The sequence below is a fragment of the Paramacrobiotus metropolitanus genome, unplaced genomic scaffold, assembly GCF_019649055.1.
Source record: "Paramacrobiotus metropolitanus isolate TYO unplaced genomic scaffold, Prichtersi_v1.0 Parri_scaffold0000104, whole genome shotgun sequence".
In the NCBI taxonomy this organism is placed as follows: domain Eukaryota; kingdom Metazoa; phylum Tardigrada; class Eutardigrada; order Parachela; family Macrobiotidae; genus Paramacrobiotus; species Paramacrobiotus metropolitanus.
In genome coordinates, this window is record NW_026570324.1 from 409,709 (window position 1) to 481,195 (window position 71,487).

The 71,487-nt window shown below is 47.9% G+C and overlaps 3 protein-coding genes across 3 annotated transcripts; 1 reads left to right on the forward strand and 2 right to left on the reverse strand.

Annotated features, from left to right (window-relative positions):
* Positions 1-30,622: 30,622 nt before the first annotated feature.
* LOC129597409 (uncharacterized) lies at positions 30,623-31,507 on the reverse strand. Its single transcript, XM_055494930.1, has one exon. It carries the CDS (start codon positions 31,505-31,507, stop codon positions 30,623-30,625), a length of 885 nt encoding a protein of 294 aa, XP_055350905.1.
* A 4,028-nt stretch (positions 31,508-35,535) lies between these two features.
* LOC129597420 (atrial natriuretic peptide receptor 1-like) lies at positions 35,536-43,278 on the reverse strand. Its single transcript, XM_055494948.1, has 23 exons — positions 43,205-43,278; positions 42,547-42,911; positions 42,445-42,486; positions 41,889-41,913; positions 41,511-41,815; positions 40,370-40,413; positions 40,269-40,307; positions 40,131-40,208; positions 39,918-40,055; positions 39,798-39,848; positions 39,206-39,397; positions 39,006-39,138; positions 38,857-38,947; positions 38,694-38,796; positions 38,406-38,558; positions 38,171-38,347; positions 37,480-38,102; positions 37,203-37,422; positions 36,744-36,882; positions 36,641-36,689; positions 36,516-36,565; positions 36,245-36,336; positions 35,536-36,170 (listed from the first exon to the last, which is right to left on the reverse strand). The coding sequence occupies exons 2-23, from the start codon at positions 42,875-42,877 to the stop codon at positions 36,120-36,122; spliced, it is 3,126 nt and encodes a 1,041-aa protein (XP_055350923.1). The 5' UTR covers positions 42,878-42,911; positions 43,205-43,278; the 3' UTR covers positions 35,536-36,119.
* Positions 43,279-49,576: 6,298 nt separating this feature from the next.
* On the forward strand, positions 49,577-53,166 carry LOC129597410 (uncharacterized). Its single transcript, XM_055494931.1, has 2 exons — positions 49,577-50,519; positions 53,069-53,166. Exons 1-2 carry the CDS (start codon positions 49,577-49,579, stop codon positions 53,164-53,166), a joined length of 1,041 nt encoding a protein of 346 aa, XP_055350906.1.
* The last annotated feature ends 18,321 nt before the right edge of the window (positions 53,167-71,487 follow it).

Below are 71,487 nucleotides of genomic sequence, written 5' to 3' on the forward strand. Positions count from 1 at the left end.
CATGACCTTTAGCGCGTATCATATGCAAGTACAAAATGAGTAATAAAACAAAAGAGATTTAAAGCAAAAACACTTCTTCAATGCTATCCTGCTCGGGGATTGTACCCATAGCACATATCGCGTTTCCCCGTTGCATCTGGATAGATAAACGCTGTCTAAAAAACTCTACTTTGATATTATTTTATCTGTACAAGTGCTAAACAGCGCGTGTGATTTAAACAACAGGAGCACTATTGTGCATGTAGGCTGTGCAGCGTCAGAAATGTGTGTCCTATAAAAGTTGCCCACTGACACAACGCCCACTGAAAGATTACGTGACACGCATTGGATTAAAGCGTTTTCCTGTTCGTTTGTGCAAATTTTTGCTCTTTTAAAAAATAAGAAAACAGGTTGAAGCCGATTAATTACACAGAAGGGGGGAGTATTGACAATTTTTAAGCACAAGTTGCAATCTAGGTGAGCACATGCACTTTTATGTGAGCACATTTTGTGTTATGTGAGCACAAGTTTTTAGGCCCTGTAAATATGTACTTGTTGTATTTGTGTATTTGTTGTCATTTACGTATTTAGTTGAGTAGTTACTAAAGAGCACGACGCTCCACGTCGTGACAAGCCCTCAGGCTACTTTGCCGCACACTGCGCCGGAATAGCCAGTTGGCTATTTTGCCGCACTATGGTGGGCGAAATAACTTGTTGGCTATTTTACCGCACACTGCGTTAAAACAGCTCATGAGCTATTTTGCCGCACTATGGACGGGAACAGGATAATTATAAGGTAGATGCTGCGTGCACGGGGTAACACGGGGTGTTGGCTGCGTGTACGGCATTTTAATATTGTGTTTTTCTTTTTTCACGTGAACGTATTGGCTGATTTGATTCTGTTTGATGTCATCCGAATTTTTGACGTAATAACATCTTGTGGTTCCCCACGTTTTATTCAGTCACAGCAGGTTTTTCTACCGGTTTTCGGTAGTATGTTTTAATGTACCATAATATAGGAATAGTTACAAATATTTTTGTTTTGCGGCTCAGAGTTTTTTCGACACGGCTTGATGTAGGTGGTACTGGTGTCAGTTGCGTGCTTTCATAAGCGGCTACCAGGTGAGTTCAGAACAGATCCAGCTCAAAAATCGCCATTCAGGGATCCATCTCGAAAACGAACGCGGTAGTCACAGCTATCGCATTCTACTTCCCGCTGCTTTTGGCATCTCTCACTTCGATTTTATGCCCTTCATCCAGTTTATAATCTTCTTCCAATTTTAAAATATAATAATTCTGAAACAAATAAATCACCCGTGCCCGCAGCCAACGCCCGTGTTTACCCGTGCACGCAGCCATATTGAAAAGTATTTTGGCTTATACCGCAAGTTACGTTAGCATAGACGAGACAAGAGCCATTATCGCCATCGCCTCAGGTGCACCTGCGACCAAAAGTCGATTCCTTTAGACTGGAAAGTAATGTTGGTGTATTTAAAATTTGGAAAGTGGTGAACCGAAGCGATAGAGATGCTACAACGACAGCTTCGGACGGCAACAAAAGAAGGGACGCGTACGAGGAAAAGCTAAAAAAATCTCTGGTCGAGTCAACCGAGTTCATCGCATGAACCGCCAAAGGTCCGAAGGAACAGACGGATGTATTTTTAAAATACGTCAACCTAGAACAGGAACTGGGAGCAACAATACACTGGACGGAACAGCTTGGGAAACAAGTAGCCGGCTTGGAGACGAATCTGACGACAGCCCGGCGCAGCGGAGTGCTACTACGCGGCCCCTTGATTCGATGGGATTGAACGACACGAATGACGACGCGGCGAGACGGACAAACCCACCGATGCCGGACGGATAGTCAAGACAGTGTCACGACCTCGTACACTCACTGACTGACATGAAAACACAGAGCAAGCAATAGTACAACTAGCGTTGCTACGCCACAACAGACCGGAACAGATAGGAGACTTCAAGATCAAACGCCGCAGCCGCACGATCTAACCGGTGGAAGGAAGAGGCTAACACAACCTGACCGACGTTGTGGACAATTGCGGCACATCCATCAAGGCGAACTTTCGATTTCAGCAGGGCCAGATACATGTGGCCGACCAGCTGTCCAAATTTAATGCTGAAGTATTGCATCGTGCCGGACAGCTGTCCCGGCCTGAATCGCCGGGACGTGAAGCGCCCTTGTCGTCGGGATGACCAGGCCGATGCCGACCGAGACCAACGACACGAACGGAAAAAGAATCCGAGAGGCCGGGCCGATGTTGATCGGAGTCGACACAACGTTAGCAAATCGAATAATCTCGGGCGAGCGCTGATATCTGCCAGCCGGATGACGGACCTCCCGTGAAGTTTGACGGCGATATGCGAAAACAGGATGGCTGGATATACCAGTTTTGCCGCATACGTAAAAGACACGAATTAGTCGGTGGCGCAGTAACCGCTTAGTTCATGGTCGTACGTGAGCGTGCTCCAACCGGCCATGTGGCGGACTAGTACTAGGAACCAAAGTCAGAAGAACAGAAGGACGGTTGGCCGTTCGATGTCTGGATGGCCATGTTTGGGGCTCGATTTTCCAAACAGAAGGGTGATGTTAGTGCTGGCCTGTGCAGGCGACATAAGGATTCGCGTCGTCCGGACATGCATTCACCGTAAACTGGACACATTTCGGCCTTGCGTTTGCGTCCCGCCACAGTACGGACAACCCCAGCCGAGCCCGCCGGGTGCAGGCAGTTATGGTAGAGGCACTGGAGAATACAGCTGGAACTACGGCCGAAGCCCGGCTATGGAGCCAGCCGCCAGGTAGGGGCCGCGGAATTTTTGGCTGAGGTTAGCTCGGCCAGAACTTAACCGACCAATGGGACGGAATGTAGCCGGCCAGAACTTGTGAAACCTAGTGGGCACGAATCGGCCTGGCCCGTTCCCGGGCTGTGTCGTTCCCGGGCTGTGCCGTTCCCGGGCTGTGCCGTTCCCCGGGTTGTGCCGTTCCCCGGGTTGTGCCGTTCCCCGGGTTGTGCCGTTCCCCGGGTTGTGCCGTTCCCCGGGTTGTGCCGTTCCCCGGGTTGTGCCGTTCCCCGGGTTGTGCCGTTCCCCGGGTTGTGCCGTTCCCCGGGTTGTGCCGTTCCCCGGGTTGTGCCGTTCCCCGGGTTGTGCCGTTCCCCGGCTGTGCCGTTCCCGGGTTGTGCCGTTCCCCGGGTTGTGCCGTTCCCCGGGTTGTGCCGTTCCCCGGGTTGTGCCGTTCCCCGGGTTGTGCCGTTCCCCGGGTTGTGCCGTTCCCCGGGTTGTGCCGTTCCCCGGGTTGTGCCGTTCCCCGGGTTGTGCCATTCCCCGGGTTGTGCCGTTCCCCGGGTTGTGCCGTTCCCCGGGTTGTGCCGTTCCCCGGGTTGTGCCGTTCCCCGGCTGTGCCGTTCCCGGGCTGTGCCGTTGTTGGGCTGCGCCGGGGAACGGCACTGCGGGCCGTCTTCGTTGGGTTGTTTCTTCTTCGCTTTGTTAATGTGTAGACTGGAATGTTCGCTAAGCCAGCGCAAACGGGAACGGTCTACAAACGGGGACAGTTTTCGTCGGCCGTTTTTTCTTCGCGTTGTTAATGTTTAGACGGGAATGTTCGCTAAGCCAGCGCAAACGGGAACGGTCTACAAACGGGGACAGTTTTCGTCGGCCGTTTTTTCTTCGCTTTGTTAATGTTTAGACGGGAATGTTCGCTAAGCCACCGGGATCTGCTGGAGCGGAACGCTTAATGGTTTCTGAAGATGGAAGATCTGTCTGTGCTCTTGAAGTTAAATGATACATCGGATGCAAGAATCTCGATGGCACACAATAATTTTGCTACAGTAAGTAATCTACTCGTATATATGTACTGTAGACAAAGGTCAGGATGTGGGAAAATTAATGGCAATTCCAAAACAATATGATCTATAATCTATAACATTTTTTAAGAGCCAAACAGTAATTAATGTATTCGCAATTTTAATTTAGTAAATATTTTTGTTAATGTACTTTCGAAATATTACGGTAATATTTTTGCACAAAAATCACTCAGATAGTCACTTCGGTTATGAAGACGACAGTGGCAAAAATGAGAATCATGCAACTCAAATGTCTAATTCGGCCAGAATTATTCATTTAAATCAAAAATTCGCAAAAGTGCTACCGATGATCCAAAAAGGAGAAACTCACTCTGAACGACAACTGGCAAATGAGGGTGGCGGTCGGCTCCCTGGTATCCTGTCGGGTTAGTTCGGAAACCAGGAGCGCCATGTAACAGCAGCCGGCTTGACTGTTGTTCTAGTGGGTTGGTTAATTTACCTTACAGATACCACGATCGGTCGGCTGTTAGTGTGGGAAAGGCTGGCACGGTCGGCAGCGATGCTGACCGGAAGCTGACTACCGTTTACACGGTGACAATGATGGAAATGCACCATCGTCCCTTGGCGGTTAAGCAACACAACACCAGGTCATCGCAGGTGTTTATTAGCGAGTTCAACGTAGCAAAATTCAGCGAGCAAAGCAAGCTGAGGAGCTAGAACGCATAAGCGTGGAGCAAGAAGTGCGAAAGGCGCGTAGCAAGTAGTGCGTAAGCACAGGGGCAGGAAGCGCGGAAGGCACGGAGTAAGATTAAGAGCAAGCTGCAGCAAGACTAATTTTAAGATGTTTCTGAACGTGAGATGCGGTCGGTAAAAGTAGGAAAATAAGGATTCTGATCTTCATAACACAGCAACCAATAAACAGTAGAGAAGGGCAGTTAACACAACTAATCTAATTACTATCGCTACCGGTTATATCTAATTTCTATCAGTACAGGATGTAGCCAGCAGGTTCTTATGAACCTGCGGGCTACAGGTGAACCTACGGGTTTTGCTCTGATGAAACCATAAAATACAGCGCTACAACCATCAGGCTCGGTGCAGATCGCTCCCATGGTCATTTTCGTGCTGCTTGTTTGCTCCAATTTATTGATTCCTCAATAAAGCTGTTTACAATCGTTAGCCTCTATGTTGTGCTGCCCATAACAGTACTGAAAGCCGGACTAAAACCGTCGCCGCAGGGTTGCTTGAAAATAAGTTTTAATTCGACTAACGGCTAGGAAAACATGAACATAAGATTTCCCTCGGAAATTGGAATATAACCAAAAAAACTTAAGAATTGCATAAGAAGACCAACGAAAAGTGCATCTTTGTGAAGGCAAATGCGCACCGCTTAAAAGGCATAGATAGGCGAAGGCGAAGCCACTCATACATATCCTTGATTAACAGTGACACATTTTGAGATGGAGTCTCGTTGCTCTGTAACGCTCTGTAAGATTCTGTTTGGAGTAAGTAACGCTGTTTTACAGAACTTCCGGCACTTTACCGTACAGAGCTCATTGAAAGTGCGCGGCGAGACAGGCTGCAATAATGGTGTGGCAAAATAGCCAACTGACTATTTTGCCGACCATAGTGTGGCAAAATAGCTGAGCAGCTATTTTAACGCAGTGTGCGGTAAAATAGCCAACAAGCTATTTCGCCCACCATAGTGCGGCAAAATAGCCAACTGGCTATTTAGCCGCAAACACTGCGGCAAAATAGCCACTTCGGCGGCGGCAAAATAGCGGCAATAATTTGTTGGGTTAAGTCACCGGTCAACATATTTAAAAGTTGGGTTAAGTCACCGGTCAACATACTTAACGCCCATCATGGATTTTACCTCCTGCGGAATTGCCTTTCCATCCCGAAGCTTATGTACACATTGCGATGCAGCCCGTGTTGGAAAGTGCCGGAACTGCTTGATGAGTTCGACTTGCACGTCAAAGTTGCCCTTGAAGAAACCACCAACACCAAACTGAATGGCCTTGTATACACGCAGGCAACGCTTCCTGTTGCCAAAGGAGGTTTGGGTGTACGACGAGCGAAAGCATTGGCTCCTTCGGCCTTTTTGGCTTCCATGTTTGCAACTCGTCAGTTATCATCACAGATCTTCTACAGCAACAGCGAACAGTTGGTCAGCGATGCGTGCGAAAACTGGAAGCTGGAATCTGCGTGTTAAGAACTGCCGTTAGATCTGGCACGTGTTCACCAATGCGTTTGGGATAACGCGGTAATCCAAAAGGATGTGGGCACGTTGTGGAATATTATTGGTGTAGATAAAAGAACCGAAGCTCGCCTGAGAGCAGTCAGCACGAAGTACGCCGGGGCCTGGCTTAACGCCCTTCCCGCGAAAGTATTCGGCAACCTAAAATAACTGGTTTATTGTCCTTTGCTACGAGGCGTCGCCTCCTTTTAAGCTAAGACAGAAAAATTTGAAATAAGAAAACAAAAGCGTGACATCATGACAGTGGGAGTTGAGGAGTTTGCGGTACATTAATTAAGAAAATAAAACTACCACCAGCATCGAAAAAATTCGTTCGACTTAAAATTGAAACAAGCTATGGGGCAGCTAAAAACCTAAGTTTCTTTAACAAACAAAGGATGCTTCTTAATCCATGCAAGGTTGTTCCAGTCAACGCGATCCAGTTCGGCCTGGAACGTGGAAGTTGACCGGTAGGATTCCACAGGAAAAGACAGTGCGTTCCACAAGGTAGTCAGTTCGTTTAGATGTGATCCATGGACAGCATGGATGATCAGACTTTCCGCATTTCTGTTGGCCTATGGCTTGGCGCCAAGATCGTAGAGCAGCACTCATGTGCGAGATGTGGCAAAGAGGTTGCGGAAAACGGATGCCATGGGCTAGCCTGCAAGAAATGCATCGGGAGAAGGGAACGCCATAATGGTATCAACGATATCATACTGCGAGCGCTATGTAATGCCGGCATTGAAGCATATCCGGAGCCCATTGGCTTTTTGCGTGAAAACGGAAAGCGCCCGGATGGAGCCACGCGTTGGAAGTGGTACCGCGGACAGCCGTTAGTTTGGGACGTCACTTGCAGAGACACGATGGCGGATTCATACATCGACGCGACTTCAAAGTGTGCTGGCGCTGCCGCTGAACTGGCCTGCCGGGAGAAGATTGGAAAATACAAGTCGCTTATGGATCGCTGTAATTTTGTCCCCTTTGCATGCGAGACTTTTGGCACTTGGTGTGAGACCAGCATTATTACGTTAAAAGAGATTGGTAAAAAGTTGTTTTTAAGGACGGGCGAGAGCCGTTCTACTTGTTTTTTGTTTCAACGTTTAAGTTTAGAGATTATGCGTGGCAATGCGATGAGTGTTTTGTGCACTGTCCCTTCCCATGTTAATTGGGACAAATTCTTCATTTGATCAGTTTTGTTGAGGGAAGCTCGCCTTATACATATTGAGAAATGAAACCTATTTAAAAGTACATTATGCTGATTAAATGTGTGGTACACAAGACTCAAGAGTGATCGTGTGCATTCCTCGCTGCCGTCCTCCGTCGGCATTCTGTGTGAGTTAGCACGTTCACGTTCACGCTGGCATCCTTTGCGGCGGTGGTGATGCCATGGACACAATCGTCGGGTTGCCGGAGATTTTCGACACTTCCGGGCCGTAATGCATGATCGACTCCACGTCGTACGGAAGTCCAATAGTGGCCATTTTCGGAAATTTCTGGTAGTTTAATTCGTCGAGTCCTGACACCATGTTACTGGGAATGACACTGAGATGCTCATCCCGATGCCGACGACTTTGCTCATGCAGAGACCCGAGGGCGTGCATGATTTCGTGCTGGACGATGCCGGATGACAACAAGTATTCTGAGTGCAGGATCACTCTATTGGGTCGGCTGCTAATGCGACCGATATCCGCTTGACACCTGCTTCGAATTTAAAAATTGCTGTTATTTACGAGTTTAATTAACATTTACTAAAATAATGCGCTCGATGTGAGACTGCCATAATAATGTGTTTACACTGGTGAAATTTCCGGAGGGCGTTGAAATCTAATGTAGTTTTCTTCGGTGTTGCGTACTTTAAACGTGATGCAGTCATTGAAACTCAGTTCACTGATGTCCAAGGCGTCTTTAATCGTTGTTATATTCGCGGTTTATTCTTATATCGATTTACGCTTGTCCGTTTTGTGCCAGTTAGTCCCGTAGTGAACTCTTTCGGTCGTCCAGTATTTCAGTCACGTCTAGCGTCTTAGCATAGCAGTTGAAAATTAATGATTTTTTGAAATTTTCTTTGGGTTTACTTTACTGATTACGCGATACACCGAGCGAGTTGTCCCGAGGAAGAAGCCACGTGCGCCACCAAGCAGCTAACGGATGCAAGCAACTAACGGCAAGCTAACCTTTAAAAACCATCGTCTAAGATACAGTGGGAGCTTTACAAGCACAAAAGCCAGCACCAAACTTTTATTCCTAATCTGATGTTACGACAGCGTCAAGGCTGATGCAGCAAGGGTTTGCCGGTTATGGAAGTGGTGCGCGGCATGGCCAATCAACAGCAAGAGCGGCATGCCAGTTGAGCTGTATGCCCACAGTTGGATGTGCAGGTGTCGCAGAAGGGATTCTGAGTACACGCAGCTGATCCCTTAGTGCACAGAGTGCTGCACAGATCGCCGGCCACCATGCCAGAGTAGGCGGCCACGAGCAGAATGGTCAGCGTGAGGATGAGAAGCAGTCGCATGATGAACAGAGACCGAGTGGCGGGTCTAGGCAAAACTATGCTGTCGGTAGCGTTGCTACTGTTGTGGAGGCTGTGCTCGAAGAAACAGACTGTTGCAGACTTTGTTGCAATACGCCGCTTTGCAGCTCCACTTATATAGGAGGACATTTAAATGTCTTGATAGTGAGAGGTCACGCTGAAACACTCCTTGTTTACATTTGGAATATCCCCGGTTTCCACTTATTGTGCCCGTCAAATTTTACGAATAATTGCGACCAGATATATTACACTATTCACAGCTATCCGAGTAATTATATGGTCAAATGCCCGTAAGGGCGGCTGCATTGTCGGCCACAGAGTGACAGACGCAGAGTGACAGACAGAGAGTAACAGATTGACAGAGTCTGCATACGGATTGATTGTAATTTGTAATCAACATTTCATTGTATTATACTTTATTGGCAATAGCCACCCAAATAGAAATAACTGTAAGCGCTGGTACACTACTTAATAGTTAAAAATTAAACATTAAAAAACATTTCATTGTGTTCATTTTGATGCTTTCCCTTCTTGGAATTCTTGGCCAGCAGCAATGCGTTGTCTGCTTTGTGAGCTCTATTCCTTTTAGTTTGTTTGCTTTTGCGGTACATTCACGCAGGGTTTTAGAAGCGTTATGGAATGTAATGCAGAGACGCAAAGTTACTCTGCACGTGTAATGACAATCACATTAATGCTTCTTCTGTTGCACAGTTTTTTGCTGGCTTGTAGCTTGACATATCTAGCGATGCGGTAACACACATCGGCTTACTTGGTGACCTTTACCTTAGAAAATTTGATCTGACATTTCCAGTTCTAATTGGCGCCAATAATAATCCTCCACGCTTGTTAACCAGCGCGGCGCAATGACTGAACACAGACGTTCTGCAGGCAGACGACATGACCACTAAACTAGCGTAGAAGCTGACGTTCCTGGGCACTCTGTTGGATGCCGTTCACCAGATCCCCAGCTTCCAGTCCCCAAACGACGAACCCTCAAAGACGCTCTAGAAAAACAGGCAGCCGTGACCTTTACCCGAAGCAGCAACTACAAAGCTTGACTGAAATCCTCGCATTGATTTTAATGTGAAACCCATTCCGGTAAGCCGCGTATTGACTTGGAATATGGTCCTCCTGTTGACCGGACACCAACAGCGGCATGAAGGCACCAACTTGCGAAGACAGTGATTCATTCGCTATATCTTCGCCGACTTTTTATTAAGCGCGTTATTCGAAAAGTCTTTCTTTTGCGACATTTTGACGCAATACCTTTGATCGTTTGTTTGTTTGTTTAATGTGCTCAATGTCTGTAACAATCAGGGATGTCCTGCACGAGGTCATAGACTAACATGAGAGAAAAGACTATCGCATTGAAAGCCTTACATAATATAAAACATCGCAAATCTAGACAGCAGTTTTACAGCAAACAGCAATGATCAACATGAAGTTGAAGGAAACGCTTAGTCCATTTTAAATCCGCCCATTTAGCCGTATCCAGGCAAGAGTCGAAACTGTTAATGCGGTTGTATGATTCCTGGGCAGTCTGATTTCATTCCACAATTGCGCCATTAGATAAGCAAAGCTCCGCTCACTGATGAACTTCCGTCCGTCCGAGGCGTACGTGTCCACGGGTTCCACTGCGTAGGGATTTTCATCAAGGGACGTTATCTGGCGTGTTCTACCTGCAGTACAAACAGCGGCAGCATAAAGTTTTTCCCGAAGTTTGAAAAATTTCTCTCCATAAGGTACAAGACGGAACACCATCTTGTACATCAGGAGCAGAGATTTTCGGATGCGACAAAATAACAGAGACTTGTAACCCGCTCTTTTTAACGTTTTGGAATACTCAAACTTGCAAGGTCCGAATCTGATACTTTTTAAAAGTAGGAACTGGCAGCCTTCTAACTGATCAATCGGTAACTTATGCTGATACAAAGCTACGGAACTGCCATAATCGGCTATCGGGTTGACGAGGGAATCATACAACTTCGTTCGAGCCGCACTGTTTTGATATGGAAACAGTGCGTTTAGGTAACGGATTCGTTTTTTCATGCGGGCAGCCAGATTTTCGCTGTTACGTTTCCAGTTTAGATGCCGGTCCAGATAAATACCTAGGTACTTCAGATGGTCAGATACGGGAATACTTTCACCGTTTAATGTATACACACTATCTGACACTTTTACACGCTTTCTGGTGAATCGTACATGAGCGCTTTTCTTTGCATTAAAGTTTAGTCGGTGTTCAGCTGCATATTTAGAAACGATGTCTAAAGCTGACTGAAACACCTGTTCGTCTTGAGGAGACTCAACTTTTTTCAAAAGACATACATCATCAGCGAAAACAAATAGTTCACAATCTTCTGGTAGATCTGGAATATCATTCATAATACAAAGATACATTTGGGGGCCTACCATCGTAGGACTGGCTCCAAATGTACCAAACCTTTATTGCGCAACGTGCTGCGACAGCAACTGCTAAAATACCCGCAACAAGCTTCCGGTATGGTCCGGTATGGCGTCCGCTCTACGCTAGGGCGTACCTGGGGAATCCGGAGCAATTACAGCAACGCCGGTATAAGGCGGCAACAGCGCAACAGTGTGTTGGGCCTTTAGCCCAATTGCGGAAACCAGCGCAACAACAGCAACGCCGGTATAAGGCGGCAACAGCCGCAACCGTGTGTTGGACCTTTAGCCCAACTTCTGAAACCGGCGCAACAACAGCAACGCCGATATACAGCGGCAACAGCCGCAACCGTTTGTTGGGCCTTTAGCCCAACTGCGGAAACCGGCGCAACAACAGCAACGCCGGTATAATGCGGCAACAGCCGCAACTGTGTGTTGGGCCTTTAGCCCAACTGCGGAAACCAGCGCAACAACAGCAACGCCGGTATAAGGCGGCAACAGACGCAACCGTGTGTTGGGCCTTTAGCCCAACTGCGGAAACCGGCGCAGCAATAGCAACGCCGGTATAATGCGGCAACAGCAGCAACCGTGTGTTGGGCCTTTAGCCCAACTGCGGAAACCAGCGCAACAACAGCAACGCCGGTATAAGACGGCAACAGCCGCAACCGTGTGTTGGGCCTTTAGCCGAACTGCGGAAACCAGCGCAACAACAGCAACGCCGGTATAGTGCGGCAACAGCCGCAACCGTGTGTTGGGCCTTTAGCCCAACTGCGAAAACCAGCGCAACAACAGCAACGCCGGAATAAGGCGGCAACAGCCGCAACCGTGTGTTGGGCCTTTAGCCGAACTGCGGAAACCGGCGCAACAACAGCAACGCCGGCATAGTGCGGCAACAGCCGCAACCGTGTGTTGGGCCTTTAGCCGAATTGCGGAAACCAGCTCAACAACAGCAACGCCGATATAAGGCGGCAACAGCCGCAACCGTGTGTTGGGCCTTTAGCCGAACTGCGGAAACCAGCGCAACAACAGCAACGCCGGTATAGTGCGGCAACAGCCGCAACCGTGTGTTGGGCTTTTAGCCCAACTGCGGAAACCAGCGCAACAACAGCAACGCCGGTATGATGCGGCAACAGCCGCAACCGTGTGTTGGGCCTTTAGCCCAACTGCGGAAACCAGCGCAACAACAGCAACGCCGGTATAGTGCGGCAACAGCCGCAACCGTGTGTTGGTCCTTTAGCCCAACTGCGGAAACCAGCGCAACAACAGCAACGCCGGTATAGTGCGGCAACAGCCGCAACCGTGTGTTGGGCCTTTAGCCCAACTGCGGAAACCAGCGCAACAACAGCAACGCCGATATACAGCGGCAACAACCGCAACCGTGTGTTGGGCCTTTAGCCCAACTGCGGAAACCAGCGCAACAACAGCAACGCCGGTATAAGGCGGCAACAGCCGCAACCGTGTGTTGGTCCTTTAGCCCAACTGCGGAAACCAGCTCAACAACAGCAACGCCGGTATAGTGCGGCAACAGCCGCAACCGTGTGTTGGGCCTTTAGCCCAACTGCGGAAACCAGCGCAACAACAGCAACGCCGGTATAAGGCGGCAACAGCCGCAACCGTGTGTTTGTCCTTTAGCACAACTGCGGAAACCAGCGCAACAACAGCAACGCCGGTATAGTGCGGCAACAGCCGCAACCGTGTGTTGGTTTCGCACTTAGCTTTACAAATATAAAATTTATAAAAAATCAATGTTTCTAAAGGTGCGCGAGACGACAAACTTTTACCGAGTAACGGAGGTAACTAGTTAAGTCTCTCATTATTGTTAGATGCTAATCCATTAATCTAGTTTTAAATCAATTCATCGCTCAGCAATGTATGCCGCTGCGCTGAATTGTGCTCTTTCCTTCAAAGTAACAGCAGTATTATCCATGGGCATGATGTCGCCACTTGTTACAAGACAATTGCAGCAACCAGGTGATATGCTCTTGAACTTACTGCTCTTGATTCAAATCCTGGCTTGGCAGGACATGTGTGACGGCAAGTTGCCTGGGAGGTCACTGACCACATGAAACCGAAGCATTTTCGCAGCCACAGCAACAAGAGCCATGATCGGAAAAATGACAGGAATAAAGTGTTGAAAATTCAAACCAGTAAAAATTTGAAATGGAGTCAAAACAATAAACCGTTTGAAAACGTTAAATCGTTCCCAAAGTCCAAAGCCATCACAGAAGGTACTGCACTCCCCCCCTCCCCCCCCATCCGACCAGGCGCCCTGGCTCACTGATCTGCAGTGTGACGGGTTCAGCATTTATTAGCGCATGCGTTTCCTTATTTTACTTAGGTTAATGAGGGTATTTGACTGAATAAATACGAATTACGCTTCGGTCTCCGTTAAACGGTGCGTAATCGGATCCAGCGTAACCACGTTAGTTTGTAGCCTCCAAAATCTGCACGGAAAACAGCAAAGATACCCGTATGGATGCGCATAACTACGGTCTATGGGACGCAAGGGAAACGGGTTCGTTTTCGCCATGGGTTTATTAATCTGGGCGCGATGTCCGTGCGCCGGGTCTTACGTGTCATTCATGGCAACAAAAAGGATGAACACAAAGCATCAACAACAGTAAGATGCACAACTTCAAGTGGTAGAACAACAAAAACATTATTTTCAAATGCCCTCGAAGAAGAAACGAAAGAACAGGGTGGGTGGGATAGGGAAGAACGACAAAATTTTTCACAGACTGGAAGTAATGTTCTAACATAAAGCGCTTAAATAGGTCTTGCTCCGTCCTGCTTGAGATCCGGCATCCGTCTTCGTTCCATTCATAGGCTGAGTGCAGGACTACCATCTGACCTCGTTATACTCAGATTCTTTCATAGAATCTTTCTCATAACTACGGTCTATGGGACGCAAGGGAAACGGGTTCGTTTTCGCCATGGGTTTATTAATCTGGGCGCGATGTCCGTGCGCCGGGTCTTACGTGTCATTCATGGCAACAAAAAGGATGAACACAAAGCATCAACAACAGTAAGATGCACAACTTCAAGTGGTAGAACAACAAAAACATTATTTTCAAATGCCCAAGCAACCCAAAAGAAAGGCACCACCTAAAACTTTACTTTCGAATTGATGCTTTAATACCACCCGAAACCTTGGCCGTAAACTGTTCCTTCAGCACTTCGTCACGCTGCACATACTTTTCGAAACAACCACTGCGCCAACCACCCTGCGCTTTTAATTCGTCGACCGAAGTCCCACTAAGCATGGCGAATGTTGCCCCACCCCTTCGAAATGAATGAGGCGAAAATTCATCACTCGGCAAATTCAAATATTTCAGAATTTTCCGCAAAAATTCTGTAAATCTTTGTGCAGTTAGTGGTACTAGCTGCCCGTTATTATTCTTGAATGACAACAATGGATCTGTTGGCGACAGACCTCCTTGTGCGCGTAATGAGAGGAAGGCGTGAACTGGGCATAGAACGGAGTCTTGGACACTTTTAACTGGCACCGTTGTGCTCTTTCCCATAAACTTGTCAGTCTTTAAAAGCGGGACCGTCACCATCAGTACCGTGCCGGACAATCTCACTGAACCATAACGAATGTATGAAGTGTTACCTTTTGCCCAAAACAAGTTGCTTCTTCGAAGCAATGTGAAGAAAGCGAGAACACAAGCACACCAAAATGAAGCTCTGCAATTAACTGGAAGTAACCATAAGTGTGCGTGCACCGAAACCAAAACTTCCACCTTAATGCCAGCTTTGCGGTTTGGCGCTTCCAAACGCAACCTTTTCAAACCCGTCAGCGCCCGCTGAACTAAGTGGTGCTGTATTTCTGGAGCTGGATAACCAAAATTATTGTGCAAGCTGGCAACCGCCGAAAGATAATTAACCACCGATGAATATTCCATTGATTTTGATAAGTGCGCAACATACAACGCCAAAGTATCTGGTGCAGCCGGCACCGCTACTAACTTAAACCTTTTACAGAACGTCTGAAATCTCTCCCATTGCACACTGCGCGTCTTTAGCGACTTCGGTGCAAAGGCGGAAAGCTGTAATCGCTTCAATGTTGCGCGAAGATTCATCATTTGGGTACCTGGAAAAACACTCTTTGAAAACCTTTACATGACTTTCGGCTGAACCGAACAGACCAATAAACCGTTTGGATTGTGCCTCTCCTTCGGCTAACCTACTTAGAGCGTCTGCTATATTATTATTCACACCTGCTACGTGTCTTGCAGATACAACAAAATCAAAATCACAAGACGCATAGAATACCAATTTTAACCACTTTAAGGCGTGACTGTTCGCGGTAGTGCCCCGATTGATGAAACTTACAGTAGAAGAATTGTCACTAACAATAACCACCTCACAGCCACGGAAAAACTGACACCATACCAAAGTGGCGACGCAGGCTGCTACTAATTCAAGGAAATTAATGTTCTGTAGTAAAGTTTTATGAACCGCTGGTGTTGGCAGCCAAGTCGGTAGTAGTAACTTGTCTACAGGAGCAACACCGCTAGACCATGCACCTGCCACATAACTATTCCCCATTACTGCACCAAAACCGACTAAAGACGCGTCCGTATTGATGAAAACTCGACGCCGTACGTTGCCAAACATCGGAGGACTGATCCCGTTCAATTTCGGGGCAACCACTATCCACCAAAGCAGTTCATGTTTTATGGTAGCAGTTACCCTTGCCCTGTGATGACTTTCTTTCAACGCGTTCATGAAATCAATAAATAAACGGGAAAACGTACGCGCACCCCGCACTGCTCGTGACGCGAAGCACAAGTGACCAACCAACTGCTGCAGTTCCTTCTTCATTACCTTTTCGCGTTTTAAAAACATTTTACACGTACTGACAATCCTCAAAACTTTATCTTGTGGAAGTTCAACCGTTTGCAGTTTGGAATCTAAAATCAAGCCCAAGAAATGCACACGCTGGGTCGGCATAATGACCTTTTTCCAGTTTACTGGAAATCCCAAATTTATCAACAACTCGATTATTTTGTTTTGCGCTGCGGCACATTCTTCCGCTGACCAACCAATAATTAAAAAATCGTCTAAGTATGGAATAACAATCAGACCCATGGCACGAGCAACTCGTGCTAACGCGCATGAAATGCGGTGAAATATGGCTGGGCCACATGCCAGACCAAAACATAAACAGTTGTCGATAAAATATGAATAATGTCCGTCAAGTAGCCACTTAAAACCTTGGAGTTGCCTGTGCGCCGGAAAAACCGGTACTTGCCGGTAAGCATTTTTTATATCAACAATACAGTAGAAACAACCGTACCGGCTCAGCGAGACCGCATCGTCAACGCTAGCAAAAGAAAATTGTTCCGGGGTCATGTAAGAGTTCAGCGAATCGGAGAACGGCCTACTACAATCAGTAATAGGACGTGGTATATCCGTGTCTTTTTTTTTTGGCACGGCCCCGATTGCGTGCACCCTTATCGGTTTCATTGACTGCCGGGTTATTTTCCCGGATCTTAACTCATCGCGAAAAATTTCGTCTAAATAAGGTTTATTTGCCGGTGATAGAGCGCTTTCGTAATTTTCACATTCTGCCGGCTGAATCGCGATATTATCTTCGATCAACCGAAAACCGTTAGCAATACCATCAAGAATGAACTCTTTGTCACAATCATTAGCCAAGCAATTTTTCCACTCATTAAGTTTTCGTGAAAGCGGACTACACTTAATAACTTCATCGCTTGCAGACAGACTTGCGCAATCACAACCTTTTTTAATATACTCGCTATCAACAAGTTTACCACTAACTGAGTTTCTGTACCTTAAATTATTACAGTCATCCGAACCATTAATAACGGTAGCTGGCAAATGATTTGAAACATCAATCCCATTCACAGAAACATTAGTATTAGGAGCAGAAGTAAAAACATCATTCACCAAAAACAATTTGTTAGTACCATTATCAGCGCCTGATAACAAACATCCGGATCCAGCCCCAGATTCAAACGCCGGTGCGGCCTCCGCGTCCGTTTCCTTCCTGACCGCCTGAACAGTCGTACCAGTTGTGACCTTTGCGGAGACAGGTGCCACACACGTGCTTGTAGTACGTACAATCTTCTTCTCCGTTGTAGCAACGACCTTCATTCCATGCCCAACACGGACGTGTTGGTCTGTTGCTGGTAAAACCATTTCCTCGGCCGTGGTATGGCCCACGGCCGCGCCCGCGAAAAAACCGACCACCGTAACCATAACCACCACGAAAACCACGACCACCCTGATTGCCACCTGCAGTCAGCAAAGTGCCAGCATGAAAGTGCTGGTGAATTAAATTACCACAAGCGTTAAAATCATTTAACGCATACCCAAACTGCTCCGCATACTGCCGAAAAGTTGCGTCAAATTTAAGAATAGCCTTTGTATCATAATCGCGAGCTTTACTTGATAAAAACTCGATGTATTCCGCATATTCAGCCAACGCTTCGGCATGACTCGGCATTGTACTTAGCTGCCTGATCAGCATGTGAGAACCATTCATAAACTCTTCATACGTCAAGTCTAAAGCACCAATTTCTTTCTTCTTCTCTGCTTTTGCTCGAGAGAACACAACCTCATGCGGACGTCTAAGTTTATTCGCTACCTTAGACAATGGTTCTTGCTTAGACTGCAAAACATCTCGAAGGTCAAACTCACCACTTCGGATCGGTCCGGAGGATGGGGCGGGGCTTGCGCTTTGACGTGGGCAATCAACCGTATCCGGCAGGATAATTCGGCGGTGATCCGTGGCCGGTTGCTTGGTGACCTTTCCTTGACCTGAAGCCGGAACAACGATGACCGATTCTTCGCCGCGGTTGTACACGATGTACGCCAAAATCTCCTTGCGGTCGCCGAGGGGAATAGCGTCGAGTGGGGGCGTCCAGAGATCCTCTCTGGAAAGCTTCAGAACCTTCTCCACGGTTGTGATGCGCTCCTTCTTCAAGAAGGTCGCGGTTTCTTCGGAAATGTCGATGATATCTTTCAGATCTTCAACCACACCGAGTGACATGTCCAGTTCTGGCTTGTCGCGGACAGTGGTTCCCGACTGAGGATGGGCAGATTCGTGGTTGAGGATGCGCTGGATCAGTTCGGCTTTAAGACCATTTGTGACAAGTTTATAATCTTTTAGGATGACCTTTAAATCTTCACATGTTAACTTATCAAGTTCATCGTACGTCCTAGCCATCTTATCGACAAAAATTATGACCGAAAAGAACGACAAAAATTTTCACAGACTGGAAGTAATGTTCTAACATAAAGCGCTTAAATAGGTCTTGCTCCGTCCTGCTTGAGATCCGGCATCCGTCTTCGTTCCATTCATAGGCTGAGTGCAGGACTACCATCTGACCTCGTTATACTCAGATTCTTTCATAGAATCTTTCTCATTAATTATATGTATGCCATATTCCAAGAGATACTTTTATGTGTGTCGCATCGCGCCGTCGCATCGTGCCTAGCGGATACAGAGCACGCTCGTACGTGCACCTCAACTCAACCCGGATATGCAGTGCTTTGCTAAGCGCGCAGGCCTTACGGTAACTTCGCAAGTTATCGTCGTGGCTGAAGCGGTCTTTGCGCTAAACGTCACGAATTTGGGTAGGAGCCACAAATAACAGCAGTAAAACTTTAGAGATAATTAAAATTAACCTCTATATTTCGTATTGCTCCTACACGCCACGCGAAAACACCAAAGGTGTGCTCGGAATTTACTTCCTTCGGGCAGTATCAAACTTGGCCGGAACCGGCCCCAAGCCATCACAAAAACAACAAAAACAAAAAAATTTTTACGCAGCAAGTGAAACATTTTAGCGTTTAACATTTCCCAATTTATACCAATTCACACACACGCACACACACACAACTGTAACAGAGACCACTAAAAAGGGGGCGTGTCGTGTGTCGCAATACCCGGATTCCTGCGTCCCTCTGAATCCAATCCATTCGTAAATGACGTACTGTTTTAATTTGCGGTGTTGCCGCAGTAGTTTGATCGTTAATTCATCTGCCGGCAATTTTTGTTTGTCTAGCGCTTCGGTACATTTAGAGTGGAGCATCTTGGTTTGAGTTCGGCAGAACACAAATACTTTGTCATAGCAACTTCTTGGAAAACAGCTACTGTCCAGTGATGGTACAATCACACAACCGACCTTACAAATCGACAAATCAGCAGGGGAAAATTTCGATTTCTCTTGTTTGAGTTGAAATATTTGCAAATGACAGCAGTATACGACTTTAATGCTCTTTAAATTCTAAAACAAAAGTGGTGACAATCAGCACTTTCACTTTTCTTTAAACGAACGTACGGTTCCTCCGACTGGCCGCTCGTTCTCCAAAACGCACTGCGACAAGTAACGATTTCTCCGAACTATCAGCCGATGAATGAAAAACATCTGACGCGATTTATTCATAGCATTTAGTTGCTTTCTGTATCTGGCAAACCAAGAGAATGTTTGTTCAGCAGCCATGGTGTTTCTCTCTGCCGCATCAGGGTGGCTATCGTAGAATTTGTTGGGGTGGTATAATTGTCCGCATCTCGGATCCTTATGGTTTCTGATATGCAGACCGTCAACAATCTTGGAAATACGCATCCACATTGCGTCAAATGGCACAGGAAGAGGGAGCGGCAACTTAGCAGCTTTCAAGCGGTTAAGTTGACAGATGTTGTCGTAGCAAATAAATGTTTTTTCCCAAGCATCTTCAGGAATTTTTTGTAAGATCTGATAGAGCGCGCTAATCACGAAGAGGAAGACTTGACCCAGACTCTCGGCTCTACGAAGCAAAAGAACGGAAAGCAGCATTAGTGTCTATCAGCGCATGCTTGTTGTAATGTGAGCTGGATGTTGCCTGAGTAAAGAGAATAAAGCAGAAATGAATTCCGTACGAGCTCAAAATTTGCGTTTACCAAAACACCGAGCATTACTTAATTTAAATCAATTACAGATACGAATATCTTAAACAATAATGATTACAGACGACTAACAGATATTTATGGGACACAAATATAAATATGCAAACCAAGAAAAGCACTTTTGTTCACGTCACGACGACCTCCCCTTTACGGCAGTTGGTCCATATTGCGTGACGCAGATATGCAGAACTTGCATATCCCGCCCAGAATAAGCAAAATAAAGAAACTACTCCTGAGTAGTTTTTTTGAAATGGCAACTCAAATAAGCAGCTTATTTCAGCGTACATCGTACAGAAATGTATTACGATTAGGAGGCTTATCAGCAGGTTCCTCAGGTTTTCCATGATGTTTCTCTCGCATACTAGTGATGTTATGTTTGAAATAGTTTTATTTAGCACCTAACGACTGTAGTCTGCAACTCCGTATTGTTTCTGAACTAATGAAGAGCAAGTTTTAAATAAATGGCTGGCAGAGCAGCTGATTTTGGTAGATGGAAGTCATTCAAATTTGGTAAACATCACGAGGCAGGGATTGGTTCTAAAAGCAACAGAGAGAAACACACTGCCGTGGCCCGCATAATTGCTCAAATTTGAGATTATGACAAACGAAAAAACTGAAATAGTTACGTACTGCAGTAATATCACCAATATGCTTACAGTAAAATGCAGTTTTGAAAAAGGAACACAAAGCTAGAAAGTGCGCGTAAATTACGCAACGAAGATGAGCAACGGCTTATTGGCTGATTCCGTTTTGCCTGTGACGTGAACAAAAGTGCTTTTCTTGGTTTGCATATTTATATTTGTGTCCCATAATTGCTAAGATACCTATAAATCGGCGAAAAAGCGAAAATGTGGCCGGTAGGCCCGACGAGAAATAAGTAGCCGCGGCTGTATGAAGGACTGCGTTCATTTTGCCCTTTGTTTTTGAAACATGCCAAATTGAAGTCTTCTCCGCGGGCAACATTCCGGAATCGATTCAACTTCATGATACGAGAGACGGATGAACAAAATGAAATCAGATCCACCAGATGAGTACGGCGAACTGGGATGCTTGACAGACAGCCTCGGTTGATGCTGGCAGAACCCGCCAGTGAAATCGTTCAGGACTTGTCCCTGCCAATCTGGCCTTAACCAGAAAAGGCAGGGCTCAGTTTACCACACAAAAATATCCGCAAAAGTAAAATGGCAATGTAGGAAATACAAAACTCTAGAGAAAGACTGTCTAGAGTAAATATTAGAAAGTAGAGTCCTCAAGTTACAAGTTCGTAGTGGCTGGGTTAGCAGATACGATGCAGTTAATATAGATACTACATGTACCGTCCACACCTGAAATCTTAATAAAGGCGCTTTACATAAACACTGTCAAGTCACAACGTAAACCACCAGGCGGATGACATCAGTAGTAGCCGGTAACGCTGGAAGATGCCTATAAACAACATCATAACGGCGAAATAAACCAACACAACTCTGACATCCGGGCAAAGTAGAGCTCTACCAAATTAAATTCTGTGAGTAATGAGCTTCGAAACACGCTTGATCACAATGCAACATAATTACAATTAATAAATTTAGAATCTTTGGCCAAACCTCTAACACATAAAAAAATAAAATCTCCGTTAAACCGACTGTACGGTGTAAAAATGCCGGCCGTTGTTGCATTGGTGGTTGCGGCTCCCAGGAATTATTTGCAGTGCTCCGAGAACTGCCGCTCGCATTGTGGCTGCGTAAACGATTCGTTCAAGAAAGCTGGACTGGGAAAAACAAATTTTCTACCCGGATCTGCATCGTTATTAGGCGACGACTCTGCGACAGGACAAGCAAGGTTTAGCTAAAAACTTGCAACTATAACAAAAACTGCAGTGTTTTACCAAATTCTTCGTCTAGATCGTGTTCAGCGTCCTTGTTTGGCCCTGTCGAGCAGTTATAAGCAACCTTCAGTTTCACCGCATCCAGCGGACTGAGACCGTATTTTTGCCCAACAAATCGGAGTGACTGGCGTTTGATGCACACGAATGCCGGTTGGTCGGGGTTCTTCGCTACTTCCACGCCGTAATGCATCAGGGACTCCACATCGTACGGAACCCCGAATGTGGCCATTCCCGGCAGTTTCTGGTAGTTCCTCTCATCGATCCCGGATACCAGGGCGCCGGCCACGATGCGGATGTGCTCGTCGCGATCCGGGCGACTGTGTTCGTGGAGGAATCCCAGCGCGTGAAGAATCTCATGCTGGATGATGCCCGGTGTCAAGCACTGGGAATGTAACTTTACGCGTGTTGGACGACCGGGAATGCGGCCGATTTCTGCTTGACATCTGTCAAGAAATGAAACGAATATCGCGAAGCGCTTAAGTAAACAACTCGCAATGCAGTTCGTTTACTTACACTGCTGAGAACCCTGTGTGGCGTCGAATAAGAATGAATTCTTTTTCGGCTTGACGTGGCTGAAAGGTTATGCAACTGCTGGTTCGCCATTCGATGGTGTGCAAAGCACTTTCAATGATTGATTTCTCAGCTGCATCTAAAAGCACACGTCATCACTCAATGTTTAGTCGTCATCACTCATTAATCGTACCGAAATTTTACAAAAAATTAGTCGTAAATTAGTCGAAAATGTTTAGCCGTCATCACCCATTAATCGTACCAAAATTTTACAAAAAATTTTGCACAATCCATGAAAAATGCGAACAGTTAAGAATTTCACAATTAAAAGCAAAATCACAAAAAAAGTTACCCACGACAAAATCTCAGTCAGCCGTGAAAAGAGGTTTTGAGAAAAGGTAGGCAAGACAACACACACACTGAAGCTGAGCAGTGAATAAGGAATTCCTTGCCCGTTGTTGGGTCAGTAGCCTTCGGGTGGAAGGTAGCCAGTTATAAGACCGTAGTGGCGATAGCCGCCGTTGTCGTTTTCGTCGTCATCCCACATAATGTCATTGTGCAGAAGATATGACCATCAGCTGTGCCAAGGGATGAAGAGCAGTTGTACAAATTACACTGACAGTGCAATACTACTGTAGGAATACGAATTAACAAACAGCACACCTGAATAACCTGATGGAGAAACAAATATCCTACTCTAACAATCCACAGTAACCAGGAAGCCGTTGCAGCAAGCTTATAATGCATCTTCCAGACGAAAAAAATCTGCTGCCAACCAATTGTAAACTTGATTGCAACAAGTGGTTGTTAGGTGGTTTCCGCCTTTACTGTGCGGTTCTGCATGCGATGTAGACCTCCAGCTTCGTACCGAATAGCCTGCTATGGAACAAGTTGAATCTGAATTCTACAGCAAGCCGTCTTTCGGTCGTACTTTACATTCACTATACTGCAGTAATTAACAAAGGACGAAAAGCAGGATAAGGATTTTTCGGGTTTGTCAGAGCTGCGTACAAATTTATGAGTTCGGAAGTATGTACATAGCGCGGAGGTGGGTCAACCGTATGGTAGCGCTATGATTATAGTGTTACAGTATCTATCGATAACGAGACGTATTACGGGGAGTGCGTTGACAGCTTGTAAAATCTATGCATACAAACAAGTGACGTAGGGACCGCTCAGAAATGGGCTTGTATATGTCGCTCACAACGTGTTTGAGCGACCGGGTGTGCGGAGGTGCCAGCCACCTGGCAGGTACTGTATTCGCTCGCACATCTTGGACCACAGAGTGTGTGTACGGGAAAAACGCGCATTCAATATACACACTCTAACCGGGCCAAACGCGCGATTCGCGATTTGATAAATTTCTGATGTCTTACAACATCTGGACTGGAGAACTTCTTGAATAATGAAAAAAATTAGAGCTCTAACAATTTTTATCATGTTTAGGCTCGAAAGCAGCCATTAACATACAGCTTTGGCGTAAGCACGAGTTACAAACGGATTTTGTTGTGGTTTTTGGGGTGCCCCTGGAGGGGGAGGGGTACGTTCCGCGTCAACATTCTTGATGGCGATGAACCACCGAACAATGCGAGCTTTCATCTACAGAACCTTTTTTTCCAGAGTGAATTGCCATTTAAATGAAAAGACTTGATTTAATAAACAAAAATTCACAAGAAGAACTGTTCATCTTGAAACCAAATGAGGAATATTTCGTAGTCGTGCATTTTGCCCGGTTAGAGTGTGTATATTAAATGCGTGTTTTTCCCGTACACGGACTCTGTGGTTCAAGATGTGCGAGCGGATACAGTACACATACAAGTAGCCGATCGGCCCGATCTGACTGCTAGTTGATCTCCAAAATTTGGAAAACTCATCTTTCGTTTACATCGCAACGGATCTTCCCAGTCGATATATCAGAAGATGTAGAATTAAATTTCAAACTTTTTGATATCTAGCGGGTGGCTATTTATGGCAAATCAAGAAAGTTATGGCTGTTTTAGTTTCTCGTAGACACAGCATAGGCCCGAGCGAGGAGGCGTTGCTTGCATCGTATGTTAAGTCTACGAGAAACCAAAACAGTCATAACTATGTCGATTCGTCATAAATATGCACTCGTTAGGTATCAAAAAGTTTGAAATTTAATTTTACATCTTCTGATATGTCGACTGAAAAGATCCGTTGAGAAGAAAATGAAAGACGAGCGTTTGAAATTTCGAGATCAACTGGCAGTTGGTTCAGCTACTTGTTTGTATGCGTGCAAAGGGGTGGAGTTACATGCATACACGTAAGGGCCTTACGTGGATGGATCTTTGGCACCGCCTTCATACACGCATACATCTACTTTGCGCGGCAGCGAATCGCTGCCTCGTGGGTTCGGCCGTGACGTCACGTGTTTGTATGTATAGATTCCGTGTATAGATGAAGTTTGCAAACGCTAACCCACTATTGAGTTAAATGCTATTTCTACAGTGTGCAGTGGCGAAATCCCGTTGGCTGCAAAATAAGAGGCCAACAGCAGGTTTACATAACGCCGGCATTGGCTTCCCTGTGACAGGACATACTAGCAGCTTTTTGTCATAGACTGGCCGTGGAGGCACGCTGCAGCAAAGTCAGTGGGTAGGATGCCGCACAGTCGCACACTAACCGATCGTATCGAGAGTAGTGTTGGGTCGGCCCGGTCCGGCGCGGCCCGGCCCGAGCAAGAGGGCCGGGCCGTCGTTTACACGGCCCGGGCCGCGGGCCGATCCGGGCTGCGGCCCGACATGTCCCCGGGCCGCGGCCCGGGCCGTCTTGCAGCACAGTAATATTTCATTCCCGGATGTCATTATGCAAGCGGCTACAGCGGGTATGTCAACGGAAAATAGACGGATTTTCGTCTAGAAACGTTTAATGCTATGAAAATTAAGAAAAACTCATCGAAAACTACTAAATTTCAGTAAATCCCCATGAAATTTTTTTGTTTTTCCACGTCTTTTTCCATATTTAACGTCCACAACGGGCCACGGCCCGGGCCGCGCCCCGGCGCGGCCCTCCCAAAATGGCCGGGCTGACCTCGGCCCGGGCCGTTCGGGCCGCGGCCCTGGGCCGGGCCGGCCCAACACTAATCGAGAGACTGGCTGGACGCGGCGCCTTACAATTTATCGCATCGCTTTGTGCGATCTTTCCGACCTTTGACCGCGGAGGCAATATTAGTCAGGCAGTATGCTACTTCCGCTTTCCTAGGCTGTTCATTTTGGTCGACATTTATCAGGTAACCTTGGAAAATGGTTAAATGTTGAATTAGCGGGTTTTTTTTAGAAAAGCTTAAGCAGGAGTGATAACCGCTTACAGCGTTATAAAGCGTCTGTTGTGCCACAGCCATACCCAGCGGTAATGCGAGGGCATGGATTTTCTTGACTGATGCTGCCTGTTGGAAATGTAAATGAAAACTGGCTGAGATTATTTCGCGGCATTTGGTCAATAAGCGGTTGGGAGCCCACTTGCCTGACCACACTATGCTTTAAAATACGTATCTCGGAGCTCCTTAGCTGTTTTGTCTCACTAAGGCAACGCCCGCAAATTACACTTACGTAACTGAAAGACCACGCTGATGAAATAAACTTATTCTTCCCCGGAGAAGAAATTTGTTTCATAGTTCATATTTAGGCTCTTAACGAAATTACCTTCACATCATTCGACAACAAAACTGAGCGCCTACAGAACTGACCATCATTATTGATATTATTACATCAGGAGCAGACAACCCGCTAAACGGGACTTCAACGTCTGGTCGGTAAAAAGCTAAACAAAAGAGAATTGCTAAGACATATCAACCGTTCGGAGAGCAAATTTGAAAAATCTAAAACAAACTAAACAGAAAACCTGCTTCAGTCTTTGTAGCATCCATCTAGAGCTTTCAGGGTTACATGGCTTAAAGCGGAAATATCCAACTGGCGGAGATCCATTGTGTCCCACCGCTCCGGATTGTCAGCGAACCGGACGTTTTCAAACCTAGTTTGATAAACGGTTACTGCAGCATAGCGCCTACTGAAGCTGAGAAACTGTTAGCAGCCCTAAACTCTATAGCCAGTATTTAAGATTTTACATAATTTTCTAATATAAAATCTTTCCCATGCAGATGCTTCAACACTTGACAAACACCGTCCACGACAATCCATCCTATATAAACAAATATCTGTATACAAAATAAAATTTGGAAAATATCCACGTAAAAAACTGGAAACGATTTGGGCATCAAGTACAGTACACTGTCAAATAAAATTAATTCTACTCACAACTGAAGGAAATTGCGGATGCTGGCCCATTCATAGGGATAGGCCAGCGTCTGCACCCAGCGTGCATGCACCCTAGCGACCTTTTCATAAATCCACTCAGTAGCCGGTGTCCCTCTGTTGTTGACGGCGGCTAATAAGCCACGCCAATGACCCAGCGGCTTGTCAGCGGAACGGAGGCGCAAGTAGAGGATATTGTGGTCTGTCATGCTATCCAGACGAAATGACCACGTAGAAAGTCTTTCTCGGCTGCTGGTAACGTCGATTTGACATCACCGAGTAGCGTCTGCGCTTCTTTGCCGAGAACCGACCACGCCGGGTAGTTGATCAGCAGCAGATGATCGCACATGCTCATCGGTACTTGCGGAGCGCGATACTCGACAGTCTCGTTGTTTCCCGTGCGGAGGACGGCCATGCGCATGTTCCATGGCAGAGCACAGCTGCTCTTGGCAATAATTAACGGGAGGTGTAGGCCTTTTATTTCGAGGACCTCAGAGGTGGTCCCTACCAGAGTGTCCAGCTCCAGTCCGGCGTCCCTGTCTCGCTGGTCGTGCAGAAGCACCAACGACTTCGTGTGACGGGTCACGATGCTGTCCAACTTTCTTACGAAATGATATGTACGATTAACATTATCAAATGGAAACCCGTACTCCCATTGGTTGCTTGTGTAGGCCCGAGGGGGAGTGATAATGATGTGCCGGTTGCTGCAATTAAGCAACAGAAGCCTCCACAGCGCACACACCCTGCAAGACAATAAATTAAAGGTCACCCATGCGGTTGCAACATTTCTTCCTGAATTTGACATCATGAAAATTAAATGGTTCTGTAAAACGGAAGCAAGAAATAGATACTAGACGGATATTGAAGAAACTTATCGTCTTGCGATCTACGGTCGTTTAGACGCAGACGTACTGTAGCGGCGGTTTCAAGTTAGACCACAGCGTGGGTTTACCGGGAAAATGCGCACTGGATATACCCACGCTGCACGGGCAAAATTCACGACCCAAATCCCTTTTTACATTTTCTTATTTCTGATAGCAAATTTCCACGTAATTTTAACTACTTTTTCACCCAAATTTTTTTATCATCAGAGCTCTGAAAATCATCGCCTTTCTGCGCCCATCATGTAAACTCATTCACCGTCCTTCCCAGTGCTGACTAAAAACCGTCTCTCCCGTGCAGGGGCACCCCAAAAACCACAACAAACCACCATGGTCATCAGAGCTCTGCTTTGTATACATTACTTTTCAGCCTTCTGTAATACAGATTCTAGCTGATTTTTCATTTTAAGATTTATTATTAATTTAAATGAACTGTTAAATCATGAATGTTGCTCAACAGCTCAAGGAACTCCGATTTTGATTTGCTGGTAAAATTTCGTGAATTTTGCCCGTGCAGCGTGAGTATATCCAGTGCGCATTTTTCCGGTAAACACACGCTGTGGTCTAACTTGAAACCGCCACTACAGTAACTGACCGTGAAATACAGATAGTGATTAACGAGAAAAAAACTGGAGAAATGAAAATCTTATGAAGATAAACGGAGCTGACTTGCCGATGCATCCGTAACTCAATTTCCACATCCAGATTCAGGAAGACGCACATCAGGATCACGTCCGGTAGGTTGGCGATGGGAATTTCGTCCACATCTACAAGTGGCTTCTTAGTAACTGTCATCTCCGCTAAACGGGCGCAAATACAGTACATAGGAAATCATAAAATTGTTGTATGCTTTTTTCTTCCTTCCTCTACGGTGGCACTTCCTTCCTCTACACTGAGAACTAACCATATTCCAGGGTATCAAGAAGTTGGAGTTCAGGCTTAACAAAGCTGGGGAATTTAGACTGTTCCGCTAGATACTTCTCGCAAACTTCCTTCAGGGAATCCACCGTCCAAAACATGCTGCGACTTTCAAGTCCCCCGTGGAATTCGGCACAAATAAAAGTGACGGTGTCGTCTCCTGCTCGCACGAATGCTCGACAACCGACATTAAATCCATAGTTACCGGTCTCACCACTTTCCAGGCTATGTTCCGGACAGCGGAAATGCGTAATATCATGGCCCACCCACTTTAAAAACCGACAATCCCCACTGCATCGCAGGTCTGGAGCATTCAGAGCCAACTGACAACTGCTGGCCAGAAACCTGGGCATCAGATCCATATTCCAAAGCAAGCTGGCCTTCTCGAAGCTAACGGCGTGCTTTTTGTACAGGATCCCGGTGAGTCTCCCGAAAAAACTCATGCCATCCAGGTTCTCCGGCAATTTCTGGGTAAACTGACTCTGATGCACAATACGCTGGCGAGGCGACGGTATGTTCTTTCCGTCCGCCATACTATGCACCCTCACAAAGCAGAACATGTTGCAGACGTCGCGCAAGACTGTACAAGGCCGAAACACCATCGGTCCGCCGTCCGTGTCACGCAGCGCCACTTGCAGGGTCTCGTCGACGTATCTATAGATATCACGGCGAAGGCAACGGTGCGGCCAGAGATGGCGCGAATGGACCCATTCCGCCGGGGCGCTGCTGGCATCGAAGTCGATAAAGTACTGGTCACCGTCAATATCCTGCACGTATCCCAGCCACCACTGGCCGTTGTCACGATGCACCAGCACCGTGTTACCGTAGTTCAGCTCGCGCGCACCCGAGTACAAATGGCGAAAATACAATGGCGGTGCATTCATGATGACACAAAACTGGAAATGCGCCGAAAATCAGTTAGTGAAGTTTGTTCTGCTATACGCCAACAAGATGCTCCTATGTGATGAGCTAACTTCAACTGGGCTGCGGTTTGTGGCAGGTTCAACCTCTGGCTCTTTCGGTATGGCCTGGTTACTCGATTCAACCACGGTCCACGGCAAAGACCGATCATATTGCTTTAGCTGTGTGTCTTGTCTATTATTTGGGTGTTATCATATAACAAATTAGGGATGTTGGGCTAAGCCTAGGAGCAGCTATCGTCACCCCGCACCGTTGCGTGTGCGGGGACTGGGTTGACACACGAGGGTACCATGGCCTTAGCCGCAAAAAAGTCGAGGCCGGAAGCACAGACATAGCAGCCTGAACATTGTCTGTAAAAGAGCATTCGCATCAGAGGGAATCGAAGCAGAACTTGAACCAGCGGGCTTATGCTGAACGAATGGCAAACGCCCGGATGGCATTCTTCCCCTTTTTCACACTGGCTCCGTGAAAAAGGGGAAGAACGCCGACTTGGGATGTAACATGCGTCTGTACGGTAGCCTTATCGCATATCGCGGCAACGTCCGTGCGAGCTGGAGCAGCGGCGGCAAAGGCCGAATCGGATAAGGTACCCAAGTACCAGAGCATCACCCTTGACTACTTGTTCAGCGTTTTGGGCTTCGAGGCGCTAGGACCCAACGGACCGGAAGCTGCTTGCCTGCCTATCAAAGTGGGTAGGAGGGTACGGCAAGAAACCGGCGAGGTACGATCATCGGAATATCTACGCCAGCGTATCAGCATAGAAATCCAACGCAGGAACGCGGCCTCCGTTCAGGGAACAGCTCCACCGGGAGCAAATTTGGATCATTTGTTCTCTGTTTTTAGACCTCCCCAGGCTGCTGATTGAGTGTACTGCGTTGGGAAGTTAATTGTTTATCTATAAGCGAAATGGGTATAATAAATTAAGGAAGTTGGTCAGTTTCTTTGGACGTCTGATTTGGGAAAAGACAGGCGGGAGCAGATCCACGGCCTTTCTTAAACAGCGCATAAGTGTAGCTATTATGAAGATAAATTATTAAATAGATTAGTTAAAAAAAATACAGATGTCCTTCCTTCACAACAGTTATATCTTGTTTGACAAAACGTACGAGCTCAACGCCTGCGCTGAAACTCACTTATTGTGGTATATGTGGGAATAGTACCGCTTTATTGTGAATCGTAACTCGACAAAACAGCAACTGATTTTGCTGACACTGTTTGTCAGCAACAATACGGACAGTGTCGCTAGGGACAAGCGCGCGTCCTTTGTACAAGGTCGAGGCATATCTCACATCATCCTTTCTTTAAAAAAAAATAACGAAAAAAAAAAATTTTCGAACGTCTTTAACGAAATTTAACAGGAATTCATAAAACATCGTATGGCTCGTGGTCGTCGGTGTAAATATACTTATTTTCCCTTTCTGTATCTTGGCCGGATCTGCATGCACGTTCAATGTGGCCCTTTCTGCCACATTTATTGCAGATGGCGTTTCTGTACCAGCATCGCTCGCGGACATGATTCTTCCCGCCGCAGCTGTCGCACGATCCTTTCTCTCTCGGCTTCGGAGGCTTATCATCTTCTGAATCTTCAGTGGAACTGGCGCTGACATTTGGCGCAGACAACTTTCCTTTGGACTGAACCTTGGTCTGAATCTTTCCATTGCTTCTTTTGGACTTCATCTTGGAAATCTTTGCAACTAATTCATTTCCGGAATCTTTCGTACTCTTTCTGGAATCTTCAAGGCCTTTCTCGCACCGCTTTGCGGCGTCCAGTGTCTCACTGAACGTCTTGTGTTCGTGGGTTAGTAGGTACAACCGCGTTGATTGGTTGTTTATGCTACGGATGAATGCCGCACTCAGGTTGTCCTCTACGACTTCAGCAGGAAATTTGCAGGTCGTGGTTTTATCCCGTAACCTTTCGGCAAATTCCTCCAGCGTAAGGTCACCTGGCACCATGGAATAAAAATCGGCCCATTCAGCTGCTCTGAAGGTTACTGTCGTGTAAGCAGTATCCAGCTTTACCAGTAATTCGTCAAGGTCGAATTCTCGAGGTCGTTTCGGCCGGCACAGTGAAACCAGCTTCTGGAACGCCTTCACTCCCAACGAATTCAACAGGAGACCTCGTTGTTTGTCTTTCGGCATTTCTGTCCATTCTATGAAGTTTTCGAACCTTTCCTTCCAGTTCTGCCATTCATCCTCTTCAGGATCAAATTTCAACAAAATCACATCATCCTGGTTAACTTTAGACATTGTACAGAGAATAGCAAAACGTATGCCGGTAGAAAAGGCAATAGTAATGAAACTAGTAATATCCAGTGGTCTACCCTTGATAAGTTCGGACTTCACGCCAATTGTGGTATATGTGGGAATAGTACTTACCGCTTTATTGTGAATCGTAACTCGACAAAACAGCAACTGATTTTGCTGACACTGTTTGTCAGCAACAATACGGACAGCGTCGCTAGGGACAAGCGCGCGTCCTTTGTACAAGGTCGAGGCATATCTCACACTTATCCAAACGATAAAAAATTTAAATATAAAAAAGAATTCAAAATTAATAGTGTAATTCGCGACCTTATGACGTGCATTCAGTGTACCCAAAACAGCTGCTCCATTTTCTCGGACTACAACAATTCACGACAAGAGCGTATAATTTTATGCTTACTATCTTTCAGCCCACTGGGCCTGTGCTTTAAAAGCCGGAGTAGGACAAAAATCTTCCCCCTCTGGATCAGACCAAACCCTTGTCACTTGAAGATTACGGCAAAGATCTCAAAAGTGTTATTGAATCGAATGGGATCTCAGTAAGATTTGTGTCTATTTATTCTGCTAAAAAGGGTCGTAAGAACAGCTTGTTTGCGAGTGTTGGTTCTTTTGCTCATGAGACTCAGACAAAATGTTTGCTCCGGAAAACTGGCCTCCTAACATTGGGGTGCGTGGATGGTTGTTTGCCCCCAAGGAGGGCCAGCAGTGTCAGTCTGTTTTTACTGTTTAAATTTTGAATCATTTTAGGTAGCTTTTACGGTTTTACCTCCGCAAGCATTGTTATCTGAATTGGCCATTGCCGAATAAAATGTTCAGCAAAATTTTGTACTTACATCTCCACGTGCGGCTGTCGCAACGCTAAAACATGTTCAGACATGCAGGCAGGCCCATGCATTTACAGCTGTTCAGTCTGGCAGATGCTAGCTGCAGGCTTAAACGTGAAACAAGCGGCTGCTTTGCAAATTTACATACGATAATACGAGTACGATTAAAATTAGTCTAGTGTCACTTTTTGGTGGTTTTGACTCACAATCAGTTTCGCTACGATCTACACTGTAAGCTGTTCGCGAATCTAATGCATCTAGCCCGATAAATTGTTCAGTTTCTTATTTTTACTTTGCGATTAAAGCAGGTGGGTGCACGGCGTTAACAAATCGCCCGCAGTAAGCATCACTAGTTGTTACGTGCAGCTGTCGAAAATGGCCTCAGGCAATCATCCGTGGAACTGTGTGGACGTGCTGGGCAACGACGGTCTCCTGCGTTACGGCCTTGTGGTAGATGTGGCGGACGAGGGGCTGTTCATCGACTTCCTCTGCCCGGATCGTCACCGTGAATTTGTCCCTTTCGACCGGGTCTACCTGCATGATGACCAAAAGTATCTGAACGAATACGATTGGATCCCGCCGTACTCTCCTCGGGAACGACCCGCCCAAGTCCTGCTGCGGGAGAGCGCATCGGGTGCGTTGACCTGGTTCCCCGCGAAAGCACTCAACGGGGGCCGCGCTATGGATCGCGCCGTGTTTTGTCTGGCCGTCGTCGACCGCGGGACACCGCGGCAGGAGTATGTCGATGTGGTTCCCGTGACGCGAATTCGCTGGATGTATGCAGAGGGCCGGCATGATCGCGATAAGCAGGATGAATACGTCGCGAAATGGACCTTTGTCAAGCGCACTATACCCTTGATGGAAGATTGTCCGGTGGAAGTGCTGACAGCAGTGCTGAAGCGACGGAAACCTGTAATGAACTGCTCGGGCGTGGGTCTGTATTCTGAATGGCATTCGGCCAGAGCCGGGGGCGTGGACATTGTGGACGGCTGCGCGGTGTACATTCAACGTCGATCCGATGATGTCGCGGAACCGGACGCTACTTATATAGCAAGAGAAATTGTAAGAATTGTTTCCGATCCGATGGCTGCGAAGGCCACAAATTAAACGTTTGTGCGTGCTGAAACACGCAATGATACACTCAATGTCATTAAAATTCAGCGAATCGTGCTATATTCTAGTCATTGTAACATGCAAATAATTTAATGCAGTGATACGATTTTGCAGGAAGCCCTCGACACTTATCACAGGGAGTTAGTTGCTTCCGTCACAGGACTGGCGAAATCATGGTTCTAGTATGAAGCCGGTGTGTTGTCGATCGAATTGTGGACGGAGGTCTTCTCGTGTTTGGACACAGTAACGCAGACCCGGCTGCGCCTGGTATGCCCCACATGGAACGCCATTCTGGAATCCGCTGTCGTGCGGAGCAGTGTCGTCCTCAACACCGCGGCGTGCGTGCGGTCAGATCCCTGCTTGTCACGTGCTCACAAGTATCGGATGATCGCCGCTCTTTTCAATTGTGTCTCATCCTCCACACAGCGCATTACTGTTGCTGACCGACTTCAGCGCAGCAGCGAAACAGACGTAGTGGAAATCTTCGACATCCTTAGCCTCATTGCCCAGCGCAATCCCAGCATCAGGTTGAAAGCTGTGACGTTGTGCGGGCAACATTGCTCTTTGCCAGGCAGTGCGTATAACGACCAGCCGCAATCCGAATGTCCACGGCATCGATCCGTTGCGGGTGTCGCCGGCCAGATTGGGGAAGATCTCGCTCTGAGATGTCGCCAGCTTTCCTTTGATACTGTCCATCTGATACGATGCCTGCTCACGCTGGAATGCAGGGTGACCACCCGCTACTACAGACGGGGTCCTTTGAGGCTTCGTACGAGAGTTTATGTGGACCGATACAGCCATGATACTGAGGATTTGTGTGGCGCGCTGTGGGGTGCCATGGAAGAGGAGGTATTAGCGCCCAGTGCCACGGAATTGAGCCGGCTGTCTCGTTGGTTGAGGACGTTTCGAGGACATGTCGAGTTAACGAGACAGGCGAGAAAATACGTGGCAATGATCTGCAAGGTAAGCCTTAACCCGATTACTAATGCTACGGTGGAAGCGGAAAATGTTCCACTAGCAACGAAGCGCTTTGGGAGACTTAATTTCAATTTGGTAAAAAAACTTTACAGAAACGCTTTGCAGAAACCTAATTTTCTAGAAAAACTTTACAGGAACATAACTTTTTAGGAAAGCTTTCGAAAAGCTTATGAAAACGCTGTACGGGAACCTTGTTTACTAGAGCCGGTTTTACATAAACCTGATTTATTAGAAACATTTTTAAGAAACTGCTTTTTTAATGTGAATTTATTTCGACAACAGCCAGTATATATAACAAAATGCCTGCGCTGATTTACACTAATAAAAATGATTGAAAAAAAAACTGATTTTTTCTGATTGGAGAGATGCATGTGTACTTTTACTGCTTTTCTTAAACAGCTGCTTTTACTTTTACTGCTTTTCTTCCCATGCAGCTGTATGATACAGCTGCATGGGATACTAAGCAGAAGACAGATTAAAGCATTGACTGGTTTTAATGCATCAGTTATTTTGTTTGCCAGCGCTTGTACGAGTAGCTCATACTGTTGGTGGATATACATATTGCTCTTCTAAAGTTCTATTTTCTTAAATTTATGGTCTTGTAAAGCTATCTTACGAGTATAATGTTGATGTTCTTCTCGTAGACGTTGTGCGCGACACAGACGGCGGATCCCCGTCCATCACTGCATTACCGCGGGAAGAAGTGGTGTGTGGACGGTCTGCAGGGTGTCAAGCTGGAGAAGCTGTCGCCCGTTGCTCTGCACTGCCTCATGCAACTGATGCAGCGTCTGCCGTACTAGTGGTTCCTGCTCTCTCGAATGTTGCGCCATTCCCCAGTGCGTGTGGGGATTAATCCACAAACAAACAGCAGCGTGCCGCGCAAGTTTGCCTCAACCCCACCTTCGATCTGTCGCTGGTGCTTTTCCACTTGTTTTACTTTCCTTTGGCTTGTTTTCGCTCATTACTTCTTTAGTTTTAACAACTTTCTGTATTCTGACCGTTTGTCCATTGACTTTTGAAACGATTGATACGATTTTAATATGGCACCCTCTTGTCCGCAGATTTGTTGAGTACGAATAGTCGATGCCGTTTCACAAGATTTCAGCGTTTCGCAATATCACAAAGCACGCGCATATATTTACCATTTCTACGGCAAATTCACAACACTTTGTCGAAATGAAATTAGTCTAATTTTTTTCCGACTTCAAAGGCAACCCAGTTTGGAATGCTAGTGCAAAATGCTAGTGCAAACTTCTTGGAAATATGCGACCCAGCTGAAAAGACCCGTATTCGCTCAGGCAAAATAACATTTTGTAGTCAGTGACACAATAGAAAAGGTGATCGATCCCATATAAAATCACTGCGGTGCGCAGCTCCTGCGACATTGGTTCTCCCTCGGCCGTGGACTGTTTTTAAATCGGCGCCAGCTGTTGGAGTGTCCAAGCGCGATGTTGCGGGAAGGTGCGCCGTTCGGTCGGTGTCCATGTGCGCCAACGTCCGTGCCTTTTCAGCCGACAGCGACTCGACAAGCCCTTAATTCGCGCTTGTTTATCTGAATGCTGGCGCCGTGGGCTGGAAATCTGATGACGCTGGCCTGTCCACTGCCGGGAGCGCTTGACGGATTGGCACTGGCAAAGCCGGTAGTGTTTGAGGTGAGCAGCAAACGCAGGAAGCACAGGATATCATGAGCCATCACTTCGACGAAGCCAGAAGGTATCCATCAGGCCTTTTCCCTGTCAAAAATTACATTAGCCCTTTTTCTTTGTAGGCAGACGCTCTGCAGACCAGTTAATTAAGTAGCCCGAACCTTGATTTCAACCCGGCCGCGTGGAGAGCAATGCAGGGCTTTGCTTGTGTCCAGAAGGACCTTGGACGGTCCGCTGGTCTGCAAGCGTTGAGCTAAACAAAGACAATTACCAACCGAAGACAGAGAGAGAATATGCGATAGCAACGGTCACAAGTTTGACCCCGGTCATTTGCACACACACTGATCGTGGGACACGGCAGCATTTGCAGGGGGATCGACATCGGCCTGACCAGGCAGTGATCAAACTAGTGACCGTCGCTACAGTACTCACGCAGAGATGTGCTGGCCATCCGCGATGCCATGTTAACCGTGTCGCCGAACCTGCAACGCAGTCCGTCAACGAGCAGCCACGGATTTTATTCATGGTAAGATTCATCCTGTGCAGCGCACACTTACAGGCAGTAGCGCATCATGCGCAGCCCAACCAGTCCGGCAGCCACGGCACCTGTTGCAAATATCCGTCAGAAGCAGCACAACGTTAGGCAGTGAGATGTTGTACCAGAATGCAGTCCCATCTGCAGTTGCAGCTGACGACCGGCGAAACGTCGATGCTCGGTCAGCATCAGGGCGCTGCAACACAGGAGACCCAACTGCTCTGCGTGCTGGTTGCCATTTCGCTCCGGCACGCCACTGGCGAGCTGAAAAATGATTACCGACGGTAACCGACGAAAAAGCAGGGCCAAAATGTTTCGCGCTGCATCGTCAAATAAACCAAGGCGTTGACAGAAATGGGTTCTTGGATAATTGTTCCCGTTTCTGCCTGTTTTATACTAGGACACGTTTGTCAAGCTTGAAATTTAACTCAGATACTTCACTTTGGACAACCGCTTGTTCTCGCACACTTTAATCGGAGTACTTAATAAAGTTGTTCAAGTTCTGACCGGCATTTATAACCGTTAGGGAGCCTGTTAGGGCGCCTGAACAAGTGATATCACTAAAGGCCAACAGCTGCACTGACCATGTAGCTGTCTCCAGTGGTCTCCACCTTGTACACGTCGTACGCGCCAATCAGTTGGTCGAAGACCGAGAAGAACTCGTTGAGCAGTGCCACGCAATTATACGGCGTCATTCCAGCGATCAACTGGCCGAAATCCACGACGCCGCTGAAAGCCACCGAGCAGTTGGAGAATACTTCCGCCTCCACGCTCCTACCTCGCACCAATGCTTCCACGATACTTCTGAAACCGAACCTTTTTACTGCCTTTCATGCCACTAAACTACGTGCTCTGTCCTACCCCGGCAGCATGTTACGCAAGAGATCCTCCGACTTTTTCTTCTCAGCCAGCAGTTCCTCCGTCCGATCCGCCACCTGCTCTTCCAGCGTCTCCGCGTAGTCCCGTAGTTTCCGCACCACCAGTTCCATGAAGTTTTCTCCGACTTTCAGCCCACTAATCGCAGCCAAGGACTGTTTGATCGACCCAATTTTTGGCCGATGGCGGCTGTCCTCCGCCCAGCACTTCTCCATTAACTGTACCATTTCCGCGGAAACCGTGGAGGTCTCTACCGCGGGGCGATAAGGTACCTCTGAGGGATTCTTCACGGACAGGATGATTTCTGCGTCCGACAGGTCGGAAGCGAAAGGCCGGGTCATGAATAAAACTTCGTGAAAAACAATCCCTATTGAATATATGTCCGCTTCAGCCGTCGCTATCCGCGGAGAACGGAGGACCTCCGGCGCCGTCCACAGCAAGTCGTGACAGTATCCCATTGCCAGCGTCTCCCGGATGCGGCAGAGCTGTTCAGCGGGGAAGCCGAAATCGGTCAGCTTGATGGACAACCGATTGGTTACCATACAATTTCGGCTTTTTAACGCGCCGTGGACCCTTAAGTCCGCTGTAGCGTGGATCACCGAAAGACCCTAAACATAACATACACGCCTCAGTCTGGCCGTTAATGCAAGGGAGCGTTTTGATAACAAGTGCCTACGTTGACAATGTCGGTAAGGAAGATATTCTTCAACTGCCCGTCCAACCATGCAGGCCTCAGTTCAACGACGTCATAGAGAGATCCTTTGGTAAAGTACTCGGTTAGCAATAGCAAACGGTCGCCGTCTAATACAGTCCCGAGGAACTCTGCCAGGTTGGAATGCTTCACTCTCCGGCGCTAAGAAAGTCACACTATTCGTTCCGTTGCTAGAGGTTGCATCATCAGTAGGACGTACCATGTTGGTGTCGCGGACAAAGTGCCGTGGTAATTTGCCGCTGACTTTGGTCAGCGTGTCCATCTCGCGGCACCATACAAAATGGCCGCGGTAAATTCCCACGCATCCATGATGACTGGGCCGGTCAACCGGCATCGACGCACGGTTCATCGTCTACGCCAAAATCAAATAAAATGTTGCTGTTATTTTGATTTCGTCTACATACTTATACAAAGAATCACTCTTAATTGACATTTATTGGCTGTCGATTTGTATGTATGCACCGATCTAAGGTTTCCGATAACTCACATGAGATTTGGTGAGCACAGAGAGTGTCTTTGGCGTTCGAGACGAAAGTACCTGCACTTCGGCGGGCGACACCCGCCAGTCGACGCTGTTGGACCGCTGATACCTTAAAATGGTATGTTTCTTCGGTAATCTACACACAATCTAATCTGAAACCTGTACAAACCGAATCCAAGCGCATCCTGCCATGAGAATAGCGGATATGCATCCGATGCTGGCCGCGACGCCTATTCCCGCTAATGTCAAGATATTCGGCTCTAGAGAAAAAAGCTGCAGTGAATAATAAACGGTATACGGACGCTAAATAAGTGCTACCGTTCCGACAGCGCGGATCTTCTCCCTTGAATCCGCACCGCGGCCGATTCGCCGGCGCCGTAGCATTCACCGGCCAAGCGGTGCCGTTGACGCTAATCAAGCCGCCGGTCTCCGGAATCCAGCGAAATGCCACCTGCGTTCATCGTATTTCACTGGGAGTTTGCATTCGGCAGAATCGAAATTTATACTAGAAACCATACTTGGAAATCTTCGCTGTCATCCAGCAACGCCTTCACACCGTAATCCGTATCCAAATCTCCGTTCCCGTTCACGTGCATGACACCCATCTGCGTGGTGAAACTGCGGTTGTACGTGTAGTACGCCATATCGATTCCGCTAACCGGCGCGGGCGATCCATCACGGCTTGTATCAGGGTAGAGCGTCGCCAGCACCTGCAACGCGACAAGCGGATCATTTTCCCATGAATCAGCTCCTGGGAATTGTAATACCAAGACTACGTAAAAACTATTCACTACACAGTATATTAATTTGTTTTTAGCCCGATAGTGGTACGCTTGGTTTCAGGAGTGGACGAGACATGGAGACTCACAGTACTAACAGTACTATGAAAGTGACTGTTTGCTTTATCTCACAGAAACAGGAAAAACGCAGGCGAGAAAGAAGCAACGTGCGTTTTGTGAAATGTTTGCGCACTTCTCCCATTAGCCAAAGTTCAATTAACGGGATCGGCTTCGAGTTCGAACTCAGACGGATGTCCCCGGCTCACTAACGAAGCCGGGCCACTGTAGTTGAATGTTGTATCGTAATAAGGCAAATTAGATAAAGCGTTACCTGAGCTGTGACCTGCACCGCCAGGTAGTATCCGCTGGCAAACAGCGTCACCTGCAAATTTTGGACTGTCTGAAGTCTGAACTATGTCGACGCTGCATAAGAAAGGGATCGTCTAGTGACCTCTTCGTCTGGTTCATAGCGCAATCCGTAATCAGTCCAACTGCGCTCTTTGATGCGTTGGTACAGCGCGAGAGCGGCTGTCTGTCGGTTGGGAATGGAGGAGATGAGCAGGAGGTAGCGGTAGATGCGGTGGGCTGCCTATTCTCATGCCGGCACATAACGAATTCTCTTTAGCCGCAACATCAGATCGCTAGAGGATTAACGGTCACTCACGGCATCATCGGCGTTTCCGTACTTCCACGACGTTTTCCCGACGAACGGCGACACAAACGGAGCTAGCGCGATGAACGCCTGTTGGAAACAGGAACTGAACGGGACGGGAGAGATGCCACATAAATTGACGGTACTTACGAATTCCCCATTAGGCATGCCCAGTTTGTCGGCCACGAGCTAGTCAGAAATCTTGTTTTGAACAGAAGATGCGCAAGATATCTGGCGGTGATCAGACTTACCAGAAGCTGGCGCAGGCGGGAGGCGTGCGTGCTGATAACGAAGACTGCAAGAGAAAAGCAGCATAATTAGTGCTCCTTATCATACGATGCAGCACTTCGACGGTTTTCGCATTATGGACATTTTTACAGTATGGATCAGCGTACCGGACATCAGAGAGACGGCATTTGTTCTGCGCAGTTCCACATTAGAAAGCTTGATAAATTCTTATTAGACTCGTGTACAAGCTTGTCTGTAAGAACTATTTATCACGCAATCAGTTTTTGTCAAGTTCCTGTCATGTGCACAGTGCACGTGTACGGAGAATACCGCAGTTCTGGTCCGGTACGCGATTCTTTATTGTGAAAATGCGATGATTGCAAAAAATGTCGAAGTATATGGATTAGTGTTCCTTACTCATGGGATGCAATAATGCAATGCTACGACAGAGGCTCTGTGAACTCGCAGTCGTTGAACCACTAATATCCTAATTTAAATAATTTTTTCACGTGCAGAGCAAAGGTTACCAAAGCCAAAGAGCACATGACAGGTAAGCAAAAATCGATGGTGTATGCGCTTAGCTAATATTTATGTCGCATGACGCATTAATAAGGCTGTTTGCTGGGCAAACGGCGCTTTCGCGTGCCGGCTGCATAATTTGTTCAACTTGGGATAGCTCATTCAGTGCTGAATGGGAGATTATAGCTATTATGCCAAGAGAATAATGCGCTTCTCTGCTGAATGTTGCATAACATCCGGCTCCAGCTTTTTTATTTGTTTATCCAAGCATTTCGCGGTTTCCATCTACTGTATGTGAGCGCTTATTAATTATCCGTTCACGTCGAAAATCAAGGGCACTGGCAAACTGCGCGCGAAACCTTTAGCAGCAACGATTAGTGGAGCGACGCGTAACACTTCCAGTAAATTAATGGACGGATGATTTCGTTAGCGGAAAAAGTAGGACACTCTTGAAAACAGCCCCATTACTCGCACACGCAAATAGCAGTACTGCATTGCTTAACCGGAATCTAGTCTGAACTTACATAAAATTATTTGTTTTAAAAATTATGCCGTCGCTTTTTTAAAAATGTTTTCTGCAATAATGCTACCGTTAACTGAACAACTTTCCGTTCTCTTATAATTAATTTTTAGCATCAAACGTACCGCGCGCCGAACGCGCTGCTTCCGTCAAGAAACGTCGGTGATCCGGGTTATTCCGAAAGTTGTATTTGAGGTACACAGGCGCGATGCCGGGCGTCTTCTTGAAGTAGACCGGCAGCACCTTGCAGCTGACGCCGAAAGCGTTCAGTTCCGTCGCGCCCTCGTCGCAGAAGAAGGCAGTGTTCGTCCAGGCGTAGTAGCGCAGCAGCGCCATGATCACCTCCGCCAGCATCTGCTGATAATATGGACTCAGCCGCAACAAACTGGGGAAGCGCCGCTTGTCGTCCAGCACGGTATCCGAGCCGCCACTATCCAGAAAATTAAGCGGCATAATGCGACAGACACGCACGGGGAATTGCGACCAATTATACCGCCACTTACGAGGTCATCACAGGTACATTCCACTCTAAAGAAACCGCATCATTCACAGAATTTATCATCGACACAATCGGAAGCAAAAAGGTTATGCAAGTGATACTCAATTAAATAATATTTATATATTATCGTACTTTGGTTTTTCTAGGAGTAGGTAAAACGCTTTTCATGAAGTACTTCGAAAAAAGAATAGGAGAAGAGCGTCATATAAATATACTATGCTCGCATTGATCTGCAGGGCGTTACAATCACGTTTGAATGCAGGAAAAATAATTTTAAAACTGCCAAATAAATTCGTAAGCTGTTGAAAAGATCCATCATTAAAAGAAAATAAAAGCACAATAAAAACGAATAGCAACTTTTGTTTAGTAAAATTTTAAGAGACGTTTTCTGAGCAAGAAAATTTAGAAAAACCAGAAGCTTTTGAAAATTAACTGTATGAATTACGGACAAGGAGTGTATCTTCTGTAAAATCATAAGAAAAAAGCGCATAAATGGTTAAAAAAATCGAAGCATGCGAACAAAAAAAGGTGTAAAAAAAATTGAAATTTTATATACACACCTCGTGCGAGATCTGCCAGGTAAACCACCGCTTCACTGCACGCTGCAACACACGTCGGTAATAAAAAAGCACCACTTCAAAAGCAGCTGTAACGGTAATTACACGGCGACAAGATAACGAAGACGTCATCGGGGGAACGTCGCCAGCTGCCGCGCAGATACACGTCGGTAGCGTACGGCACCACCTCCACCTGCACATCGGCGCAAGTGCGCAGCGCGGGCTTGTTCCAGCCGATCACGGAGAAACTGTCCGTCTGGTTGGGCCGCGCGTTGACCTCCTCGATGGCCATGGCGATGGGGGCGCCAACGTAGTCGATACTGTAGGGGAGCGATGTCCACGCGTGCATCGACAGGAAGACCACCCGGCGTCCGTCGTAATACGGAAACGCCCAGATAAACAGCAGCGCTGTCAGCAAAAAGGAGCATACTGTCATTATTTCCAGCCCTTGCGATGGACGTTGGCGGTGTCTAGTCAACGAACGACAATTGCAAGTGTGCGCTTCGTAAAAAAATACAGCGATTGCAAAAAAGATAGAGTCGTGCTACCACTGAAGCGACGCAATTTTCGGTCACTGATGTTTGATTAGATGGCAATCTCTAGGGTAGGGTTTTAAAAATACTCTGTAACTCATTGAACTGTTGTTTGTGCATTGCACAGCTACCACAACTAATCAGCCGACAATTCCCAGGATACTGGCGGTAGGGCGATAAAACCGGTGTGTTACATATTGCCGCAGATGCTGTACTCTTAGTGCAGATACCTGTATCTATGGAAAGTTGATGGGTTTCGTGACCGCCTGGTTGTTAAGTATCTGTACAGTCAACTGTAACAAACTGTACCTATGATTGATCCCGTGTTCGACGTCAGTCAAGCGTTGTCTGTATCGATCTTACTGCTAGCTGAATCGCGCCGTGCGCAAGTCGGCACCGCGCTACGACGTTAAGAAAAAAGGAAGAGCGGCTACTGAAGGGGTTGACTGTGCATTGTCAGTTTTTTTATATGTTTGACATGCATAAAACATATGTGATGCGGAGAAACACCTGCTGTTTCAAGCAGCTGGACTTTTTATGCACAATCCGTATACGCAACTTGCAGTATACCATACCCGACTTGCAGAACCCGTACGCAACGTTTGTAGTGTGGCTTGTTTAAATAATTAATGTCTGGAATACAGAGTATCTGGTGTTATGTTGGTTAACCGCAACGCGCAGCTATGTACACCATGCCGAATAGTTGTACATTTTTCTGTTTCGTTCCGATAACACGCCAGTTTATTCGCACCTTTATGTAAGTAATATATCTGATTATGGACATTTCCGCTGTGATCTTCTTTACAGTGACGATAAGTGTACAGACCGTACAAGGTGTAGTAGTCGTAACATTAATGAATAAAGTACATGATATTGCGGCCATTGCCTGAAACCACGTTTTTGTTGTGTTATTTTGCTGTCCTCAACAGCACCAGCAAAATTAGTAGTTCGCTCTATACCGGACTACAATTTTTGAAAACACCGTGAAGGTATTTAGGCAGAATGCTGGGTAGAAGCGCTTTCACGTTCCCAATAAATCCCGCGCGATTTGCAAAATAACAATTTTGCAGTATTAGACACGATTTTTCGCGAAAATGCCAGCATGACGATGTCTTTTGAAGAGCTTTCAAGAACGAGAAATTCCTTATACTGCTGTTGTCGACAGTACAGAAATTTTTAGCACTTTCGCGTTAACGATCATTCTCACTCATGTTAATATGACTGTACGACGACGAAGATGTCACGTCACCTCGATTTTCTGCCGGTACTGCGCAATATGTCGCATGACATAGCAGCCACAACTCCAGTTCGCAAACCTGTTGATATACAGTAATATTACAAGGCACGACAATCGAACATATGTCAATAATGATTATCATTTCACCGTCATCGTCTTTAAATTACGGAGCTGAACGCTTCTATCTCGTGAAGGCAAACTGAATTTTGCCTCCCGCGGGAAAATTACACATTATGGCACACAAGCCAGTTAGCCACCTTCGACGATTTACAGTGTTAAACATGGGACGATATGGAGGTTTCCTCAAATTTCACTTTGGTAATCTGTGCGAAAGTGAATACATGAAAGGAAGCGATTCACGTTATCGGGATAGCGGAAATCAAAATGACCCAGATTGAGTTGGACACGAGCGAAGAAGAGTTGTAATGCCACTGTGCTATATCAAGCAAGCGGTTCCGACGGCGATGAAAACGAAGACAGCAATCGGAACTACGGACTGTTACTGCTAGTTAGAAGACCCTTTACCAATGTCGATAAATTCCTTCATCCCGTGAACGAAGATAAGACGGACAGCAGCCAAGCTGAATTTCGTTATAAATGCATTGAATTCAGCTAGGTGGGCTTGCCTCTTTGGATATCGCAAGTCAGATGATGATGAATCGATGAAAGGCTTCATTACTTGCTTACCGAAAGCTTTGGCGACCAGTACAAAAAGGAGCCACACGTGCATTTAGCGATATTCGGCGATTCCAACATCCTTCGCAAAATTACACGCATATCTGAGCGATGCGTTCATTTTGTATATAACAACGCGCGATATGGGGGAGGTGTCGCAGAAGCGGTCCATAACGTGGAGAGAAGGGTGCATGTAGAGGATACCATATTTACCCGTACAAAAGTGTATGGTGGGAATGCACCGGATTATTTCGGGTCGGCCTACTTTACCTTTGCCCGCCCTTTGCCTTTCCACTTTGCCTTTTTCCGCTTTACCTTTACTTTTACCTTTGCCTTTGCCGGCAAGATTACCTTCACCGTCCCGGGTGGCCTTTAAAAACACCGTTTCAAAAGCTTGTCTCGTTAATTTAACTTCTAAAAAACTAGCCACTCTACAGTTTGAGAAATGCGACTATCAGCACAGCACAGACATTCTTTGTGCTGTTCGAAGCATAAAATACTGTATACTCGCACTTCCAGTTTTATTATTCCGCTCTCCACGAAAAATGCCATAGACACTCACATTATACAATAGTTCGTTTAGTATCGCACTAGAACATAAAATAACGTTGAAGCACGGTAACGTATATATCCTTGTACCGGTACTGAAATTATTTCTTTGTTAGGCAGTTAGTTTCTTTATGGTACTTGTATGAAACTGTAGACGTTTTAACAGTTAAACCAAATCTGCAGATAGAAGTTTTCTTACATGTGTGCGGTAATGGCCAGTAAATGCGCATGCTTAATTTTTAACGCATCGAACAGCGACAGAAAGTTGCATTTTCAGACGGTAAAGTGGCGACGGCAAGATTTTAAACTTTAAAGGTTAATTTACGGGAAGGGCTTTGAAACGATGTTTCCAAAGGTCACCGGGACGGTGAAGGTAATCTTGCCGGCAAAGGTAAAGGTAAAGTTGAAAAGGGCATACTGAAAAGGCAAAGGCAAAGGGCGGGTATTAAAGGTAAAGTGGAAATAGGCAAAGTGGAAAGGTAAAGTAGGCCGACCCATTATTTCGGAATGACAGACCATGCGCAGTATCAAGACACTAAAGTACAGGAGCTCCGATTCAAGAATTTCGATGGCAATTTATCAGACCATCTCGTGCTTTGTCAATATCCTATAACGGAAGTGTACTTGTACAGTGAGTGTACAGAAGCGGCGTGCATGGAAATGGACAGCCCATTTAAAGGACTAATGTTTACACGCGAAAACATGATCAAGCACTGCGCAGGACATTCCCCAACAAAAGGCTTTTGCTCTCACTGCCACCACTATTGTTACCAGACCGATGGCAGTCTGTCGGGGAACGACGCGCATATTGGAGCGTGCAACTTCGCATGGCGTGTCAAGCCTATTTTTCGGAACCAACAGCGCATCAGCCAAAACAAGGAATTTAGAATTCGGTGCGTCTATCAGCAGCCAGACTCTGCGAAATTTTGCCACGAGCTGCTGTCACCGGTGGAGCTGGAGGAGCATCGCACAGACATTCATAAACTGAAATCGTGGAGGCGGTTTTAATGCCGTAAGGAAGACTGCATGGTGCTCGAGCCAACACGGAAGATATTAGAAACTCGCAACAATTACAACACCCATGTTCGTAACCACATACCTCAAACACTGGACCACATTCCCTGTCCTTGTTGCTTGTTATTTTACTGTCGATCTAAAGGCAAAAAAAAGCAGAGGGGAAAACGAGCAAAGGCGAAAACAAGGAAGGAAGGATAAAGTATAAAACAGAACAAGCTGAAAACATCCCGGAAAAGGGCAAAACGGCAAACAAGGGATACAAGCCAGAAGAATTCTTGGGGATCATCCGGGAGCAGAAATGTCTGTTTGAAAATCAGAAAGTAACGGATAAGACGTATAAAGAGACGCTGGAAAAGCTAGCTGCGTATTGGACGGCGGAAGAGAAAAAAGAAAAAGAAGGTAACAGTCCAGTCGCGAAGCACACCAGGAGCAAAGACCCACAAACGGACCAACCAGAATCAGAGGAAGAGCCGCAGCCGTCCACGAGCAGGTATCAACCAGAATCGAAGTCAAAAGCCGATTCCTCTACAAGCGAAGACGAGGGTCAGTCCGACACAGAATTTGAACGTGCGTTATCCAACAGCGAGGATGGCACAGGCTGATTACTATTCTGACCCTATGCTCAGGAATGGTGATACATGAGGCCGAATGACAATAAAGTGTTTTCCCGAAACCCAGCTACTTGACAATACTACCCGAAGAAGCGTAAACTAAATGGTATCAGTGTGCGTAAAGACTGAAAACTTAATAATGTCATTGTTCCAATGTTCACGCTTCATACTCAACAAATAGCTGGTAATCTCACAAGCTTGCATTAAATAAGGGAGGCAAATTGTCGGAGACAGAAGTGTCTGCCAAAAAGAGGGTTTGAACTGAAGGGATTTCGAAAGCTGTTTGGGTCTTTTTTTCTTATAAATAGTATGCCTAATTTTGTCGCCTTTGCATGTGAGACTTTTGGCACTTGGTGTGAGACCGGCATTGTAACGTTAAAGGAGATCGGTAAGTTGTTTTTAAGGACGGGTGAGAGTCGCTCTACTTGTTTTTTGTTTCAGCGTTTAAGTTTGGAGATTATGCGTGGTAATGCAATGAGTGTATTGTGCACGGTCCCTTCCCATGTTAATTGGGACAAATTCTTCATTTGATCATGTTTGTTGAGCGAAGCTGGCCTTGCACATATTGAGAAATTAAATTATTATATTGTATACCTAAACCTTGCTGACGCACAAAGTAACTTATTGAAGAGGGAATGTATAACATTCAATCATTCATTTTCAAATAGTGACCTTAGAAAAGCATAACATACTAAAAGTGTTATTTCTGCTGCAGTGAGAGACCAGTAGGTCGACAAAATTCACGTTCGCGAAAGCAAAAGTTTCATTGTAAGTATGTCTGCAAAACTGGTGCCTTGTACTCAACGATTACTCTTAACCGGATTGTGCATATCGGTTTATTTGCAGACCATTATTATGTGGCATGTGCAGTTGTGCATTAACCTGAAATTGCCTATGGTTGAAATGTTTTGTGTACCTTAATGTCCTCCAAATGTTTCACCGGCAATTTACATATAGATATACGGTACATGCACGGCGTAAATCGAAACTTGGGACGTTATAACGTAACAGCGAACCGTATTGTACATCTCCTGCTGGCTTTAAGCAGCTCCGGGCTACTGAAGCGGCAAGAGGCTGACTGGTTTCAACAACGTTCATCAACTGGCAACTACTACGTACGAGCAGGATACGTATGACTTCATTGCTGCGGTTCTCACTGGCAAATTGGGCGAACTTGCCACGTTAGACGGCGTTTGTTGTTGCTTCTGTCTGCTCATTAATGCGCCGGCCCACTTTGCTAATGAACTGCTTGGTACCACCGCCGCAGCTTCCAACAGTTTCGAAGCCCACTGGTTGGAATAACGAAATTAACCGTGTGTCCCAAATATAACGGCTTCTCTTTCCGGGAATTCTGCGGCTTAAAGCACATGCAACTGTAACTGTGTTTTAGAGTTGCCTAAAAGCGTTTGCAGTCTGCAGCAACAGTCTCAATTTTCGCCGAAACCGATACCTGCAAAGCAGCTCAATCTGATTAACAAAAACAAAAGATAGCAACACACGCCAGAAATGGAAATGAAAAACAGAAGGGGCGGAACAACTAACAGCGCGGGAAAATCCCTCCAGCGATTGTCCTTCCACAAGCCGACATGTAAACGATAAAAGCACGAAGGACGAAATTGGGAACTTAATTAAATTTTAAAGTCAAGATCAAGCTAAGGTCAAGTCAGCCCTCATCAGTGCTGCATGTTGCGATCAGTGTTGCATGTTTCTTCGTATTGACAATTTTGCTTGACGTTATGCGTTGCTGCGCTGACTACGAATGCTTGTCGCACTGCACGCAACGTGCGTATTATGCAGTTTCCGGTAGAATAATAATGAGCACATTCTCCTTATTCTACACGAATTAAGGTGGAATGCTACCCGCATGTAGTACGGGTATAGAGTAGGTTACACTCGTAACGTATTCGTTCTCGTAACGTTCTCATGGCAGCAGTTATCACAATGAACCTTTGCCTATTTAAATGCAGATTAATTCTACATCGGCTAACGACAAATGACAATATCTCACGCAGTGACGCAGCTGGTGTTCGATTACGGGAAAAGCGGGGGCGTTTCTGGAAAATATTAAAGCAGGTTTACCACAGGTTTGGTTCAAACTTGGAGAAGAGGTGCGGCTGAACTCCTAGGAGAAATCCGAGAGATATATAGGTAAGTAATCAGCCAGATCCATCGGTAAACCCGAAGGCACTGAATCGTATAACGCCTAATCTTCTACAGCGGACCGCAGTAAAAATATTTTTCTCACGACAAATGTCCAGGGAATTCAGCCATCGGCACGGATATAATAAATATCTACCTCAAGCCTGGTATACCTGCTACTTATACCAACCATAATAACTAAAGCAGTGCTTATTTGATGGTAATTAGTAGTAATAGTAATTTTCTCTGGTGAAATAAACTGACAATTTACGGAAAGCGCGTGGTGTCAGCGCTCCTGGAATGTAAAGCAAGCTTACTGAGCGGAAGTCGTAAATTTAAAATTACGCACTGCAAAACGACGCCCTATTGACGCAATGAATACAACGGCTGCCAATTCTTCCCTGGGTTTCATCCAGAGTTTCACATATCTCCAATGGCTGGCGTCCTTTTCCTGTCTAACCTCTCTTACCGGCAATTTAACGCTACTGTACCTGTACTACCGCACCCGCAGCATTATAACACCCTTCAGCGTCGCCGTGATCAACCTGTTGATATCCAACGTAATCAGCGCCATTTTCCAGCAGAACCCTTTTCTTCTGGGAGTGAAGAACCTGCTGTTGCCCAGTTACTGGCCGAAATTCTGCACGTTCTTTCGGTTTGTGTCAACGGCCACCGGCCCGTTAATTCCCGTGGCACATATGCTGATCACGCTGAACCGGGTGTGCGCCATAACGTGGCCCGTCTTCTATCGTGCGCAGCACACCAAGAAAATGGCCGTGCTGACTTGTCTGGGTAGCTGGATTGTCGTGCAGTTGTATGCCGTCCCGGCTATCACCGTTGACGCTTTTCTGTATCTGGATCGCATGGACAACATCTACTGCACCTTTCGCGATCCCACGCCGGTACAGACACAGTGGTTGCCGGCTTACAACTGGCTGTTCTATGTTCTGCCAGAAATGGCCGTCGCAGCAGCGTACCCGTATTTCCTCTTCAAGAGACGCACACTCAAAACTTCGCCGATGAACGCCAATCCAGACTCCCATCCGGTCCACACCATATCAAGCCATATAGGCTCGACACCGTCATCAAAACAGGCAGCAGGAAAGCGTCCTTCCATTCCCATCACGCTACTCTCGCTGATGACCTTTAGTATTGTGATCTGCTGGACGCCGATGAACCTGTATTTCCTTGCCGCACCGTACCTGAATAGTATGGCGTTCCTGCAGGTCTGCCGGATGTTGAAGCTCATCCATATGACGATCGACCCCGTGATATTTGGAGCGGCAGTGCCGGAGCTGCGAACGCAGGCTCGCCAACGTATACAGGCAGCACAAACGTGGTTATCCACAAAGTCATTCTCGTTTTGTTATACACCGTTTGTTAACCACATTCAAGGAATCCGTAACCGGACTCAGACTAGCACCAGTGTTGTTTTCCATCGTCATGAATTGTCTCAGTGACCCGGACGAGAAGCACTGCGTTTAACGGGCTCTTGAGCGTAATGCTAGTTTTGCGTATTCGCACATGAACTGTCCCTGTTGATGTCATTACGAATACGGACGCTTTGCCTTACACACCGTAAAACGCATGCTGTGTTCGAATGCGATAAGTAGCACCAAAACTGTTATGAAAAACAATGCAATTCTGACCGTAATTCAGCCTGGCCTTTCGAGGCAACGACGATTGAGTTGACCTTTGGCTTGACCTTAACCTTAACGCTTGACCAATTGCAAGTTACGCTTTACGCTTTTACCGTTAAAATGCGTCAGCTTATGAAATATTATCGCACTCGACCTTGGCTTAACCTTAACCTTAACGTTTAATCAATTGCAATGCTTTTTATATTATGCTTTTACCGTTATATGCGGCGGCTTATGGAAGGATTACCGCTGCCTAGCCTTTTCCCCGCGCTTGTGGCTGTTCCCACCTCCTCTGTTGTTCAGTTCTCTTTCTGGCCTGTTTTGCTGTTGTTCCTTTCTTTTAATCAGATTAAACTGCTGTTCTGGTGTCTGTTGCGGTGAACGTTGCGGCGACGGCTGCAGATGCTTTTGGGCATAAATCTGTACAGCAAATACAACTACGCTCAAATACGTTTTGCAGTATTTACATCAAGACCTGGATACTACATGCACCGTGCGGTTAAGCCAGGACCGCGTTCATGATCCAAATGTATGCATTACACGGCGCTTGCCCAAAAGTGGTATAAAATTTCCTTTGGCGGCAGGCAAATTAAACCGATGTATTACAGGGCAGTATCGCAGCCTCATTTTCTACTCAGTTGTACTGTATTACCGGCGACCGGTTTACAAATGTTTAAAAAACATTTCTCGTAAAATAGCTTACTGAAAACAGAAAACAATACAGCAAACGCTGATGTTTCGGTTTCGTTGAAAACCTATTTTGTCTACGGTGAACAGAACTGAATGTAACTAGCAGGTCAAGTTACAAGGGCTTTCGTTAAGATGGAAAGTGTGCGCAAGCTGTTTGCAAGGCTCTTACGCAGTTGTATTCACTAGACAGAATTTCCCATTTGTTTATAGTCTACGAGAGGCGCCGGTTAAAGCCCCAGCGTACTTACTTAACAGGAGCATTTACTTATTACCCTGTGAAAGTGCATTCGCTTTTCAGCGGCCACTGGATGACCGCGTAGCGGGATTATACGAAAAACTTAGACCAAGGGGAGCGCAGTTTCAATTACTTGGCTGGGGGGCTTTCTGTAGTTACACGGATACCTGCAGGAAAAAGACTATTAAAATCGACGTAAAGCAACAGGAATGTAACCGGCAAAATTGAACAGATGTATGAACTTTTTGCTGATAAAAAAGCTACCATACGTTTACGTTTATTGTTCTGCCTTTACGTCAGAAACTTTTTTTCGATTTACTTGGAGCCTGCGCTACGATACGATCACCTTTCACGTACCTACGATAGCGATACGACATGTACGGCTTCGACACTGCCTCTTCAGAAAAGAATCTGGAAATTATGAGTAGCCACTGGTTTAAGGTACCTCCTGGCTCACATTAAATAAGGTACGCCGGCGAGAATGGCCACTTCGTTTTTATGCTTGGCCAGCTGTCTAAAAGACAGCACTGTCTTTTATGATCGCGAAAAGTTTCAGGAAGATATAAACGCGATTTACGATGGCGCTGTAAAAAAAAGTTTAAGTTTCAACCCGAAAAAGTCAGTGCACATGCGCTTTTCCTTAAAACGCGACATGACCTTTGTCCCTAAATATTATTTAAACAACGTTGAAATTGAGCAGAAAAATGTTACTAAATATTTGGGATTAGTAGTTGATAGAAAATTGCGTTGGAGTGAACATACTGAGAATTTGTGCATGCGAATTCGCAAGCGTATCGGCTTCATATTCTCCATGTTTTACCACTACGACTCGGCCGCTTTAATATGCCTATATAAGGCTCTTGTTCTCCCTTTGTTCGACTACTGCAGCCCCGTTGTAAATCCTTTTTTTAAATTACCCAAAGACGATCTCGAGGACTGTGCGCTAAAATTTCTTAAACGCTTACGCTTAGGCTGCGCTACGGATGACTACCGTGGTCGTCTTCGTGAGTGCCGATGGGATAGTGTTCAGCTGCGCCGCATAAAGCACTCTTTGGTTTTAACTTACAAATTAGTGTTTGGTATGATTCCCTTTTGCGATTCCTTTTTTGTTAGCTATGAATCGGTTACTGCCGTTGATAATGTTGCAGGAAATACACGGAATGCTACCCGCATGGCAGAACATCCATTTCCGATTCTACCCGCCGATAGCACCTTCTGTGGCAAAACTGTACCAGCAAGCGAAGTCGACTTTTCATGTTGGACTGCGAAACTGTGGAATGAACTGAATTTTGATGTAACAGCGTATCGCTCGATACGGACCTTCCAGAAGGCCCTGGATGAAGTATCATGGGAAAATTTTGCTTGGATTAAGGAACAGCTGCCTCAAGATCAGTTTTAAAGATCGGTTTTCGATAACGCTTAAAGTTTGCAAGTGTCTCTTAATTTCAGTGTTTTTATGTTGCTCTTTTAATTCTCTTTTGCACTGATTGTCTGTAGATCACGATAAGGAGTGATTCCTTGTATCTAGGGACGTTAAACAATAAACCTAACCTAAACCTAACTGTCTTAGTGTTCTGCTCGGTACTAACACTCAGTGCACATGTGCATTCAGTAGCGGTGACGGAAAGGCAGACATCATGAGCTACAAGTTATCGAATTATAACCGGACACCGCGCAAAAGTGCATTCGGTACCAAGCCCCGCAGAGCACATTTGCGCTTGGTGGCGGTGACCAACGGACATTCCATTAGCGCTGAACATAGAAGACCTTCGCTACAAATCAATGCACTCGTGTGGCGGACACCACAGGCACGGTATTGTCAGCATAGTTCAACATCGGAAAACTTTATAATTTATCATTATCAACGACACCATGGGAGACAGGACGGATGTGCTGGCCTGGGACGGCACTTGCGTCAACGCAATGGCCATATCCCACATGATAGCGACATCCGCAAGAGCGGAAGCAGCAGCAGCACAGGCTTGTATAAAGACAACAACTATCGCGTAATCACTTTTTAAACAAATTTGTCGTGTGGAACAATGAAGAGGATGTCTTGTTCTGGTGTCCAGTACGTGTTTCAAAAATACCCGGAATGCAAACAAGTCCAAGTATTCGCACATTCATACAAAAGAAACGGTGGTATCTTGAGAGAACCAGTCCTCGGTGTTCGGGTCCGCTCTCGCCCAGCACTCCACCTGGCCGTGTCGGTGGTGCGTGCCCCGGTAGACCGTCAGATTGAGATCGGCTCGGCAATAACTGCTGCCGGGGCTCGCTGGCTGGACGTTCACAGCACGGCTGCTGGCCACGAGAGTCGTTTCAGCATTCCCTTGACAGCCGGTGATACTGCGCAGATAATGGTTTTCTGGCATGGCCTCGCGCATAAGCGTGCCGGCGTACACCCACAGAAAATGCTGCTCCGGCTCGCCACTACAGGCAAACTGCAGGGCGCAGGAAACAGTCACGGGAGTGAAGTGCGGCGTGGTGACCGGCGCTAAGGGTTCCCGGAAGACCTGACTAACCGCACGGGGCTGCGGTAACAAGAGGTACTCTTTCTGCACACACCACGTGTCGCCGCAGCGCTGCAGACACTCAATCCGGCCGGTTGCTGCGGAGGAGATGTTATGGAGAAAGAGAAACACCAGGTCGCTGCTGCGGGCATGACTGTACTGTAGTGATCCGTTCTGTTTGGGATCCACTAACTGATCGTTATGCTTCCATATGTAATCTGCTCTCCGGATACGCCGAGGACACAAGGCAGACTGGTGGCATCACCGATGAATGGTCGCTGGATATGACCATGGGGGTCAGCGGCTGCCGGTGCGAACTGCGGCAGTGTGACCCGGTGCCGCGTACTGTTTCTTGTGGCGTCCACAAATGCGCGCAGCACTAAAATTAACAAGGTTACAGTCAAGAAATGATGAAATCAGTGCTTCAAATTAACCGTATAATGATCATCTACGCGCTAACAACACGGTTGGCACAGTGAAAGTAAATTATAGTGAAAGATTGATTTATTGGTGGCCACTCCGTTCACATCCTTTCGCAGAACTTTTCCCTCTGTGCACAAGCTTTTTCCAGCGCTATTTTAAAATGCGTTAACTGTAAAATATTTTTTAACAGCAAGTGCGGAGCGGGTTCACTTATGACTTATTTTTTAATTGCCGGCACCGTGATTGCTGTTAGGTAAATTATTCCGTGTACAGATATTACAGAGAATCCAGACATTTAGGCACGTTTGTTTGCAATAATATTATGTAATATTTTTGAATTTGGTAAAATTACCGTGATGGAAATAAGTCCGAAAAGTTGTTCCCCATTTCTGCTCATGAGAGAACATGAAAGCGAAAAAACGAATGGGTAGCGAACGGAGTGAAGGGTACACGTTACAAACGGTAGTGCGCGCAAGAAGTAGCGCCCAAAGATACTGCATCCTGACTACTAACCAGTAATATTTCCACATTTTTCCATTTTTTCAAGGAGACGTTTCGCTGTTTCGAATAGTGGCTCATGCTCACTCGTTGCTGGCGAATGTGGCGATGGGGAATAGGGGCAAGCTTCGTTCTGGGTAATATACGCAGCCGACTCCAGCAGTAATGTTACGTCCATACTGGAGCGGTTGTAATGGAAAACTGCAAACCACAGGTGTATAGCAGATGGGAAATCTCCAGAGGTAATATTAATGAACTCAAGGGAAAGTATTCAATCAAACCGGCCGTGCAACACAGGAAACGGCGGCGTTTTCGCCAGTTCGCCTCCGCGGTTCTTTGTACTTCAATGATGAAAGCAATTAATAGGTTACTATCAAGTTTAGACTGTGTAAGAACACCTTCAAAATGTCACACTCTCACTTTCCGCGATATTAACAACTAGGCACCGTAGTCGACTGGGTAACCAGTACTCGTAACAACTGCCTGTCTTGACCGTCAACCGAGGGTAAGTAAACTAAAAGGTTCCTTCAAGGATTTTGTACATTAATCAGCTTTTGTTATTACTTTTTGTTTCTTCATAATATTTTTGTCGCGTTACCAAGGTGACAGAACACAGCCACACCGATTTAGGTGTAGAATCCAGCTTTGCTACCGAGTGAGTACTGACTGTACACATTACTGTACAGTGTACACAGTGCGTCAACTTGGATCAGCAGCTCATTTATGTAAACCGCCACATGGTGGCTGGCAAAACGTGTTGTAACTTGTAAGTACTTCGATTTCGCCCGTAAATTGCATAAGCTCGCTTTACGGGCCAGCAGCTTGCTGACGAGCAGTAGCGTGAACAGCCTGTCTCTCTGTTCCCTGACTCCGTTCACTCGTTCAGTTGCGCACATCGCTAAAGCCTCAAAACCGGTTTTGCGGCTTTCGCCATGTGCTGATGTCCATTTTCCGTGAGTGAGCAACCAGCTGACCCGTACAGTGAGCTTAAGCAATTTACGGGCGAAATCGAAGTACGATTGACCATTGGCCGATTGTTGAGAAAGACCGAAAAGTATCGTGTGACGCTGTGAAATTTCTTGCCACTTGCCCAATAGAATTAAATTCGCGTAATAGAAGCAGTTTTTTTCTTATCGTTGCTTTTTTACTCACCGATATTATTATGAATTTGAATTAAAGGTTATGTAACAGGCAAGCGCGAGGAGATCACGAGTGATGCTTTATTGTACAAATAAAGGAACAATACTGCGTAATAGCAGGGAATGCAAGAACAAAGCACTGATGGCTAAACAAGCAAGTGGATGCTAGAAGAGCTCTTGAGCGTTCGTCAAGGCGTGAAAGAAGCAACTGGCGGCAAGCACGTGCTGTGTGCCATCAGCTGTGTGATGATGCGCAGACTGGACTCAATCCAACGCGAGCGTATGAACGCTGAGTCATACTGCGAGAGAGGGACGAGAGAGCAAGTATGCTCAGTGTGTGCGCCGCGTATATCCGCTTCAGCGGATATGAGTGCAGTGCAGCAGCACACGTACGTACAGCGAGAGAGGCGATACGGCAAGCATGAGTGCAAGTACGTCCATGGTGGGCCGTATGCACCAGGCGCAGTCGTGTGCCTCTGACATGCCTCTGGGCGGGAATCCGAGCTCCTGCGAAGGATGCTCCGACTCGGTACCGCACCAGTACCGCACAACTCTCCAGTCGGACCCAATGTGGGGTCGCTGGTACGCGTCCTCTGGCAGTGGGAGTCCGGTGTCTGGTCGACCGTCCCTTCTTCACTTCCGAACCCATGAGTGGAAGCCACTCACGGCCGAAAGATCCGGAAGCCGCTCGGGCGTTTCGTTGGACCGGTGGTGCTTCTGTTGGCTGGCTTCTTGCTTCTGTTGGCAACGGAGAACAATGTGAAAGAAAAGTGTAATGAAAGTTGTATACAGCGCGAAAGAAAGTATGAAGTAAAGTTTAATCACAATTCCAGTGAGCAAAAGGGGTTACAAAAACAGATCTGTTAAAGAGATCGAACTAGAAAAATACAATTCCGTTTGTTAGGAGAAATACTAAAAAAATGCAAAAATCTGTCCGGGGGTCCTATTCCGACTAGGATGACGTCCACGGGGCAGTTGAGTCTCCACGGGGTCTCCTGTCCACTTTCATCCGGTAAGTTGGGTCCGGGGCATCGGTTCCCGGGTTACCCGTCGTAACCGGTTAAATTCACCGAGGTCGGATAAGCACGGTTAAACACTTACGTCCGACCCGTATCCGTCCGTTCGGGATGGAGAGGCACTGTTGCGGTTGCAAATGCCGAGGCATCCTCTCTGGATGGGGAATAGAACCGAGGTCGGTTTGACCAAGGTCGGCCTACCGGTAAGTCAACCGGCGGCTAGGGGAATTCGGCTATGTTCCGAATTGCTGAAATCCAGGTCGGAGAAAGCTGTATGTGAGTCATGCGGCCTGTGTGGTCGTCATGTACAGCAGTTCCGTTCAAAAGTGGTCGGTTACAACCGTTCAATCTGCTACCACGAGCCTGGTTTGTAGTAATCCGAGTCGAACTGGCTCGAAGGTCCGGTCGGAATTTATGAGTTTTGGCGATGGAAGTGTCCAGTCGACTTCCATCCAATCTGTTCCGTTGTTATCCGACCTTCTGTCGAGGTCGGTTATCCTATCCGTCAGTGGTCGACTAGGGTTAACCTGCAATGACATGCCCATGTGGGGCTAAACAAGTTCCTTCAAGTCGAATTCGTCCATTGCAGATATTTATCGTTCTTTTTCCGTCATGTTGACTAAATTGCCGACTTCCGACATCTCTTGATCTATGGTCGACTTCGGGAGGTCGACTTCGGGAGGTCGGATGGACTATGTTTCCATCCGCCCGAAGGTCGGGTGTTTCTGTTAGGAGGTCGGTTCTCGACTTCTGAATGCCTTTGCCGACTTGTTGTCGTACCCTCCCGACTTCTATGCAGTCGGTTCCGACCTCGGCTTGAGGTCGGATATCCATGTCCGAGTTCGGAGGTCAGTTATTTTCCGACTTCCCCAGGTCGGATAAACTTTGTGTCTATCCGCCGGGAATGTAAGTTCTTCCACTAAGAGGTCGATTTCGTACTTCTGGTTGGTTTTCCGAGCTGTTGTCGCTTACTTCCGACCTCCATCTGGTGGTTGTCAACTTTATTTTAGGAGTTCTGTGCGTTCGGCTACAGTTGGCCGGGTCCGTGGTGTCAGGACATCCCACGGTCAGTTCGGACTGGCAGAAGGATGTTCGGCAGCACAACTCCGTTCCTTCTGTTATTTCTGACGTGAACTCCAGGTCGGATCCGAGCTACTGTTGAGGTCGGTCAATCCGAATAACTTGCCTCCGGGTCGCCAAGTCCTGTGAGGTAGGAGTTTCTTGGCATCTGTTGGCCGGTTGACTGGCGTTTCATCATGCACTGCGCTCGCTCACAACGCTAAGGGTCTTTGTGGCCCCGGTTGACGAGACAAGCTCTTTGGTTTAAAGTTCATGCACATGCAAGTCCCTGGGGTCGTCAGATCCGATTCTTCCATTCTGTTTTGTCGCGAACCTGTGACGCCTAGCCGCTTCTGTTGGGGGTAGACGACTCACGTCCGCGGGGGAAATTTTTCTTTGCCGCTGACGAAGACCGACTGGCCGGTACTGTTGCGGACAGGTGGTCATCGTCATCGGGATTCGTTACGGGGATGCAGATCAAGTATTCTAACTCGGTCTGCCTAGGATGTTCCATTGAAGTCATGGGGAAGCAGGTCGCGGCGGAGTCGTTGGTACACCAGTATCCAAATCACCGTCGCTGTTCCTCTTCAGGGAATGGCAGCACGTTCGAAGACGCGCGTAGTCGTGGTCACCGGTGAATCGGCTGGTTTACCCGATATCATCCGGGGGAGACTGCGGTTGATCTCCAGGTACAGAGCCTGTAGGTCTGGGTTCAAACGGAGAATCCGGTTGAATTGCCACGTAACTACTGCCGGCTTCCATCCATTCTCCATAGTCGACTTCTGTTGGCCGCTATGGTCGACCTGTGTGGTCGGCCATAATATCGATCTCTCGTTGGTCGAACTGCCATCATTTCCAAAGCCGACTTGTATAGTCGGCTCGCACAACCGACCTGTGTGGCCGGCTGGTGCAGCTATGTCCGCAATGTCTCCAAGTTGTGGGTGAGGTACAAAGTCGACCTTTGTGGTCGGCTCAAGTATACATGATCAAGTCCGAGTTTTCCTGCACTGTTGGCGGCTCGGCTGAGGGATTTCCGCTGTTTACAATGGTGAAGGCTGCTCGGCTACCCGGTTCCGAAGTTGGCCACGGGTGCTTGGCAAACATGGCGTGGAACGCGCGCAGCGACGTGTTCCGCGCCATGTTAGCGTAATCCTCTCGGTTTCTTCTCCGGAGTCGGTTGGCCGGAGTAATCTCCATGTAGCGCGGATTGGGGCTTCTGTTGGCTCCGATGGTCGCAGAACGTGGTTGACGATCTGCTTTGTTAGCAGATGTGGTTACGATCTGTTTTTGCCAAGCTGGGGAACTGGGGTCGGTTGCCCAGTTCGTTCCAGGGGATTCCTTGGGGGACGTACCGGTACGGTGAAAGAGCCGAAATACCCGGGTCTAACCACGCGTTTCCGGGTCCGACCAAAGAATCCGGCCGACTTGTGTAGTCGGCTTTCTGGCAAAATCGTCGTTGACGTCCGCCGCGTACATGGTTGGTCATTTTCCAAAGAAAAAAAGAACTAAAGAGAAGTGTCCATTCCGAAGTCGGTTCTCGCCAGCGCTGTTTCTCAGCTAAACTGTTTCTCAGTCGGAAGGTCGGTTCTCGACCGTGCCGTTTCTCGGCAATGCCTCCTTGAAGTTATTCCAATGGGGGATCGAGTTCCAGTGTGGGAACTCGATCTTAACTGAGTGGGACTTCGACGGGTTTGTCGCCGCCGAAGTAATCTTCTTCTTCATCGTCGTCCGGGCCAGATCGGTTATGTGGCCGTATATTCGGGTCCCTTGGTTTGCAAGTCGCCGGGCCACTCCGCTGAGACATCTCGTCAGTCTCATCCGTTTCTTGGCCTGGGCGCTCCGCCCTGCTCTTCCTCGATTCCTTAGCCGCTTGTTTTCGGAGTCGCAACGCATATGGTCGTACGCCAGGTGCTATGTCATCCGACATGCAAGGTTCGTAGGGCGACGAGTTAAATCCGCTAGGCAGAGTCTTCTTTTCACGGTACCAGCTAATAAACCGAGTTGCGTCGTCGCTGGGATCTATGTGATCCTCACGAAAGGCATACTTTGTCGCATACCGTTCGTGGGTGTACAGCAAGTCACGCATCCAGACAGCTAGGATAACACTTCTCATCGGTGTGCCGAGTTGGGCTACGAGGGTCTCCACAGCCGCTGGTATCATCTCGTTCTGGTACAAGCCGTATAATGTATAATGGCAGTAATAATTGCCAAGTCGAGCTGCGAAGATAAATCGCAGGAATGCCGTGACACCGTCTTGGGCCATGTCGACTTCTCCTTCTGGAAGGTACTGGGTTAAATCCAGTGCTGCCCGAGCCGCGGTGATTACGAAGGCTGGGTGTGCGTCCGTAATGACAAACTGGGCAATACTCTCCAACTCATCATGGGAGTATTCCCGAGCTCCTAGTTGGCTCGCGCGTGTTCCGTCCGGGCTGTACAGCGGCACGTTCAGTAAAACCGGATCGGTCATCGACGGCAACGCATTCGACCGGGTATATGGGTGTTCAACGTTCGGCGCTGTGTGCGCGTTCATGTTGAAGTCGGATCGCCACTGGTGTTGCTCAAACAGCGTCTGATATCCGGATCGGACGAGGAATTGACGAAGGTTTTCTACCATCCGCCAAATTTGTGGTCGGTTCCGTTCCTCATAATTCATGACGTTCATGATGTGGTTTGTCCGTTCGGTGGGGTGTAGCATAACGACCTCGATTCCTTGTTGTCGGGCGCGGTCGTAACGAGGGTCTTCTCGGTTTGGCACTTCCACTTGTGGCAGTTGTGCCATCTGGTCGGCTACGTCGACATCCATTTGCTCTTGTTGGGCTGCTGGTTCAGCTTGGACTTCAGCCGCCGGTTCCACTTGTTGAGCTTCCGGCTGCTGTTCGGGTGGGACAAAGTTGCGTTTCGACTTATTTGTTAAGTCGACCGTAAGTCCGATACCCGTTTCTCCAGATCCAGTCCGTTTTCCTGGTGGAGCTCTGGTCGGTTCTTTTCCGGCTTGTCGGATTACGGCCCGTTGCTCTTCGATTCTGTCTCGAAGATCGACCGGACCGATCCGGTGTCGAAGGTCATGTCCTGTAAGATTCTTGCTGGATCGGCGCTGCTGTTGTTGAGCCGCCGGTTGGGTTCGATTTCCGGGTTGGGGGATCTGCTGAGGAACAGTTGGACGAGCCTGTGTGACTACTGGCGTTGCCCTGTGTGGGATTGCCATCAACTGTTCCTGAGTTGCCGGTGTGAAGGTAACTGGCTGTTGAGTTCCGTCCGGCATATTCATCATCATCGTTATAGATGCACCGGTCATCGGTCGGTTCGGATCTCCGACGAAGACATCGCGTATTGTGGGAGTTAATTCTCCGACTGTCGGGAGACCCTGTGTGGGTGTCTGTACCCGAATCTTTATTTCCGGTTCGAAATCGGTCGGTGGTGGATGGACTAGCATTGTGGCGATCTTCCTATCGACCTCCTTTATCTTCTTCTGGTCGTCAAGTTGACGTTGCAGGTCCAGCATCTGACGGTACTCGAACAGCCTATTTGTTAGGACTGGTGGTCGAGTTTCTTCCCATCTCGGGTCGCGAGCTCGTTGTCGCTGAATTGTAGCCAGATTGTCCTGTTCATATGACTCTAGTTGGTTAATCAGGTATTCTCTGCCGGCCAGGTACCGGTATGCGCTCAAGTTGCCAGCGACAACGTTTAGGTAAAGTGCCGCCGCCTGAGCACGGTGTTGCGCTCCGGTGCCGGAAATTCGTTCGTTCGTAAAGGATACGATGCACAACGCGCAGGGCATTCTGTTGTTGTCCCTCGTCGCGTTATCCATGCACTGTTGGCAGTCCACCGTGAAGGCTTCCGTTCGGGGCTCTTCCGTACGAGTCTTCCGTACGAGTCCGTACGAGTCTATAGTTTACACCCTATGATTACTACGGTCGGGCCAGGTCGGTTCTCGAACTGGTCCAAGACGCCTTTGTGGTCGTCTAATGAGGTAAGTCGACTTCTGTTGGTCGATGACGCCTATGTGGTGTCAATGGGAGGAGGTCGGTTATGCCCCTCTCCCAACGCGTTCTGCGTTTCCTCATTCCCGTATAGGCACTTCTGGCGACCCGAGCCGACTTGCTTAGTGCGAGTCGGCCAACTCGGTCGATTGTGCCGAGGTCGGTCGTTCCTTCGGTAAATGTCCATGTCGATGATTTGATGGATTTAAGGCGATGAACCGTTGACCACCCTGGGTTTTATCGGTATTCGTGGCAAATTGTTGTTGGTAGAGTGCCTTCGATATGACGAATTCTAGTTCGTCGTCCAGGGAGTACTTTTTCCGTCCGGCAATTGTGTCCGGTTTGGGCTTGTATTTAGGATCGACCAACTGCGGTTCCATTGATGTCCACTGGAACTCAAACCGCGCTATGAGTTGGTGGAGTATTTCTCCGCGGGTAAGTCCGTCGGGGTGCCAGGACATTTCCATGCACGCTTCAATGGCGTGTATCCATCCTTCATATGTTGAAGGAGCCGGGTCTTTCTTAGCCGGTGGGAACTCGTAGTACATCCGCTTTCCGCTGGTATATGTACGTATCAACTTCCCTGCATGGTATCCTAGGTCGCAGTAGTGTCGCACGTTGTTCTGGCTAAGTTGTCGCCAATCGCCCGTCTCGTCTACCTTCCAGTGTTGGAGGAGTTTGAAGGCGATTCTTGGTGTGGCAAACTTCGGTCCCCGTGTGGCCAAGGCCCTCAAAGCGGCGAATGTATACATCCATCCCGCATCATATTCCGAGACACTCGGCTTGGGTTTCGAAGCCGATTTAATGCCGGTATACTTCAACCTAACGTTGACCAGTGGGGGAATGTCGTCTGGTAGGACTTCTATCATATCCTCATGAAAGTCCGAGCGAAGTGGTTGGTGGTCGGAGTCGGGCGTCAGTGGTACTCGTTTACCGTACTGACGAGGAACGTATACTCCGCCATCGTCTTCGTTACTCTTGGAGTCGTCGGCCTTGTCGCCGCTATCCTTGTCTTCGGGTTGTTTAGCCGGTATCTCCGGTTCGGCCTGCTGTTGAGGTGCCGAGCTCGACGGTGGTGGAGGTTTACCGTTTCCGTCGTCGTCGTCGTCGTCATCCTTCGGCGATCCATTTCCGGGTGTTCGGAAATCTTCGTCGTCGTCGTCGTCATCGTCTTCGGTTTCTTCCTCGGATGACGAAATCAGCTCGGATGACTTCGGTTCCTTTTTCTTAGCCGGCTTAGTCGACTTCGTTTTAGTCGACTTCGACTTTCCCTTCTGTTGGGTCGAGTCTTCTGGTTCCGGCGAAATTTCCATAGGCGAGGACGGTGGAAGTGACTGTACGTCCTTCGGTATGAACCGTCCCTTCGCACTCCGAGTTGGTTTGGCTGTGCTTGCTCGTCCCGCCGGAGCCGATGCCGTGCCGACATATGTTGTCGGTTCGTGCGGTGCTCGAGGTCGGGTTAGGGCTTGTACTCGTCTTTGTGACGACTGTGCAGCCGTTCGAGCTATATGCAGCAAAGTGGCTGCATCTTCCGACGGTTGTTCGTTGGAATCGCTGTATTCTTCGGTCGGTTCCGTGCCCGCCGGAGGCTTGTCCGTGTTGACGTAAGACATCCGGAGGTTGAATTCACGCCGATGTTGTTCCGGTATGAAGTTTGGCACGGTATACCGAACTGGCACGTCGCGTTCTGCGTTAGTCGTCTGGAGAGTGTGTTGCTCGACCAGGAGCGCGATTCGTTCGCCTATCCTATACGTGATAATTTCATCGATGTTCCCCTTCTTATCCATGTACATCACGCTGTATACACGGGCAATTTGGACTAAAGTCGATCCACGGGGATTCCGGATGTATCCGATACACCGTGCGATTCTAGTCGGTGTGTCGTCTGCATTTCTTGCTGCTGCACTTTTGAGTGATTTGATGAGGTCCGGTTGGATAATTTCGGCCATCCGTCCCCATTGTCGGTGGACGGCGACTGCTAATCCGTAATCGAGGGTCCAGGCGACGATCTGCATCATGAGTTGATGCGTTAACCACTTTCCGGTTTCGCCTTCGACTTGTATGTTATTCGACAAGTCTTGTACCAGGGATTGGTAGATGTCCCTGCCATTTTCCTTGGCACTCTGAATACTACGGACGACTTCGACATGTGCGCGGACTGTGCGGATTAATGTGTCGACCGGGTCCTCCGGCTGTTCGTCCGGAAGACGCTCGCGTACATCGTCTGGAGCTGGCCACTGGGATTCGTCGGTGTCCGCTCCATGGTTAAACATTTCTTTCATGTCGCCTTTAAATCCTTCATAGGGATCCCCATCTCCGTGGTCGGAGATTGAATCCTTATCTTCAATGTCCGAGGCCTGGTCGGATTCTACATCGGACTGTTGCTTGGATGTTGAAGGCTGAGATTGTTCAGGCGGAGTCGGTGGTTTTGGTGGGTTTCGTAGCCGACCTCCTGAAGTCTTAGCCGGCTTTGTGCCGATTCGTTCCATGACTTCCTTAAATTTCCGTTCGACCGCCTCCTTGTCGTGCGGTTCTTGAGCCTTCTCCTTCTGCTCGGTCCTTTGTGGGCCGGCATCCGAAATATCCAAGTCGTCAGATGACTTATGCCGCTTAGCCGGGTTGGGCTTCGGCGTCTTAACCGTGGAGTCCGACTGCGGTTTAGCCGGCTGCTTGACTTCCGACTTGGCTGGTTTCTTCTGGACTTCCGTCGCTTGCGGCTTGGCAGACTGCTTTGCTGCTTCCTTCTTGGCCTTCCGTTTATCCTTATGGGATTTCGTGGAGTTAGCCGAGTTGATGACCTTCATGTCCTGATCGTCGTCGATCTGAACGGAAGGTTGTCTGGTCGGAAGGGGAACTTTCATTTTAACGACGGATGGCTGTACCGTCTTCTTAGTCGACTTGGGTTCCGGGGCGGTGGCTTTGCGCTGAGTCGGCGTAGCCTCTTGTAGGGCTTTAGGTCGACTCCTTTCCGCCCGGTAATGTTCTCCCATTCGTTTCATAACGTCAGCCATCTTATCGGTAAGTCGGTCGTGGTCACGCCGAGCTTCCGTGGTGTTTCCGACTATACTAGCGCGTCGGATTCTCAGCGAGTGCCAGAGTTCCCTATCCTCTGGGTACGCCATGTCGATGCAGGCGTCCTGTTCCGACCTCGTTAAGTCCTTTACGTGTTGTAGGGCTAGGTCGTCGTGAAATTCCCGCGACGAGTCTTGAGGTGGTTTCTCCTTTGCCGTACTCCGTTTGGTCGGTATGTTAACCGACTCGGTCGTCGACTCGTTCGTTCGAGACTCGTCTATTGTTAGACGTGGGCCAGAGTGAACGGAGGTCGGTTCGTCTCTTTGTGGTGACGTTTCGACCGTAATTCCGACTCGCGCTTCCGAAGGGGATGTTGTATCCATCGCTTCTTCGGTTTTCTTTGGTTTCGTTGGGGTGTTCCGAGGTGAGAACCTAAGTGGTTTCTCAGTCGTCGGTTGACTTGGCAGCTTAGTCGGCTGGGATGCTGATCGAGTCGGCGAAATCTGCTTTACCGGCGATCTACCTCGTTTCGGTATAGATCCTTTCGTAGGTACCGCTGCCTTTTGGTGCATGGAGTCGTCGGAGTCGATGTTGTCCTCGTTCTCCTCATCTTCGCTACTATCCGACATTGTTATCGGAATCTTCTCGGTAACCTCTTCTCCAGGCCGAGGTTGAATCTCCAATGTGTAAGCGCCCGGGTTGATGCTTGGGTTGCGGAGCCGCTGAATCGTCTGGATCATGTTTGTATCCAGCGGGAGTTGTCGTAGCTCCTGCTTTCCGCATCTCAGAGTAACCAACCTTCTCAGGACTTTGTCTCTATCCTGGATGGTAGCATGGATCTTCTGGGCCATTTGAGTCTGTTGCTCTTCTGTCATGGTCCGATCTCGGATACCTCCTTGAAGTTGTGCTTCGTAGAGTATCCGTTGAAGGTCCAGCGTTTTAGCTTGGCCGACTAATTTCTTATGAACGGCCGGGGTGAACAATGCTTTCGCTCCCATCACTTTCCGTGACGGGCTCGGCTTCTCTTCGGCCGGTGGTAGGGGAGGCGGGGTTGCCTTCAGGATTTCCAAGAGTTGTTCCTTGGTCCTGACTGGGACTGGTGATGGCGACTTCGGCGGGAAGAGCCGCCTTCGTGGTCCGTGCTCTTCAATGTTACCCGTCGGTTTCGGCTTCCGTGCGAACTTCGGTGAGTTCGATCCGCCTGGTTGGAGGATAAGTCGACCGTCAGGTGTTCGTTCACTCCGTGGTTCTCTTTGTGAGAGCCCAGGTAACGTTGTAGGTCGTTCCAGGGGCTTAGGTCGGGTTACTTCCGTTGTTCCGACTTCCTCCGACGTATCCATCGGTTCGTCATCGCCTTCAAGTGGGGGGACTGGCACTTCGTCCATCGGCTCGTCTGGGTGACTCACCGGTGGAACTACCTGTGTCGGTTTGACAGGTTGTACCTTTGGCTTTTTCGCGGATGGCGGTCTCCTCGATTTCTTCTGTTCTTTCGCTTCTTTCCGTTTGTAGAAGTCGTCTACAAAGGACTGAATCATGGCTACTAATGTTTGTAGCCGTTCCTGATTCTTAGCTGACCACACTGTTGTTGGTCGAAGGATAAATCGGGCTTCCTTGGTGTTGTTCTCCAAGTGTCCGAGGTTGATGTCGATCTGACAATACTGTGGACTCCGTTGGTCGGTTTCGTCCATCATTTTTCGGAGTTCGACTATAACAGCGTCCGCTCGCAGTAACTGTGTGTTGACTGCTTTTATCCATTCAAGGTCGGGTTTGGCTGGTGGGGCTGGAGGTGGAAGTCGGACTGAGTCGAAACTCGGTTTCCGAGCCGTCTGGATCTTTGTGATCCGAGACGACCGACCTTCAGCCATGGCGTTTGTTGCCACGCTGGTTGACTCCTGTTCCTTGTCCCGTTCCTTCTCTTCCTCGTACTCGTTTACCCTGATTTCCAACCATGATGTAGTACGAATCAAGTGTTGTCGAGTCCTGGTCGTTTGCGGGGCGTCCGGATGACAAAGTCGTCGTATGAACCGAGCGTTATTTCCCCAGGCCAGGATGTCTCGATCCAAGTCGTTTGCTTCCTGACTGTTGTCGACGCAAAAATTTCTGCGTGCTCTCATCTCTGTGATGAGTTCCGCTACTCGGGCCAACAATTTGACTATATGTGGCGCGACCGTACTCGGCAATTCATCCGTGTCCGGTATGGCTTCCATGATCCGAGCTTCTGTAGCCGGAGACATGGGCCGGTCGGCCATTTCCATTGGTCTTTGTTGAACCAGGCTCGTCGTTGAGGTCGGATGACTTGAAGTCGTCGACTGTTGCAGTCCGGATGCGCCTTGTTGCGTTTCCTTCCGGTATCTCTCAAGTCGTTCCTGACGTGCCTTATCCGTCATCCATTTGCGTCGGAGCATGTCGTACTCCGCCTCTATGTCTTGGACGTGCATCTGGGAAATCTTAAGTTGATCTCCGATTGCTGTCCGTATGTTGCGGATGGTCGGATCTGTTCCGTCCATACTGTCGACTTGTCGTTGTAAGTCGGCAGCAATCTTCTTAGCACGAGCCAACCTCTGATCAAGTTCTTCCCGCTGTTCGGCCATTGTGGGCTCGGGCGGTTGCTGTGAAGTAGTCGGCTGTGACTGAGTGGAGGTCGGCTGAACCCTTTGTGGGTTAGCTTCTAGGACCTTCCACAAATCTTCGACCCGCCTTGAGCAGATAGTATACTGCTGGTCCAAGGCGTCACGCATCTGTTTCTCCGTAGCGTTGTTAGGGTCGAGCTCCCGGAGTTGTTTTCCGAGCTTCTCCATAACGACTGCTTCTCGGTGGTACTGGTCCTCGACTTCGCCGATGTTGACTTCTTTTTGTTCAACTACCTCGGTGAATGGGAGTTCGACGTCGAGTCCCACTGATGGGACTGGAGAAGGTGTTCTCTCCCGAGCTGGTACTGGCGCTCCCGCTTTGTTCGGGTTTGCCAAGTACTGTTTGACGTAATCGATCACCGACTGAAGTGCCTCGATAAGCCGATCTCGGTTCGGACCCGGCGGTGGAATCTCCCATGAGCCTAGAGTATCGGCCCAATCCAACTCGAGTCGTAATGCTCGGTCGGTCCGGGTGAGGTCGGTTTCCTCTTGTTCCGTTAAGGTTCCACTGAGTCGGTGAAAGAAGATATCGGCTAAATCCTGTCCAGCTTGGGTAATTATGTCCATGTTGGCGATTGGGTTTTCCATCGGTGTCGTGCCGACTAGAGTCATCACCGCTGTCGTAGTCGGTGCTGCTCGGCGAGGTGGCGATGGGGTCGGAATCCGCTTAGAGTATGCCGGTTCCGCGTCGAGGATCTCTGTGATCCGTTCGACTACCGACCTGAGTTGCCGTTCGTCGGCCTCGGTTGGTTCACTTTTACCCATGAGGATGTCCGCCTTTTTCAGGTAGGCCATCAGGTCGTTCATCTTCTGTCTCGCCACTTTAAGAGTTTCAGGATCAGACGGTGTCTCGATGACAAAGGATCGCTGGAGGTGTTCCAGTAGATTCCACCCGTCGGTTATTATTCCAGCCATCTTTTCCCTGCGGCTTTTCCGCATTGCCGAGTGCATTTCCATAGCCGATGAGGTCGATGGTAATGCATCCGAGGTCTCCGTGTCGGAGTCGGCTGGTCGGCGTTGGCTTCGTTCGTACTCTACCAGCTGATCCGTTGCCTGCACAATCTGTTGAAGGTGGGCTCCCGGTTCGACCACACCCGACTGTGTCAGGTTCTTCAGCAGTTCTATGCGGCTGGTGAGTTCGGCGGTAATCCTCGGGACATCATGTTCGAGTCCTCTTTTGGCTGGCCGTTGTATTCGCTTTAGGAGGTCCTCCGCCAGTTGTATTTTACTTCGGGCATACTTAATTACCAGCTCGGTAGATGGTAATGTCGACGTTGCGGCCTGTGTGGTCGTCGTCGACGGTAAGGTTAGAATGCTCCGGTTGTCGGCATTAAGTTTTGACAATAGTTCGACTCCTGGCTGTATCAGCTGTTGGTGCGCCAATGTTTGTGGCATCCCGCTTCGGATCAGATTTTCGACTAACTCTATGTGAGTTGTGAAGTCGTTTATCTTCTGCAAGGCGAAGCGTTCCAAGCCTTGTCGGGAACGTTCGTATACCTTTGTCAGAATTTGCTTGGCCTCCTCCACGGCGGCTTTTGCGTCAGCGAATGTCTTTTCGCCGTCTACAGCTGGTGTGGCTAAGGCCTGTGTGGTCTTCGCCGATCGCGGTGTAGCGGTTAGTTGAATCATGTGTTGTTCAACCTGGATTAGTTTATCGAGTTCCGTAAGGCTGTCAGACACTTGTTTGTACTGATTCAGCAGGACTTGGAACTTCTGGGGATGGTCGGCTCCGCTTGTTGGGAGGTTCTGCATCCGTTCCCTAATTGTGTTGGACTGTTTAACCGCTTCGTCCCGTCTCCGTTCCAGTGTTTCGAGCGTCCGCAGACGTGCCGGGTCGAACACTTGTGTATTCGGCGGATGAGCTCCGCTATCGACCTGTGTGGTCGGTAGTGGTGGAGGCGACGATATCGGTGAAGTCCTAATGGCTCCCGGTTGTAGCGTCGTCGGTCGGACGTTATCCGTTTGTGAGGTCGGAGATTTTTCCATTAAGACAGCCGTCTTTACCTGATCCATGGCTGGTCGGAGTCGGTGTTTGTCCACCTCTGTGGTGGGCAAACCGTACCGAGTAAGATCTTCCGTTAGCCCTATGTGAGCTATGAGATCGTTAATTTTCCGAACTGGATCTAAGTCGGTGGGATTCTGGATTCCATTAGCTATCCGTCCATAGATGGCTTGGAGGGCTTCTTTGCCGTCGAGGATGGTTTTCCAGACTTCTGTCGTCTGGTCATCCTGTCCAATCTGAAGTGCCATTGCATGATACCTGAGCTGGGGGACCCGTCTGGCTCTGGATTATCTGTTGAATCCTTCGGTAATGCATGTTCAGTCGGACGGCTTGGTCATCTGTCGTTATCCCGTCACGTAGTTCGAGTAATTGGCGGGCGATGCGCAAGCTTCGGTGGAGGTCGTTAACTATCTGAGCTCTGTTGGCGATAGCTGGTAAATCTCCACCTTGCGTCATCCTTATGCCGTCGAGGATTCGATTTCCGACCTCGATGGCGGCCCGTACATCCGTTATCTGAGGGGTTGGTACGGCTGACGACCTCCGTTCCGCTGCTTCCAAGTTCTGGGTCAGGTGGTGATGACGGTCGATTCGGTTTTGCGCGTTCTGTATCCTTGTTCGGATAACGATCAGTTCTGCCGTAGTTGCTGGCAGTCCGGTAGTCAAGTACGACTGAAGTCCTGCCATGTAGTCACGAATGACCTTCCCGTTATGTTCGAGGGCTTGCCATTCGGGAGTTCCGGCCTGTGTATCCTCCATAACCGCGCCCATTCGTTCCACGACTATTCCAGCCATTCGTAGGAATGCCCGTAGCTCCTGCAGTGTTGGGAGCGGCAGTACAGGTGGTCCTTGTGGGACCTGCTGTATCGGGTTCGGTTGGGGGCCGGTACCATTATTGGTGGCGCATCCGAGCCGACATTCACCGCTATCATTGGTTGGGGTTGACTCGTCGGGACGGCCGCTGGTTGGGTCGTCGTCGGTTGGAGTGCTCGGATTTCGTTCTCCTTTTCCATATATTTCTTTGTCCAGTGGTCAATCAATTCGAGATTGCCCTGGACGGCTTGGGAGTAATGTTCTTTAGTTGGATCGAGGGTGGCCAGACGTTCCTTCGTCGTGTTTATCTCGTGAAGGTATTCCTTGCGTTTCTGCGCTAGGGCGTCCAGCCGGGCTAGTCGGATTTCTTCATCAATCACCGCCTGTGTGGTCGGTGCTGAGATTCCGGACGAGCGCAAGTTTCGTTCCTCGGCTCGTATCTTCCTTTCGAAGTGGGCAGCTGAGTCGGTTAATTGTCGTTCTTCCCGCTCTATCCGTCCAATCTCGGCCGAGTAGTTCTCCGATGCATGGGGGATTTTTGAGTAATTCATTCGGAGTTTAACTGCCTCTTTCATCGCATCCTCCTTTTGGATACGGAGTTTTCCGATCTCCAGCAACGGTGTTCGGCCAGGCACTTGTTG

Bases quoted from the DNA above. Each gene is read 5' to 3' on its own strand.
- LOC129597409 (XM_055494930.1), bottom strand. From the start codon at position 31,507: ATGTCTAAAGTTAACCAGGATGATGTGATTTTGTTGAAATTTGATCCT.
- LOC129597420 (XM_055494948.1), bottom strand. From the start codon at position 42,877: ATGACAGTATGCTCCTTTTTGCTGACAGCGCTGCTGTTTATCTGGGCG. The intron at 41,816-41,888 runs GTAAGTGGCGGT...TTTTCTGGATAG, and splicing joins AATGTACCTGTGATGACCTC to TGGCGGCTCGGATACCGTGC. The intron at 37,423-37,479 runs GTAGGACAGAGC...GTTCGGTTTCAG, and splicing joins TTGCGTAACATGCTGCCGGG to AAGTATCGTGGAAGCATTGG.
- LOC129597410 (XM_055494931.1), top strand. From the start codon at position 49,577: ATGAATACAACGGCTGCCAATTCTTCCCTGGGTTTCATCCAGAGTTTC. The intron at 50,520-53,068 runs GTATACAGGCAG...TTGATGTAACAG, and splicing joins GCGAACGCAGGCTCGCCAAC to CGTATCGCTCGATACGGACC.